This window comes from Lampris incognitus, chromosome 15 (genome assembly GCF_029633865.1).
Source record: "Lampris incognitus isolate fLamInc1 chromosome 15, fLamInc1.hap2, whole genome shotgun sequence".
Classification (NCBI taxonomy): domain Eukaryota; kingdom Metazoa; phylum Chordata; class Actinopteri; order Lampriformes; family Lampridae; genus Lampris; species Lampris incognitus.
Genome location: NC_079225.1, coordinates 24,827,887 through 24,899,975, shown reverse-complemented (window position 1 = coordinate 24,899,975; position 72,089 = coordinate 24,827,887). Strand labels below are relative to the sequence as shown.

General features: G+C 44.2%; 1 protein-coding gene across 1 annotated transcript; it reads left to right on the top strand.

Moving 5' to 3' along the window:
- The first annotated feature begins 24,667 nt into the window (after window positions 1-24,667).
- LOC130124824 (cAMP-specific 3',5'-cyclic phosphodiesterase 7B-like) lies at window positions 24,668-67,338 on the top strand. The gene is made up of 12 exons (XM_056294172.1): window positions 24,668-25,271; window positions 60,440-60,529; window positions 61,021-61,184; window positions 61,624-61,687; window positions 63,710-63,805; window positions 64,263-64,363; window positions 64,925-65,056; window positions 65,203-65,294; window positions 65,937-66,081; window positions 66,283-66,379; window positions 66,528-66,608; window positions 67,124-67,338. The coding sequence occupies exons 1-12, from the start codon at window positions 24,956-24,958 to the stop codon at window positions 67,336-67,338; spliced, it is 1,593 nt and encodes a 530-aa protein (XP_056150147.1). The 5' UTR covers window positions 24,668-24,955.
- The last annotated feature ends 4,751 nt before the right edge of the window (window positions 67,339-72,089 follow it).

Below are 72,089 nucleotides of genomic sequence, written 5' to 3'. Positions count from 1 at the left end.
ACTAAGAGAAAAGGGGGCCGAATACTTTTGCACACCGCACTTTTCAGTTTTTTATTTATACTTTTTTTTTTTTAAATCATGTATAATTTTCTTTGTACTTCACAATTGTGTGCCACTTTGTGTTGGTCTTTCACATAAAATTCCAATAAAATATATTTATGTTTGTGGTCGTAACGTGACAAAATGTGGAAAAGTTCAAGGGGTATGAATACTTTTGCAAGCCACTGTATTTATCAATGAATGCATATATGGCTTGATATAAAGCTTGTTATAAGTACATGGTAAAGAATCCCACTGTCATGTTTGGTCCTTATGTAAAGGTCATGACATGGCCCAAATATGTAATTTCATCTAATCTACATTTATTTATGAAGTAATGACTCTCGAATTTGTGTTTGGATTGATGCTGAGTTTGAACAGAAGAATGTGTGTTACCTTCAAAATTATGACACAGATTTGAATAAATAAGGTATTTTGTTCTATGACAACCATAGTGCTTATCAAGTGATCAACATTTAATGTTAATAGGGCGTCCGGGTAGCGTGGTGGTCTATTCCGTTGCCTACCAACATGGGGATCGCTTGTTTGAATCTCAGTGTTATGTCTGGCTTAGTTGGGCGTCCCTACAGACACAATTGGCCGTGTCTGCAGGTGGGAAGCCAGATATGGGTATGTGTGCTGGTCACTGCATTAGCGTTTCCTCTGGTCGGTTGGGGCACCTGTTTGGGGGGAAGGGGGAACTGGGGGAATAGCATGATCCTTCCACGCGCAATGTCCCCCTAGTGAAACTCCTCACTGTAAGGTGAAAAGAAGCAGCTGGTGACTCCACATGTATTGTAGGAAGCATGTGGTAGTCTGCAGCCCTCCCTGGATCTGCAGAGAGGGTGAAGCCAGCTCGGAAGACTGGGGTAATTGGCCGGATACAATTGGGGAGTAAAAGAGGGGGAAAAATTAATGTTAATCAATTTGCCTCTAAAAGCAGTAAACTATATTCTTAGTTTGATTATCTAATTCATACTTTTAGTTGAATTAAACAGGCTACACACCATCTCCTTGAACCATGACCTCTATCATTCAATGATGTGTACCACCACAAAAAAATCAAAGTAAGCAAAACAACCAAATTTAGGTGGGCAGAGCCAGCCGGTTTCCTTTGTTTTTGAATGCTGAAATCTCAGAGGTTGTGAGTTGTTGGCTTAGCTTCAATCAGTACCTTTTAGTGAACCATTACTGATATTATCTAGTTGTGTTGTACATCAAGAAAGCCAAAATATTACTGAAAGCATTTTGAAGGCCTCATAAAAAGTATGAGCGAATGAATGAATGATGATTTATTTCAAACATGTAAATAAGAAGGATATAGCATACAACATGCACAGAAGTGAAAGACACAGGGAGTCACAGTCTGCTATGAGCTCCATTAGCACTTTAGCTGCACTTTTCATGCACGGTGACCTGTTGACCTTCTTTTACATCATGTGGACAGCTGAGTGCCTGTGTGTTTATGTGAGAAAGAGATGGCACAAGGGTGCACTATTGGAAAAGGTCAAACTGGCGGAAGCAGTGTGATGGTCCACAGACGTGGGACATATATTGATTTATGAAGATCGCAGTAAAAGAATATTACTACTATTTGTGAAACTCAAAGATGCCAGTGAGAATGATACCAAACTTGGCCATAGCAGTTGATAAATACTTTCCAACATTCGAAACAGTTTTCAAACACATTCTTGCACAGCTGTGTTGAACACGCAGGAGAGAAAGAACAGAGCTCTCCAACATAAACAATTTGACAACCAAGAGCCAAGAAGCAAACACTGGAAGTTTTACAGAACAACTGCGATATCTTTCCAACAGAACAGGCCAGTATAGCAAATGGTGGGATGTTAATGTCAAGTCAGTTTTATTTGTATAGCCCAATATCACAAAATAAATTTGCCTCAAGGGGCTTTACAACAACACAATATCCCGTCCTTAGATCCTCGCATCAGCTAAGGAACAACTCCTTAAAACAAAAACAAAAAAACCTTTAACATGAAGAAACCTCAGGAAGAGCAACAGAGGAGGGATCTCTCTCCCAAGACGGACAACGTGCAATGGATATTGTGTTTACACAATTTACAGAACACAACATTGAAAGAGGACAAAAGAATTATAATGAAATTATAAAATATATGAAGATATGAATAGATGAAAACATATGAATATATATGGCAGCCTGTCCAGGGTGTCTCCCGCCTACTGCCCAATGACTGCTGGGATAGGCTCCAGTATCCCCACAACCCTGAGAGCAGGATAAGCGGTTTGGATAATGGATGGATGGATGAAGAATATGATGAGGAGGATGCCAAGCAGTGTCCAGACACCACCGGAACAGCCCGAGCCACGCGACCAGCATCACAATGTAAAAATAAAAATAAAATGTCGAGTGTGATTTTTGTAAGAAGCTAGAGCTACAGTAGGTGAAATGAGCATTAAGAGACAGATTCCTGTACACAACTAAACTTATCAAAACTGCCTAGGCTCTAAGGGTGGGTTTACCTCAAATAATTTCTGGCTTGCTCACCAGTTTCAGTAACAGATTAATCCCTGCACTCAGAGGAACCAGTTTATGTCCTGGTACTCCTCCCTTTATGTAATGACAGATTAAAGATTTAAATCACAGATAGTGCCCTCTGTAATTCATATTAAATGTGTGTGTGTGTGTGTGTGTGTGTTTTCATATGTGTGCGCTCTCATAAGTTTTGTTTGTGTTATTAAAAATGGTTTATTGGTATTACTGGAAAAATCTTACCAAATGCTCATTCCTCAATAGCAAAAATGCAATGAACTACGTCACCAAACTCCAATAGGCAGCCTGCGGGCCAGGTCTGGCCAGCAAGAGCCAAATGTCTGACCCGCACCAATCTCACAACCCATCGACTATCTTTTGATGATGATTTAGCCTCTGGAGACAACGGCCAATATCAGAATCAGAAGAATCAACTTTATTGGCCAAGTGTGCCTATACACACAATACATTTGATTCTGGTACACAGCAGCTTCTCTACAGTAAAACACTGGCTGTTAATATTTCAGAGTTCACTTATTTAAACCCAGAGTGAGTATTGTCAACACTGTGAAGAGTAAAGGCGCTCTAATGGTGGAGTTAAAAGAAAGTGTAAAATTCAGCAGCCATGCAGTGAAAACTCTATTCTACAGCATGATAAATACACACCAGTGCTGTGCTGTGGTCGCGTATGCTGGCTGATCATTTTGTAAAACTGCTGCGGAGTGCTGACATTGTCTGGTAAGTAACATTACTGTGTTGTCAACAACTAATGACAATTTTTTCAACTTGAAAATCTTAGAGTTGTAGCCTGTTGACGTTAACTAAGGTCATATTTGTTAAGTGTATGTCTTATCTAACATTGTCAAAGAAGGTTGACTCAGTTCATCTGGATACAACGTTTATTGACAGAAATATGTCAGCTCTCAACTAAGTGAAATCTTCAGTCTGACAACAGACTGAATCTTTGATTTTCTTACCTGGATTATTGAGCATGCATCAGACGTGTTGTCGAGCTCCAATGTGGCGGTACAACTTAACATTAACTAATGGTAACTTAGGACCTGTTCACATCTGGCATTAACATGCGCCTTGAGTGATCTGATCACAATGTTAACTAGCTTGTTGGCAAGTTAACATTAACTTGGACAACAGTTCAGAGCTAACTTAGGTTTCATAATTTAGACAAACATTTTTTTCTGTTTGAGTTGACAACTGCCCATTTAGCATGCTGGCTACTATTGTGAATACCTCAGCTTCACTAACGTTATATTTAGCAAAGAACAGGTAAGTTAACCATAGTTTGTTTTAAACGTATAAAATGACTGCAAAGGACTGAAAAGGCAGATTATGCCTGTCGTTGGCTAGCAAGCTAGCAGTCCAGTCCTTATCTGTATTTTTGCTTTTTTTATAGATTAACCTTGTTATAAAGGGTTACAATATATATATATGAATTTTTTAATACATAGCAGTACAAGTTTGTTTCGTGCATCGCGCACTCATCAGCTGCTAATGTCTCTCTCTCTCTCTCTCTCTCTCTCTCTCTCTCTCTATATATATATATATATATATATATATATATATATATATGCTAATGTTTATATCGTTGAGTGTTTCTTTTAACCGTTGTATATATACATATATATATATATAAATATATGTTTTTTAACATTTATGATTGAAGTTAGTCAGAATTTGTAAATACTTAAAACAACGTTAGCTCGCAAGCTAAGTGGCCAAAATTAGCATTATAAAAACAAGTTTTAGCCATCCTTAGCTAACTTTATGTTGCTAGCATCTTGAGGCTTTCATAACGGTAATGTTAGCATGCTAGGTAAATGGGTAGTAAGTAGCCTGTAGTGTTAGCTAGTTCGCTGACTGCATGATGGACTTGTTTAACATGGCTTAACTCATGGATATGAAATGTGAGCCAGCATCAACTTTGTTGCGCCATGAGTGAATTTGCCATGTTCACAGAAGCTAGAGCGATTTTTAGATAGCTGGGGATAGCTAAGTAGCTAGCTACATTATGAGAACTGCAGGGTGAATTACATGAATGGCAGTTGGCGGGACAACTGCTTTACTCATGTTACAGTTCACCAATTTGTGGTTCCAGAGAATAACTTAATCACATTCAACCAGTGTAGACTATTCTAGATGTCCAACATTAAACTGTCTACTGTCTAACACTGTACTATACTATACAAGTGGCTGGTGAATTTCAGGTCTACGAAACCAGACAGGGTCTTCACCTACCTGGAAGAAGACGACCAAATTGATTAAGTTTTTAAGCACATCAACTTGGTCCTCAAAGGGGCCACAAAATGTGTACCTTATGTCCCAACGACAGAGTTCCAGAGAGTCAGCTTCGTGTTGGATGTGCTGATGCCTGAGATGAGGTTTAACTCAACCATCTAATCTTAGTTACATTGATTTCAATAATTGTCTGTTTATCCAGTCATCAAAGCCTGTATTATAACTGTTAAAAGGGCATTCCACGATTTAGTGAATGGGTTATGCTCGCCCCACCACTAATTTGTATTGTGTTGTAAATATGGGACCCCTTTTAACTGGAGGTTAAAAGGGGTCTTGGACCAGGCCATTTCTTGGGCCAGGCCATTGTCCACGCTCTTGTGGCAGTGGACAACCTCTCTCTAGCTGAGGCAAAGAGAAGATTTAACGCGGGACCATTGTATGATGAAAGGTACAAATGTCTGAAATCAGTCTACCACTTTGTGCCTAACATCCCCTAGCTGTGTTAATATTCATGATATACCATGAGTTCTCATGTCCGATCAATTGTATTTCTTATCTCTCCTTTTCTCTGTCTCTTTTCTTTTCCCAATGTATTCTTTAGTGAAGTGCAAGAATTTAATGATATTATCAAGATGCAGAAGAAGCAGTAGATCGAGGCCGAGCATTAATTATTTTATTTTATTTTTACTTTATTTTATTTATTTTGTTTTTGTTTTGATGTTTTTGTTTATTATTATTATTATTATGTAAAACCTCAACCACATTCTGTAAAATGCTGAACCCGATGATAACACTGAAAAATAATAAAATAAATTACTTTAAAAAAAAAGAAAAGAAATGTGCGTCTGCCTTAGGGGCCCTCCACCCCGGGGACCCCCACCAAGCCCCTGGTCACAGATGTTTACCATGTGAAGATGTCAAATTTTGCGCACAATGTCACATTAATAAAGATTATTGTTATATTTAACCATATTATCAAGATGCAGAAGAGGCAGTGGATCGAGGCCGAGCATAAAGGCAGGTGTGACTTACATGTGTAAATGTATTGCTTAATGTGTTAATTTTATTCTTTGACATTAACTAGTTTAACAAGCCTGTTCATTGACCGTTATTCGCATCACGTAAGCATACGTGAACGTGCTCTTTCACACAGTAGCCTTGGTTAAGTTTAGTCTCTTTACACAATACTGAGGTGCTTTGATAACAACATGTACAAATATGTGTACTGGTTTATTTACATGGATAGACAACATGAATGTAATGGTTAGAAATGTGCATCTGCCTCGGGGGCCCTCCACCCCGGGGACCCCCACCAAGCCCCTGGTCACAGATGTTTACCATGTGAAGATGTCAAATGTTGCGCACAATGTCACATTAATAAAGATTATTGTCATATTTAACCCAATTTATTCTGTTTGTACATGCATATTAACCCTTAATAGAGTGGGATATCCCGCTGTTATTATGGCTAAAACAAGTCTCATTGTCATATGTATCTTAGACTGTGTGCACAACTGCACTGGTAATTGTAAGATTTGACTGTATGAGAGGAAATGCCAAATTTCTCAATTGAGTACACATCACATTAGGGATCGGCTTGATAGGTTTTGAAAATATTTTACTTTTAGACATTGAGTACTAAAAGCCTATGTTGACTTAACTACTATTTCACCTGGGCCCTATACTACAAAGCGAGTTTGTGTGCGTTTGTAAGTTTCGGTAGATGGCCCCTTCAGTCTCATTTGTCCCATTAGTAGATAATGGAAGGTTTTATGGGTGTGTTAAACTGTGATTAGATAAGGCACCATGTTATCAGAGCCTGTGTATTGTGCTCACAGTGTTTGCTCAAAGGGGCATCTGTTTGCCGTTGAGTCTAGGTTATTTTGCCCTCGATGGGCTTCTGTAAATCTTACCATAATTGTTACACACTCAGGCAGTGACTTTCTGTATCCGATAATAACTGATTAATGAGGGTCGAGTCGTTAGAACAATAGCCCACATTCTAACCATCCATAGCGAACGTTAGCTGGCATTCGCTAGTGTTGTTAGACATCTAGCTAACGTAACGCAATTGCTAACATTGTTGGCTAACGTTATCTAGCTAACGTAACGCAATTGTTAACTTCGTTATCGAGCTAATTATCGAATGCGTTAGCTAGCAATCGCTATTGTTGTTAGCTAGCTAGCTAACGTATCGCTATTGTTGTGCCTCCTGCGCATGCTCCCACCAAGTGCCTCTTGCGCATGCTCCTGTCAACTGCGGAGGTCACGTGATTTACCGTCAACTGCGGAGGTGCCTCTTGCAGAGGTCCGCCATTTTGTCTGCAGCCAGCTACTCTTGGAGTGATTGGCCAGGTACAATTGGGAGAGAAAAAGGGAAAAACGTTAAAAAAAAAAAAACACAAGTGCACGCAACATTTTCAAACACTTTTAGCCTTACATACACACAAAACAGATAAGTCATACAGAGTAAATTCATTTATTCTCTGATAAACGTGCAAGTGTTCAACTCCTTCTTTTCTCATATGTATACACAGACTTTTTTTATGTATACACAGACACACACACGCTGACACACATAAGTAGAAGGAGTGCAAAAACAAACACAAACCCTGCCAGTGTTTAGTCCAGACCAAGTGTTTCATTTTCTGGCTGACCTGTTTTTTAAAGACGACCCGCCAAAAACGTGACCAGCGCTATCATTAAAGGGAATTAAAAAGGAAGATGGGCCATGCACATATGCAGAGATGCAGAGAGAGAGAGAGAGGGGGGGGAATGGCTGGGATTCTACCCTCTATCTCAGATTTAGTGCTCAAGAAGAATATCTGCTTACTGAAAAGAATGGGGGGGCGACTGGGAGCTGGGGGATAATCTGGATGTGTATGTATGCCTCTCTGTCATAGTTTATTTCCTTCATGAAACATGATAATTATACACAATAAAAGCTATGTGAGGTGAACAATATGCCCCCCTTTCAAAGTTGATTGCCCATCAGTTTCTTATGCTCTGGCATCGACCCTGTATGTTTACTGTTCAGATGATGTGTGCGCCCACTGGCGTTGACCCTCCTATCCCTCAGCCGTGCATCATGCTCTAAATGTGAGTCAGCGATCGAATATTTCCTCACAAGGGGCTTTCTCAGCAAGGGCGGCTTTCATTTTAATCAGAATGTAATTCTTTTTTATCTCCATGTGGAAACTCTCTTTCTGCTTAAAATACACACACACACACACACACACACACACACACACACACACACACACACACACACACACACACACACACACACACACACACACACACACACACCTCCCCCACTTGGAGGTCAGAGAGCAGGTTTGACTGTGGAGCAGTCCCATTAACGGTATTCGACATATCAGCCTCAGCATCTTGCCCAAGAACACACCAGCAGGGTTGATAGTTGCAACTTGAGCCTTGAACCTGAATTTCATGGTCTCTTTGCTGGCCTCACCACCCTGCTACGTCAAGGCATGAATGACATATGCAAAAACTGAAATTGCAGTGGATTGTGGTCCAGGAATCTGATCATTCCCATTGCCGAGGTAGGCCTGTGTTTGCTCACCAGAATACAGTTGGAAAGGAGCTATGAGGCTGATGTCCTTCACAAAATAAGACAGTCCAAGCGCTCATTGTCATGCCCACCTCAAAAAAAAAAAATCGAGTCATGTTCATTCCAAAGTTAACCATCTTTGGTCTATTTCAGTATTTGGATGAACCCCAAGAAACCCTCACTGCCATCTAACCTGGAATGAATCCTGTCGTAGGTGCGGCACAGGGAATTTTTATCTGGGTTTTCTTCATGTTGCTCAGTTCAGTACAATAACTAAACAGAATACCCATTAAATCCAATACAGTGTGCAATATAACAGTGTATATGAAATAATAATAATAATAATAATAATGGATTATGTTTATATCGCGCTTTATCTAGAAACCCAAAGATATACAATACACAATACAAAACCTACAATATACAATATAATATTCCATACGGTATACAATACATCAAATAGGACCAGGATAGTGAGTAGTATTAATCAAATATAAATAAATGGGGCATCCGGGCAGCGTAGTAGTCTATTCTATTGCCTACCACCACAGGGATTGCCGGTTCGAATCCCTGTGTTACCTCCGGCTTGGTCGGCTGTCGGGTGTGGGTATGTGTCCTGGTTGCTGCACTAGCACCTCCTCTGGCTGGTCGGGGCGCCTGTTCAAGGGGGAGAGGGAACTGGGGGGAATAGCATTATCCTCCCATGTGCTACATCCCCCTGGCGAAACTCCTCACTGTCAGGTGAAAAGAAGCGGCTGGCGACTCCACATGTATCGGAGGAGGCATATATGGTAGCCTGCAGCCCTCCCTGATCGGCAGAGGGGGTGGAGCAATGACTGGGATGGCTCGGAAAAGTGGGGTAATTGGCCAAGTACAATTGGGGAGAAAAGGGGGGGAGCCCTAAAAATAAATAAATAAATAAATAACTTTGTTAAAAGAAGCACTCAACAGTAGGGAAAGTGCTCAACAAATAAGGAGCAAAATAATCCTATAAATAAATAAATAAATGCTAAATTATAGATGATGTATAAAATTCACAGTAGGTAAATGCTAATGTGGTATGAGGAATTAGTACTGAAGGCTCAGTGATATTGCATAAATACAGAAATAAAACATATAATACAAAAGTTAAGGAGGTATTGAAAAGGGCTACTGCTTTGGCATAGAAGCTATTCTGGTGATGTGTGGTTTTAATCTTGATAGACCTGTACCGCCGTCTGGAAGGCAGTCTTAAGAAAAAGCTGTGGGCTGGATGGGAGAGATCAGCCACAATCTTCCCTACGTGTTTCCTGGCTCTGGAGCTATGTAGGTCCTTGACAGAGGGCAGGTGGCAACTGATGACCCGCTGAGCTGCGCATACGATTCTTTGTTGCTTGGCCTTAGAGCGAGCAGATGCAGAGTTGTATCAGACAGTGATGGATGAGGTCAGGATGCTCTCTATGATAGCCCTGTAGAACTGAACCAGAATGTGTGGGCTGACATGGAGTCTCTTCAGCTGTCGTAGGAAGAACACCTGTTGCCGTGCTTTTTTGGCTAGGATGGTGATGTTGTTGTCCCATTTTAGTGTGTTGGAGATAGTAGTACCCAGGAACTGTAAATTGTGTAAACACAACATCCATTGTACGTTGTCTGTCTTTGGAAAGAGATTCCTCCTCTGTTGCTCTCCCTGACGTTTCTTCCTATTTTTTCTCTCTGTTGAAGTGATTTTTTTTTTTGTTGTTTTTTTTTTTTTTTTTTTTTTTTTTAGGGAATTGTTCCTTATCCAATGCGAGGGTCTAAGGACAGGATGTTGTGGTGCGGTAAAGCCCCCTGAGGAAAATTTGTGATATTGAGCTATACAAATAAAATTGACTTGACTCGACGACTTAACTTGAATGAGTCCACCTCGGTGACAGTGGTGGCATTAATTGCTAGGGCAGAATTGGTTGGAGCATTTTTATGGTAGTCCATAATCATCTCCACTCTTTTGTTGATGTTGAGCTCCAGATTGTTGCTAGCACACGATGACACAAGGTGGTCAACCTCCCTCCAGTAGCTGAATTCATCCTTTTTAGCGATGAGGCATACCACTGTAGTGTCATCTGCGAATTTGAGGATTTTAACAGAGTGTTCACCAGTGTTGCAATCATTGGTGTACAGGGAGTAGAGCAGGAGGGATAGCACACATCCTTGCAGTGCACCCATGCTATCCAAGAGGATCAGACAGGTGAGGGCCCATTCTTACATTTTGCCTTCTGTTGGTAAGAAAGTTTGTAATCCACTGACAGATGGATGCTCAGCTGGGTCAGTTTGCTCTGGAGGAGGTCTGGGATAATGGTGTTGATGGCTGAGCTGAAGTCCACAAACAGGACTCTGGCATATAGGTGTTTGGTTTGTCCAAGTGCTGCAGGAAGTAGTGGAACCCATGTTGACAGCATCCTCTACTGAGCGATTGGATGTGTATGCAAACTGCAAGAGGTCCATAAGATGTTAAGTGGAGGCTTTCAGTTGTGAGAGGACCAGGTGTTCAACTATTTTCATAACCACAGAGGTGAGTGAAACCGATCTGTAGTTGTTCAGACAGGAGATTTTTGACTTTTTTGGAACCGGTTTGGAACCTGATTTGAAGCAGATGGGCACTCTGCATAGGTTCAAAGACTGGTTGAAAATGTCTGTGAAAATTGGAGCCAGGTCATGGGCACAGTGTTTAAGGGTAGCAGGTGACACCATGTCCGGGCCTCGAGCTTTGCGGGGGTTTTGTCTTTTGAGGAGGGACTGGACCTCATGCTCAGAAATGGAAAGTGGGGTGGTTGCTGTCAGGGGAGAGGGGCAGACTGAGCGTGCAAGGTTTTGGGTTAGCTGATGGGAAGGAAGGTGAGAAGTGGAAGGGTGAGGAATGCTGGTGTGGTTAGGGTAGGGGAGATCCTTTGGGATTCAAAGCTCATGTAGAATACATTCAAATGTCCTGGTAGTTTAGGGTCAACATGGGCTGGGGGGGGGGGGGCTGTGGTAGACTGTAATCCCTGCCAGACAGCTCTTATGTCATTATTGCCAAAATTTTGTTCGACTGAGTCTTTATAATTCCTCTTTGCGTTGTGGATGGCTTTGTTGAGTGTGTACTTGGCCTTGATTTACACAACCCTGTCACCACCCATGTAAGCTACCTCCTTAGAGATTGGAGTTACTTGGTAAACCATGGTTTATCATTGCCATATTTGACAATGGTTTTGGTAGTTAGCTTGATCACTGCATGGTTTCCGTTGGGTTACGTAAGGTATAATCAAACTTATATATCTTGGTCTCTTACCAAAGCATACAGTGAAGACATTCACTTTTTTAACATATTGGAGTGAGAATTAAGGGTCAAGAAGCAGAAGTTGGTGGTTAAGCTAAAGCTTTGAATGTCTAAGGGGCTTGCTATTATTTCTGCATTTTTCTATGGTTACATATAGTAACATTGTGAGTGCCCAAGAGCCATTGGACACACACCTCCAGCCCTGGTTGCCCTTTTGGTATTTTCTCTGCATTTACTTTGAATATTGTTTATCTCCTGTGCATTTTATTCTATACATTGTTTTAACCCGCTGTCGTGCGAAGTGCATTGAAGCTTTACTTTCAAAATGTGCAAACGTTTGATTGGTTTGATGTAGGGTTAAATGATATGAGTGGGTCTACATTGTGTTTTTTTTTAAATTTTGCAATATTAAAACAAAACAGGAGTTGCATAAATTCACCAGATATACGTATATATATATATACAGCTTTTAACTTCATTTGCTCCATTTGGAAATAATTTATCTTATTAGAAATGATCAGGGTGATTTTAGAGGGGAAATAAAATAGTTGTTCAATAACTCTGATTGACTCAACGTGACACCATTTCATTCAGCTAACACTCGTACATCAATCAAGGCTACTTGGTGATCAACACAATACGTATTATACTCTTTGCTTAATCTTTATAAACGGGGGCCATTAGTGAATGAGTGAAAGAAGGGTGGTGTCTAGAAAGGATAAAGAAGATTGATGGTTTCATATCACTGTACTCCAGTTTAGAATATTACATTTATTGCAATATTACATTTTTCGGTGACAGGCATGGGCGCAAATCCATGAGTATGGGGATGGCATCCAGCACTTTACCTGTTCCCCTGTCCATAGGGTTAGTGGTTGTGTCAGGAAGGGCACCCGACGTAAAATTCTGCCAAATCATTATGCGGATTGACAAGACCATAATGGATCGGTCGAGGCCCGGGTTAACAATGGCCGCCATTGGTGCTGTGGCCTCACAGGGAACTGATGGAAACTGTAGAATCTGCTGTGGCGACCCCTGAGAAATGGAGCAAGCTGAAAGAAGACGAAGACTTAGTATACTAACGTTGTGACCAGCATATGAATTGAGAACAGTAATTAGACTTGAACTGAACTTTGTGCGCATCCAAAAGTTTTAATGCACAACCTCCAGCCAAGCAGAAAGGTATTAAGTATTAAGAAATGGGATAAAGAATGATTATCCCAACATTGGCACATTAATGACAAAATGAAATATCTTATAATGTTTTCAGCTAAAGTTTCAATTGAGAAACACAATAACACTTGGGGATATAACCACGTTCACTGAATCACCAAGCCATGTAACTGTCACACGCCCTGATTTCTCATTCCCTGTATCATATTTTTTTGTGTCCCATGACTTCTCGGGAATTGTCTTCTTCTTGTAACTTGGACTTGAATTTAGCATCAAAGTTGTTTTCCTGTGTGTGTGTGTGTGTGTGTGTGTGTGTGTGTGTGTGTGTGTGTGTGTGTGTGTGTGTGTGTGTGTGTTCTGTGTGAGTGTGACCCAGTACTTGTGCCAGCGTGTGACTGGAAGGAACAAATCAATATATAACAATCTGTCACACTGGATCCTCAATGTTTTGTGTGTGCCCATGTTCAGATGCCTTTGTGTAAAGCAGAACACAAAGCTTTTTTTGCCATTCCAATTTTTCTGTAAAGTCTCTTTAATACACTTCTTTATTTGGGTTATTTATACGTATATTCTTACCAAGGTCAGGTTGGTAACAGCTGCACGAATGCCCGGAGGGGGTTGTGATTAATTCATGTGAGGATGTGAGAGAAGCAGTGGCGTAAGTCCTGAATGAATGCTCAGTTTTGTTCGAATTGGTTCATTTCAGCATTTCATTTCAAGTGGAGATTATTCCAGTCAACAGCGGCGACCAAGTCACCAAATAGCAGAAACACGAACCGGATACGATCAGGATTTAAAGGTGTAATCAGTGAGATGCTTCCCTTTCAGGGCGACAGTGCCTCAGAGGTAGAGCAGGTCATCTGGTAACTGGACAGTTGCCGGTTCAAGCCTTGGCTCCTCCTTGCAAAAATGTTAAGGTGTCCTTGACCAAGACGCCTAACTCCTGTCTTCTCCCAATGAGCTGGTTGTTACCTTGCATGGTTGACACTGCCGTCATTTGTATATGTGAGGCATTCGTTGATTGTAAGGCACTTTGAGTGGCTGCTGCAGCTGGAAAAGCGCTGTATAGATGTGATCTGTTTACCATTTATTTCTCCAGTGACCACCATCAGCGGCCATAGTGCCCAGTTGGAATTCTGTCAGCTCCCATGCCCTTGAGTGATGGTGCCCTGCAAGGGACAAGACACAATTTCACAAGTTACCTAATGCTGAGTTCCTGCAGGAATGTGAAGTGAAAAGTAATCATGTTGTAAAAAACTGTACAATATTTGTAACTTATTGTCTTACTACTACTACTACTACTTTCAGCTGCTCCCGTTAGGGGTCACCACAGCGGATCACCCGTTTCAATTTCTTCCTGTCTTCTGCGTCTTCCTCTGTCACACCAGCCACCTGCATGTCCTCCCTCACCGCATCCATAAACCTCCTCTTTTCTCTTTTGTAACTTATTGTACATATATTTATTTAATACTAATAATAATTAATATCTGCTACTACTACTACTACTACTTTCGGCTGCTCCTGTTAGGGGTGGCCACAGTGGATCATTCTAAATTATTATATATTATATATATTATATCCGCAACCCTGAGAGCGGGATAAGCGGTTTGGATAATGGATGGATGGATATATATTATATATAGTATGAATAATAATATATTATTAATAATAATAATTAAAATATTTCATAATGATAATTATTTAATAAACAAATTTAATGTCAATGCTTCTTACTCATTAAACAGTAATACGGCCAGCTCAGCATTGCTTTTTCTATTTTTTTAAAGATTTTTTTCCCCGGCATTTTCTGCTTTTATTTTAACAGTGACAGTAGAGAGGCAGGGGAGAGAGAGAGGGGATGACATGTAGCAAAGGGCCCGGGTGTATCCTTCCAGCTCACAACATTCAACAATTTCATGCATAAATGTTTCCCCTCCCACACCACACACATCACATTCTTTTTTTGGGGGGGGGGGGGATTTCTCCTCTTTTACTACCCAGTTGTATCTGGCCCATTACCCCACTCTTCCGAGCCATCTCGGTCATTGCTCCAGCCCCTCTGCTGATGCGGAGAGGGCCGCAGACTCCCACATGCCTTCTCCGTTACATGTGGAGTCTCCAGCTTCTTCTTTTCACCTGACAGTGAGGAGTTTCGCCAGGGGGACGTAGCACGTGGGAGGATCACGCTATCCCCCCCAGTTCCCCCTCCCCCCTGAACAGGTGCCCCGACTGACCAGAGGAAGCACCAGCGCAGCAACCTGGACACATATCCACATCAAGCTTCCCACCCACAGACACGGCCAATTTTGTTTGTAGGGACACCCGACCAAGCCGGGGGTAACACGGAGATTCGAACTGACAATTCCCGTTTTGGTAGGCAAAGGAATAGACCGCCACGCCATGCAAATGACCCACATCACATTCTTTCCTCACATTCACATTAAACTTACTAATTGTTAAATCATTGAACACCCTGTTGTGCCTTAGTAAAAACTCAAACGTCTTACATTCAACACTGTTCCACTTCACTCACAGATTTATCCATATCTTCCCTACATCCATCTTATTCATAACCCTCTCCCAAACTTTCTTCGCAGCTGGACTTTTCACTTCTCCCCCTCTTAAACATCTATATAGCACTCTCATTTTCACACTCATCAGACTCCTCTCACCTTCACTCACATACATTTCTATCTCCCCTTCCTCATCCAACACAGCCTCTCTCCCAATCATAGTGACCCGTTCTCTCAGCATCCCCCCCTTGATCTTTCCCATCATCCTCTTTGCTGTTCCCAACCACATTTCATCACACCTTCAATTCATCTACCACTACATGTGCCCTCATTAACTCTGGTACATACTCATATACTAGATCCCTTTTCTTTCTAAACCCTGCTCTCCAAGTCTCACCCTGCTGTAAATTGTGCCCCCCTCAAATGTGATTTTTGGATTTAAAAACACAGATTGTTTTCACACCTGCTTCACATTCTTATATTCATACTGCACACATTTCAAAAACTCTCCCCACATTCCCAGCACCACCTCCTCCTCTTCCTCCTTCTCCTTCTTATTCTTCTTTGGGGCTTCACTGCAGTTGGCATCTTTTAAGTTGCATTACTGCCTCCCTCTGGATTTAATCATCCAGCTATCCGAATCTATTACTGTCTTGTTATTAGTCCAGTCACTCTCAAAAATCTAAATATCTTTTTTCCCCCCTCAATCATGTCCCCACACTCAAGCAGATCTTTAACCCTGGCCTCCACTTGTCCGAGCCTCTGTAGACCAGTAATCATTGCCCTTCTTTCCTCTTCATATTTCCTGCACGAAACAGGATGTGCTTAGCAGTCTCTTTTTCCTGACACTAATTATAATGGCCAGTTGGGTGCTTTCCTGTGGGTAGCACGATGGCCCATTGGTTAGCACTGTTGCCTCACAGCAAGAAGGTCCTGGGTTCGAACCCAGGCTGTCCCAGGTCCTATCTGTGTGGAGTTTGCATGTTCTCCTTGTGTCTGCGTGGGTTTCCTGCGGGTGCTCTGGTATTCTCCCACCATCAAAAACACATACATGTTAGGGTTAATACTCCTGTCTGTGCCCCTGACCAAGGCAATGGAAAGAAGAACTGGAGTTGGTCCCCAAGCGCTGCAGCTGCCCACTGTTCCTATACAATGGGATGGGTTAAATGCAGAGATCAATTTCGTTGTAAGAATACAATGACAAAATAAAATGGCTTTCTTATTTCTTTCTTCTTCTATAAAATGCACAATTCAGGTTGCTGTGACCAATTCCTGTTGATTCCACTATTTCTTACTATTTCTGCTTTATTCTGTATTTCATGTCTTCCTTTTGTTGCACTGTCCCAGCGCTGTTTCCCATGTTTGATTATTTCCCTCAAAGCCATGCTTTTCCCCTCAGATTTTGAAAGTTTAATATTGATATACACATATTCTCTCCTGACCATCTCCTTTGCTAACTTGTCTTCTCTTTCATGTTCCCTTCAGAAATCCCGAGTGTGCTGATATCCACATAAACTCTGTTTTTTGCCTGACTGGCTAAACTTGAATTAATAAACAACAGCTCATATACTAAATCTTGGTGATTACTGCCTGATCCTGTTTTAATGCTCGACAGTGCTGACACCGAGTCACTACAGATGAGTGTTTTACTTGCCATCACTTCTTCCTTCCACTCTAATACAAACAACTGCCATTAGCTCAACAGCGTACATCTAACTGTCACAGCCTCTCGCCCTTGACATCAAAGCGTTCGCGGTCACAGCCTCTCGTCCTTGACATCAAAGCATTCGCCCCTGACACCTGCTGACCCCCCCTGTCACAGCCTCTCACCCTTGACTTGCCTTGACATCAAAGCGTTCGCTGTCACAGCCTCTCGCCCTTGACATCAACGCTTTCGCCCCTGACACCTGCTGACCCCCCCCCCCGTCACAGCCTCTCGCCCTTGACATCAAAGCGTTCGCCCCTGACACCAGCTGGCCATCAAAGCAGTCAGCCGCTCTCCCTTGACATCAACGCGATCATCACCCCTAAAAAGCCTCCACTGTGGTCCAGTCTTCACTGGATCGTCGCCTTTCATGGACTTCTGCCTGCCTGCCTGCCTGCCTACCTGCCACTGAGCCGACTCCTGCTCTACCCCTGAGATCGGTTACTTCAATAAAGACTTGATTCTTCCCTTACCTGGTTGTCCCGTCTGCTTTTGGGTTCTTTCCCGATACGTGACAGTACGATCCAGCCACTATGGACCCAGCAGACCATTCCACCACAGACCTGGCCACGGTCTGCCAGGCTGTAGCCAACCAGGAATCGGTCCTCGGCCAGCACAGCCAGGTGCTACAGGAGATGGCTGACGCCCTCCGTGAGCACGGCTCAAAGATCTCCGGAATCCAGACCCAACTTAGTGCCTCCGCTAGCCCGGGACCCGCCCCTCCAGCTCCGCTACCCCCAGCGCCATCAACTTCGGCTAAGGAACCATGGGTTGCCCCGCCCGATAAGTATGATGGAGATTTTGGACTTTGTCGCCCTTTTTTGATGCAGTGTGAGATTGTGTTTAACCAGCAGCCCCAGTCATATGCCACGGAAGGAGCCAAAGTCCCTTACATCATGGGTCTTCTCCGGGGAAGCGCCCTGGATTGGGCTACAGCGGTGTGGGAGATGCGGGCCTCCACTTCCTCATCCTACGCTGAGTTCACCACTGCTTTTCGCCAGGTTTTTGATCATCCCGTGCGGGGAAAGGATGCGTCAAAAAGACTGATCTCTCTCCGCCAGGGATCCCGCAGCGTCGCTGACTACTCAGTTGAGTTCCGTACGCTATCAGCGGAGAGCGGATGGAACAACGAGTCCCTCCAGGCAGGCTTTTCCAACGGGCTAAGCGAATCCATAAAGGACGAATTGGTTTCCTACCCCGAGCCTGGAGGGTTGGAGGAATTGGTTACCCTGGCCATTCGTGTGGATAACCGTCTCCGGGAGCGGAGGCGAAAGAGGACGCGCCGCTTTCCTGGTCACAACAACTTACCACGGGCCACACCTCCAAACTCTGGGGGCCGAGCTCGCTCGATTGAGGTTGCCGTCCTCCGAGAAAGCCCGAGGTGTGACTCTTCCCCAGCTTCGGAGCCGATGCAACTCGGCCGCTTCCGGCTCAACCCGGAGGAGCATCAACGCCGCATCACCGAGAACAGCTGCTTGTATTGTGGTCAGCCTGGTCATTTTCTCGCCTCCTGCCCTCATCGTTCCGTCAAACTAGCAGGCTCACGATGGAGGGGGAGGATCCTCGTGAGCCCAACTGTCTGCCCTCTGTCTCCTCGTCCACGTACCCAGTTGCAAGCTACCATTAGTTTTAAAGGTCAGTCCACTAGACTTTTGGCTTTAATTGACTCTGGAGCTGATGAAAGCTTTTTGGATGCAAGTGTTGTGAAGCAGCTAGGTCTTGCCACTGTGAGTTTGGACCAGCCTCTTGAAGCTAATGCCCTGGATGGACGTCTCCTGGCCCGGATAACCTCTAAGACCGAGCCTGTGTGCCTCCTGTTGTCGGGAAACCATCAAGAGGAGTTAAGTTTTTTTGTTATCAATTCTCCATTTGCTCCCATTATACTTGGTCATCCTTGGTTGGTTAAGCATAGTCCCCATATTGATTGGTCATCGGCCAGAATGTTAAGTTGGAGTCCTGTCTGTCATGCCATATGCCTCCAGTCTGCTCTGCCTCAGTCTGTCGGGTGTCAAGCCCTGGCTCCAGGAATGCCAAGCCCGATGCTCTGTCTCGTGTGCATGGGAAGGAGTCTGAGCCCAAGCTCCAACCTGACACCATCGTTCCCTCTACCTGTGTGGTTGCGGCTGCGGCTGCGGCTGCGGCTGCGGCTGTCACCTGGAACATGGAAAGGGAGGTCATGGCAGCACAACAGACTCAGCCTGACCCAGTTAACGGTCCCCCTGGGCGCTTGTTTGTTCCAGATGCTGTTAAATCTAGTGTGTTGCAGTGGGCTCACTCTTCCAAACTTACCTGCCATCCTGGAGTAACCCGTACCCTAGCCTTCCTCCGCAGGCGGTTCTGGTGGCCTTCCATGACGGAGGATACTGGGTCTTTTGTTTCTGCCTGTCCTGTTTGTGCCCAGAATAAGCCCTCCACTTGGGCCAGTGCCGGTCTGCTGCGCCCCCTGCCTGTTCCATACTGTCCCTGGTCGCATCTGTCCTTGGATTTCGTCTCTGGTCTGCCCGCCTCCGACGGTAACACCGTTGTACTGACTGTTGTTGATCGCTTCAGTAAATTTGCTCACTTTTTGCCCTTGTCTAAACTGCCTTCGGCCCGAGAGACTGCGGATCTGCTGGTCAGGGAGGTTTTCCGGGTCCACGGTCTTCCCCATGATATAGTGTCTGACCGTGGCCCCCTGTTCACTTCTGCTGTCTGGAAGGCTTTCTGCTCTGCCATCGGTGCCACCGTCAGCCTGTCATCGGGGTTCCATCCTCAGACCAATGGCCAGGCCGAGAGGGCCAACCAGGCATTGGAGACTGTCCTCCGCTGTCTGGTGTCTGCCAACCCATCCTCTTGGTCCTCACAACTTCCCTCTGTAGAATATGCCCATAACACCTTGCCATCGTCTGCTACTGGGTTGTCCCCTTTTCAATGCCTTTACGGCTATCAGTCCCCCCTTTTTCCTTCTCAAGAGGTAGACATTCCGGTTCCGTCTGTCCAGGCCCATGTCCGTCAGTGCCGTCGGACCTGTCGGCGAGCCCGTGCTGCACTGCTCAGGGCCTCCGGCCGTTACCAGCGCTTGGCGGATCGTCATCGCACCCCTGCTCCAGACTACTCCCCCGGTGACCAGGTATGGCTCTCTACCAAGGATCTACCCTTGAAATCGGACGCTAAGAAACTGTCCCCCAGGTATATTGGTCCCTTTCCCATTGTCAAAGTCATTAACCCCTCTGTGGTCCGTCTGAAGCTGCCCCGCGCTCTCCGGGTTCACCCTTCCTTCCATGTGTCCTGCCTCAAACCTGTCTCTACCAGCCCTCTAGTTCCTCCGGTCCCCCCGCTCCCACCTCCTCGTATGATCAACGATCATACGGCTTACACCATTCGTCGTCTCCTGGACTCTCGTCGCCATGGTCGCGGCCTTCAGTATCTCGTGGACTGGGAGGGATATGGCCCGGAGGAGAGGTGTTGGGTCCCTCGTCGCCTGGTCCTGGACGCGAACCTCATCCGGGACTTCCACAGGATGCACCCTGATGGGTCTGGTAGGTCGCCCGGTGGCGCCCCTCGGAGGGGGGGTACTGTCACAGCCTCTCGCCCTTGACATCAAAGCGTTCGCCCCTGACATCTGCTGACCCCCCCTGTCACAGCCTCTCTCCCTTGACTTGCCTTGACATCAAAGCGTTCGCTGTCACAGCCTCTCGCCCTTGACATCAAAGCATTCGCCCCTGACACCTGCTGACCCCCCCTGTCACAGCCTCTCTCCCTTGACTTGCCTTGACATCAAAGCGTTCGCTGTCACAGCCTCTCGCCCTTGACATCAAAGCATTCGCCCCTGACACCTGCTGACCCCCCCTGTCACAGCCTCTCTCCCTTGACTTGCCTTGACATCAAAGCGTTCGCTGTCACAGCCTCTCGCCCTTGACATCAACGCTTTCGCCCCTGACACCTGCTGACCCCCCCCCCCCCCCCCGTCACAGCCTCTCGCCCTTGACATCAAAGCGTTCGCCCCTGGCACCAGCTGGCCATCAAAGCAGTCAGCCGCTCTCCCTTGACATCAACGTGATCATCACCCTTAAAAAGCCTCCACTGCGGTCCAGTCTTTGCTGGATCGTCGCCTTTCATGGACTTCTGCCTGCCTGCCTGCCTGCCTACCTGCCACTGAGCCGACTCCTGCTCTACCCCTGAGATCGGTTACTTCAATAAAGTCTTGATTCTTCCCTTACCTGGATGTCCCGTCTGCTTTTGGGTTCTTTCCCGATACGTGACACTAACATTATTTTACTGACCCCAGTCTGGGAACTGGAACTCTGATATCCCTCTTCAGTTATAACGGCCAATCATAAAAGAGGAGGCGCTATTGCAGTGACCAGGACACATACCCATATCCAGTTTCCCACCCGCAGTAACGGCCAATAGCGCTATAGCGGTTACATCACAAAAAATAGAATTTTAACCCACTGGCAGGAAAAAAGACTGCCACAGCAGTACAATGCACAGCGCCAGGTATATAGCATCTGAGAACATTTTCCATTTTCAAAGTCACGAAATTGACCTATAATTCTAAAAAAACTTAAAAGATTACGAATATCCAATCCCTATAACCTCCCTAGCATCCTTTTTAAACCGATTGAGGTTACAAATGACGTTCCTGACCTCCAATATCCTGACATATATATGTAACTACTTGATCAACTACTCCCCCGTCTACACCGGCAGCTTTATTTGTCTGGAAGGCTATAAATGGACAAAATCGGGGTTTGTGTCTGGTATCCAAATTTGGAATATCCCAGCAAAAGGCCCTTCTGTTGTTACAGGAAAAGTAAGTGTGATGTAATCTCGAAACGAAGCAGTTTGTTAGATTACCTTGGTTAGGTTAGCATTGTGGCTAAAAAAATTAGCCCTTCAGGCTAATGTTAGCTGTAGTAACGAATTTAGCAGCCTCCCTCACCCCCCACCCCCTTAAAACTGTTGATCAAACCATATCGTTATTTTCAATGAATGAATTCTACATAAATGTTTCAATCTAATTCCTACAACAGGTGAATCATTCACAGAGGCTTAATGAACCGCAGCTCTGAAGCCTTGGGTTGTCATCCGTAAGGATGGGGTTGTGCTGAGTGCTCACTGTAACTGCGCAGCTGGTTTAGGTGAGAGTTTTCATCTTTTAGCTGTGCTGTTTTGGCTTTGGCAGCGCAACCATGCCACAGAAGAGGTAGCAGTGACATAATAAAATGTAAATGGTCAATACCAAGCAAAGGATCTGTGAAAGAAGTGCCTTACCAGCAAGCAAAGGACAATTTTTAATGACTATCAACACAGCAAAAAGCAGGCAACCATCAGTGCAGCAAGCAGCTCAGGTTTTCAATCCTACTTTTATCATTATCATTAATAACTGTAAGCTAGCATGCTTACCTGATATAAAATTATCACTGCACAAGCGATTTTCATTGGCAGTCGGGTCCCATCTCTTGTTTTTATCACTCGCACTCTTCGCCCGTTTGATGGCAGCAATCCATTGACTTCTTCTTTGTGGATGCCTAGGAAGACGGTAAAACAACTTCCTGTTGCCTTTAGTATGTTTATTTTTACCCCCCGGGGCACAGCAACTGTCTACCATGTTTATGATTACCGTTTTGCTACAAATCAGCTGATTGAACTACAGCTGACAGACTGGCGCTCCACCGAACGTTTTCCTGCCAGTGTGGCCGCAATAAGGTTTGTGACGTCAACCGCTACATCTCCATTGTGCCTGTAGGGACGCCCAACCAAGCCGGAGGTAACACGGGACCGAGCCACCGAATCTCACGTAACATGGGGATTCGAACTGGTGGTCTCCCGCGTGGTAGGCAACGGAATAGACCGCTACGCTACTCGGACGCCCTCTGCACACAGTAAAATCACGGTCCTACCGTCAGTCAGTCAGTCAGTCAGTCAGTCAGTCAGTAATATAGTCGTCTACCCAGTGCGAATTAACCCCCAAACAAACAATACATCACAACATGAAGCAAACATTTGAACACATAAATTATAACAATCTAAACGCGAACTTTTAACAGTCCCATAATCCCTTGCGCTTCCCCAACGCATAGCCGCTGACAGTCGGAGCGACCGCCTACTATACGGTAAATGTGCATAACGTTTTTAAATCTTAAGTTAATAAACACATTTTCATCAAATAACCCTTATTATAAGAACTTTAACATGTAAATTGACGTATTTCATTATTTACGACATTGATTCATTAGTCGTCGTGTGTAGATGCAAATGGATCCATGCACTGACTAACGCATGTGGCTTTCCTTGCCTGCTTTATTACCTGTACATTTCAGGCATGATTTTAATTTCTGCCCTGATAACACATTTTCAAGCAATTGTTGGCCAATAATCTGACTGATATACCGCACACCCGTTATTGACAGTCAACTGTGACTCTGTGCACAGAGCTGATACATCATATGCATGAAAAGCAAAGGAAAGAGGCACCGCATCAACACACAGTCACACTCTGTGAGATGGCACTGTATGCATGCTATTCATGTGAGACATTATGAATGAATTTACCATTTACCATTTTTTTTCTTATTTTAAATGATTACTGAACAATCCCTCTTTTTATATCCAGCATCTTTGATTGCCTGGAGGCTGATCAGCTGACTGGCCCAGAAAAGAAAAGCCTTTTGAGGCGTTTCTGTATTTTATGTCTTAAGAGGCGATTTACAGCATGTGCTTCACTTCCCCTTCAAGGTGAGGCTGAAGGGTCCCTGGTAGGGACACAATTCTGAAACTTCCTTGTGAAGCTGATAGGTACATGTGTGTAAAGGTTCTGATTTTATTCTTCGGACATATGTCACACAGCTCTCAGTATGCTGTATATAATCTACAAATGTATGTGTGCATGTGTGATTATTTCACGTTTGATACTGATTTTGTCCCTAGGCACGTGAATGTGTGCGTGTGTGTGTGTGTGTGTGTGTGTGTGTGTGTGTGTGTGTGTGTGTGTGTGTGAGCGTGAGCCCTGTGATGGCCTGGCGGCCTGTCCAGGGTGTCTCTCCACCTGCTGCCCAATGACTGCTGGGATAGGCTCCAGCATCGCTGCGACCCTGAGAGTAGGATAAGCGGTTTGGATGATGGATGAATGGAAATCATATTTGTGTTTGCCATGTGTGTCTGTTTGTCCGCCTGTTGTAAACCTCAGCACGTGTGACCTCAAACTCAGTGTTCTCATTGACCATGAGACAGAGAACATAACCATGAACGGAGCGCTCTTTCATTTACATGCCGATCTATCAATGTCTCGCTCTCGCTCTCCTCCTCTCTCCCATGGCACAGCCTCCTTCCATCCCTTGTACTTTTCTCCATCTCATTTCTGTCCGCTTGCCAAAGTGAGGGGGGGGGGGTTGGCAGGGAAAGTGAGTGAGTGAGAGAGAGAGGGAGAGAAAGAGGGGAAAGAACAGAGCTAAGCAGAGGGGAGAGGAGGGGCTTAGACTCCACAACAACATTGGCAGGAGTGAAGGAGTAGCGGGAGAGAGAGAATGCGGCAGTAGGAGGGGAGCAGAGCATCAGTAGCAGATCAGAAGAGAGGGACGTGGGCTGGATTCTCTCCTCTGTTTTCCTTCATTCCTCTTCACATCCAGTTGTGTACTCTTTCTTTTTTCATTTCTCTTGATTTCTCTACTGTTCTTTAACTCTCTTCTACCTTCGCTTCCTGCTGTTGTCGCTCTGTCTTTGCTTTATCTCTCAGCCTTTCATCCCCACTACTTTCTTTGCCCCCATCCCTACATTTTCCTCATCATTTTGTCCCGATCCCCGTTAGCACTATCCTACTGGCATCCTACTGGCATCCAACCCCTCCTCTATTTCTATCCAACTCTATCTCTCTCTCTCTCTCTGTCCTACACTACCTCACTGTCATCCCTCCAGCTCTCAGTGGGGAGCAAGGATGCCTGTCCTTGAGGGCCTTTGGGGGCAAGATCTGGGGCTGCAGGAGCCCGGCGTTGGGGTTGGAGTGCACCCAGATGAAGACCCCCCATCACCAATTTGGGGGCCCCTGGGGGCCTCCCCAGTGACCTGCGGGGGCCTGTCTCTGCCCCTAGAGCTCCCGGCCCTCATACGGCAGCTCAGGGCAGCCTGGAGGGCGCGTCGGCAAGGTCCACCAGTTCCCAAGAGGGCACAGGCCAGCACCTGGGTGGAGGGAGGGAGGGCAGAGGTGGAGGAGGCGGAGCGCGACACGGAGGACAGGAGCACACAGTTGGCAGGTAACACACAGTCGTTACAGAAATATATTTGAAAAATACAGAAATAGAATGCATGTACAGCAGGACCCCTGAGACGGACTGTTATGTTGAATGTTTTACGGACGGCGCATTTCAGGTGTGTTAGTTGTCCATGTTCTTGTGTAGTGGATGACTTACGCTTCATAACAGGAGCATCCCAGGGAGATGAAACATGAGAGGAAGAGGCTTTAACCCTGCATTGAATTAATGGGATGCATATGAATTCCCCCATGGGAGGATCAATAGAGTATGATCCTACTGAATGTCAGTGTGTGAGGAATGTGTGAGGAGTGTGGATATCCTTACTGACAAGTGAATCTGCTTGTGCATCCTTTATAATCAGCGTTATCCTTTGTCTCTATTAAATGAATGCTGTTGGTCCCTTAGTTTTGGACATATCAAATTTATGATGGGGGGGTTGTCAGCCCAAGGGTCTTTGTCCTTTTTGTGTGTGTGTGTGTGTGTGTGTGTGTGTGTGTGTGTGTATGTGGTGTGTGTGTGTGTGTGTGTGTGTGTGTGTGTATGTGTGTGTGTGGGCGTGTGTGTGTGCACTTGTTTGCATACTCTTCATTCAGTAGTTTGTGGATGTGTGTGCCGCTGTGTCAATCTGAATCTGGCATGTGTTTACATTTTTGACACATACACACGTGTGTTTATGTGTCTTTGCCCGAATGTATGTTAAATTATTTTTGACGGGTATGTGTGCATGCATGCGCTTGTGTGTGCGTGTGAGTGAATGACGTGGGCCAGCTAAAGGAGTTAAGAGCAGGTCAGGCAGCCAGGCTGAGTACAGTGAAATGAGGGATTTGGGCTATAAAGCTAGCATGTCCACTAAATAAAGCTGTGTTACCATCTGCTTACCGGCAACTGTGCCAGTGACACTGACTACTCGTATGACGCTGTTGACCGTCTGTCTGTCTGGCTTGCAGCACTGATGACGAAAGTAACATTTCTGAGAAAAATAATTGTTACTGCTAGTAGGGCATAGATGTGCACAGAAACAGTCTAAATGTCATGGCCCCACCCTAGATCCACATGTACAAATCCCCCAACTGACCTACAATCAAATCCGGTCAAAGCTTTGCCTCCTGTGTCTCTTCAACTCTCGCTCACTTTTCTTTATATAATGATATAGGCCTGAGGAGTGGAACTGCACACTCTTTGTGGGGCAAATATGGGGCAAAGTTGACCTGATATGTAGTCTTGACTTTGAGAACTTCAAAAAGCTTTGAGATTACAAGACAAGGTCAAAACCTTGTATATGGATGGACCGTGTACGGCCAGTGTTCGAAATTGTGGCCAATTGGTTACAGGGATAGTCAGTGGTAGTGTCTATAATGTGAATTCCTGGATATTAAATGTTCATCTGTAGTGGTCCCAGTAAAATTTGTAGTTTAAGTGTACTAAAGTAGCAATATCACATGACATGGTTAAGCTACATTTGAGTAAAAAAAAAAGGTTATAAATGCAGTTGCAAGAACAATACTTTCCACTCATAGCTTGGGATGTTTGATTTGAAAGAAAACTTAGTTCATTTGTAAATATATCTATTCTAATTATGTTAACTCCCGCTCCTCTTTCATCTGTTTCTTTCTGTGGGTGTTTCGTTTTTCTGACCCACTGTGTATTGACAGTTTGAATTCACAGAGAATGGACCACTGCTGCTGATAGCACCATAAATTGCATCACTTGCAACCGCTATCTGTCCCGTCTCAAGGTCGGGTTCACAAACGTAAAGTCAGAAATTGATATTCTCTTTTGAAATATCGGCTCACGAGCACACCTGGCATGAAGATGCCTTTGCCTGACAACAATCACTGCTGCTATGATCACTGGAATGTCCGGGCATCAGTTACCTGCAACTCTGAAGACGCTAATAATTTTCACTCTGTGTGACTATTAGCACTAGTGTTTGTGATTTGTACTTTTTTTTTTATTCCCCCTCTTTTTTTTCTCCCCAGTTGTACTTCACCAATTACCCCACTCTTCTGAACCATCCTGATCTCTGCTCCACCCCCTCTGCCGATCTGGGGAGGGATGCAGACTACCGCATGCCTCCTCCGATACATGTGGGGTCGCCTGCCGCTTCTTTTCACCTGACAGTGAGGAATTTCACTAGAGAGACGTAGCGCGTGGGAGGATCATGCTACCTCCAGTTCCCTCTCAGCCCCGAATAGGCGCCCTGTCCGGCCAGAGGAGGCGCTAGTGCAGCGACCAGGACACATGCCCATATCCGGCTTTCCACCCGCAGACACGGCCAATTGGGTCTGTTGGTTTTTGCAATGAGGCTCATTTGCATAGAAAGGTGCCAGTTTTGCGCCAAATGTATGCATTTAAAACATGTTTAAAACATGCAAATACCGCTTGAGCACCGAGACGCTAATTGCTTGGCAGCGCAGTTAGGGATGCATTTCAGCCTTTGCTGGTGCTTTGAGAATTACACAGTTTGTTTTTGAGTTATTGGTGCTGCTTTGGTGGCCGTAAAAGCGGCGCAATCCTTTTGTGAATTCACCAGTGAGTGTTTTGTCAGAGTGATTGTTATTTGGGGTGCTCTTCTGTGCACCCTCGCTCATGCCTCTCGGAGTCAGCGCTCAGATGACCATTCCATTCCAGACCGCTTATCCTGCTCTCAGGGTCGCGGGGATGCTGGAGCCTATCTCGGTGTCTCGGTGGACATCTTTCAGTCTGTTCCTCAGTGGGGTCTTCACCTGACGTTGTTGGTTACCCGATCCAGTGGCCCAATCATATAAATTTGTTGCTCAGTCACTCCAAACATGATCAGTCACAAACATTCACATTTGTAGTGCTGGCCCGCTGGTCCGGTCCAGCCAAAAAAGTGAAAATTCAAGAAATGCTCCATTGTGAATGTTAGTTTGTAATGGAATTGAACGCAAATGACGTCTTTGTGATTGGTAACAGTGCCGAACAGAGGGATTGGGTATTTCTAAACATTTTGGATATCATTATCTACATGCGACAGTGGAGACATTTTTGCAAAGTTAAGACTTTGTGCTTGTTCGTATTGGTATTAAAATCAGAACGACTGTTTGGCGAGCACAATAACTTGACATTCATTTGGTTCACATAGTTTGCTGGAGAGGCAACCAGCATACTCTTAGAGAACATTATACATACGTATATATACATACACATATACATACATACATACATACATACATACATATATATATATATACATATACATATACATACATACATATATATACATATACATATATATATATATATATATATATATATATATATATATATATATATATATATATATAAAACTGCTGCTACTTTCAGCAGCTCCCCTCCCATTATGGGTCACCACTTCAGATCATCTATTCCCGTATCGTCTTCTTTCTGTCCTCTGCATCTTCCTCTGTCACACCAGGCACCTGCATGTCCTTTCTCACCACATCCATAAACCTCCTCTCTCGCTCTCGCTCTCGCTCTCGCTCTCTCTCTCGCTCTCTCTCTCTCTCTCTCTCTCTCTCTCTCTCTCTCTCTCGCTCTCTCTCTCTATTTATATATATATAGCGGTTTTTTGTGGAAACAGTCAATGGTGTTGATAAGAGTGCTCAACTAATGAGGAGCGGAATATCAATATATACTTAGCACAAAAAGTAAGGAAATTTGTGTTTGGTATATTATTTCTTTGTTGTAACAGTGCTTCTTGGCAATAAATCGTATATCGTTGGAAAGCCTGTTTATTTCCCTTTTAAATGGTGCCACATTTGTAAGGAACATACATTTGTGGGATGAGCAGCAGAGCTGAGTATGTGGGTTGCGCCCATGAAAAATTTGCCAAATCTTCTCTGCCAATGCAATGCCAAACAGCTTATTTTGCTGTTGCTATTGACTCTTGTTTTGAGCTTCTGGTACCCCAGGTGCTGACAATCAGGTGCCTGATATAAGATGTATTGCCAAGAAGCATTGTTACAACAAAGTGATAATCTACCAAACACACATTTCCTTACTTTTTGTGCTAAGTTTAGTTGTAGGAAAAATACATAGCAGTACAAGCTTGTTTCGTGCGTCACGCACTCATCAGCTGCTAATGTGATTCAACAAAGAAAACGCTATATGTTGCCCCGCGTCACGCCCCTAATGTCGGTGGACAGCAACCAATTAGAGGAGAAAATATTTGAACTATTACAACCAATGGGGTAGGTAGTTACAATGGACAGCAACCAATGGTGGGGTAGAAAACATTACAACCAATGGGGTAAGGGGCTGGGGCTTGTTTTGAAAAAGCATATAAATGACCAGGGCACTGCTGAAATAGTGTACATTTAGAATATAACAAGGTAATGTCAAATGGGGTAATTTATGTAAATCATATCGTGGGGTGGTGTTGGGGCACAGTTGGAAGGGCAGGCATTTAGAATATAAAAAAATACAACATCTAATAAATGTCACGTGTGTTATCTAATGGGGGGGGGGGTAATAGACATTTTACTTGTAATTACAAAGGAGATATTTTTTTCCGGTGTCTACAGTTGGTGGCCAGTTCATTTCTACTTTTCAAGGTGGACATATCAGGTCTGCAAATAATAAAATACTTTCTGCCAAGCACAGGTTACATCTTTTACCGCTAAAGCGTCACAGAATTTAACTACAGAGCCAGCTTTGAGAATGCGAGAGCTTCTTGTTTTAGGATAGTGACTAGGAATAGCGAGCTGTAGTGGGACTCACAAAATAACAGCTTTTATACAGGCATATCCACCAGATTAAGAAATTCAAGACTGAAACCAGATGAGAGTACAAGGTCTAAGATGTGGCCCTTGGAATGTGTGGCCCCTTTAACAGATTGAATGAGGTTAAGAGTCTATAAGATCCAAAAAATGTGAGGTGAGGGAATGGGAAAGACATATGAAAAATAAACATGTAAAATCGCCAAGGATAAGCACCCTGTCATATTTTGGCATGACAATAGATAAAAGGTCAGAAAACTCAGAGATAAAACTAACTGAATTAGGGGGCCTATAAACCTCCAACATTACCAAAAGCAACAGCAGGATGGCACTTTATATATATATATAGCAGCCGATGAGTGTACGATGCATGAAAAAGGCCTGTACTGCTATGTATTAATACTTTTCCTGCATCTGTATTGATATATATATAGATATATATAGATATATATATAGATATGTGTGTGTGTGTGTGTGTGTGTGTGTGTGTGTAGATAGATATAGATAGATATAAATAGATAGATAGCTCAGTAGATAAGAATGCTGGCTTTTCCTTGTCCCAACCAGTAACAGTCTGTGGCTGAGGCTCCTAATTCTATACAAGTCAACTGCCTCTGATATGAATGAGAGTAACGCTAATAGAGTCATACTGGCTTGGGCATTGTCCGGGTTAACAAGGTCCACATCAGGTGTTGGGGCACCAGGGAAACCTTATTAGAAATGGGCTACTGGAACAAGACATCCATGGAAAAAGAGTGAGAACCTGGAATTGATTGAATGCGGCTCTAAGCAGGGGTGCACATAACTTTTTTGATCTGGTTCTCAAGGGAGCACCTGGAGATGATGCTTGGTACTCAGTCTTTACACAGCACGGTTATCCTACAAGCTGAGTCATCAATACTCTCCTGACTGCTCTCCTCACTGTCTTCCTCTCTTTCAAACATGGCAGATGAAGTTGTAGGCCTACTTCTTTCTCCCTGGTTGAGTCTGTGATTAGCTGTTTGTATCCATAAGTCAGCAGCTGGCTTTGGGTCAAAAGTCTCTGTTGTCATCTTAGACAAGTGGATGTGCATCAGGAACGAGAGGTGAGATTCTGATAGGCGGAATCTGTACTTGCTTTTTATTATATCGAGATGTGAAAATACCCTCTCACATGCAGCACTGCTCAAGGGCAGTGTAAGGGACAACAGAAGGACTTTATGAATGTTGGAGTAACTATCTGGATTACTTATCTTCACTGTGTTGACCAAGTCATACACAGAGGAGGCTGTCAAACATTTTTCTGGCTTGCTTTAAATGCCTCCATTCTCTTACAGTGGAGTCTCTGTCAACAGACAAGCTGGCCTCATATTTCTGGAGGATGTTAGTAATCGTTGTGTTGCCAAAACTGTGGAGGTCTTGTGTTTCTTGAGGCCAAGTTGAAGGATCACAAATTAAAAATTGATCACATGACTTAAAGGATCCATATCTGCTTTCAAACTCATGAATTAGACCTCTCAATACATTAGCCTTGTCCCTGTCAGCATCAGCATTTGAAACAGTCTCTTTCCTGTACTTGCCTTCACTGTCAAGCAATAGCGTCAGCTGTCCAGCAGCTATCATGAGCTCATCTTTGCATTCACCAACAATCAATTTATCTTGCTGGAACCTGAGGGAGGTAAACTGTAAAATGTTTCCAGTGTCAAGCATGTTGGCTAGGAAACACTGAAAACGCTCTGTGCAGATATGTTTTAGGTCACTGTCATCACTTGTAGCCACTTGAATTTGAATGGCAGGAAATAGCCTCCATATTTTCAACATAGTCTCATGCCTCTATGCGGAGCATCTGATGTTGTGAAACTCTCCTAGTTTCACAAAGGCAATGCCATTCTCATCACATATCTTCTTTATTTGTTCTGTTCTTTTTGCATCCCCCTCTCCGTAAATAAAAGCTCAGCAACTTGACAAAGGAGCGATTAAATGTCTCACAGTATGGTACCATGCGATCGATCAGCTGACTTTGTGCAGTTCTCGAGTGTGTGGGCAGTACGCAGAATATGCACAGGGGAATCCCCGATCGCCACCATCTGACGCAATTTGGGAACGACCCCATTGTAAACACCAACGTTGACTGCTGCTCCGTCTGTACACACCGAGACCAACTTCGTCTTCCACTGATCCCCTAAACCACAAGTATGGAAGAGTTACTCCAGCCTGTTCACTATGTCCTGTGCCGCTGGGTTCACACCCAAATTAATTAATCCAAGGAAATCCAAGGTAAACTCCCCATAGCTAGACACAGACACAATGTACACAATTTCCTGCTTCACTTGTGTTGTCTTCTGATCCAGCAAAGAGCACGCCCCAAAATTCAGCTGCCTTCAATTTTTCCCTCAATTCTAAGCTGATTGTCTGTGCAATGCTCTACATGATGCGGGTCCCCCTTTCTCGTGAATGATATGCATTCCCAACATTAACTCCAATCCTCTTGAAAAGTGTAATATCCTCCTCATATGAACGCATTGGGCACACACATTTTGCTTTGTGAAAGGCCAACAGAAAAATATTACACAGTACTTGACGCAGTTTGTTCTGCCACGTGTAAAGAGGGCGAGTGGATTTCTGATCCTGGCTGCACCTGTTATCTATAGTTTGCACTATATTCATGTGCTCTTTACTCTTCTCGTGCTTTTCAAAAGCTGGATGACTCAATTTTTTTGTTCCTATATATAAGGCGCTGCTTTTATCTTCGAGACTGGGATTTTCATGGCATATTTTGCACCACATCTCTGTGTGGTCATCATCTGTTTGGAGCCAGGCTACTTCCTGCAGCCACTTTTCCATGAATACGTGTTTTTTATGTACATGCTCAATCTGGCATTTCTTTGGAGGTGGTGCAACTCCAAAGTAATAGCTTGCTTCTTGGACATTTTGATGAATGGACAAAAATCCTAAAACCAGAGAAAAAACATAATGTTAAGCTAGTTGTAATGTGAGCTAACTATTTGCTTGGAGCTCAAGGTTTAACAGTTATCCTTGCTAACTTGGAAAGAAATCACACCCACTTAATCAAGAACAAAGGCTAAAAGTTGCACTATTAACAACTAATTATTAAAATTGACACATTTGTCATAATGACTTTCTTACCAGTGATATATGGAGAAAATCCTGTTGTTTCAGTAAGTAATTGTGTTCCAAAAATGTTGCTACGCAAAAGCGCCTCTTTTCGTATTATCTGCTGTGCATAATTTATTTTGATCATGCATGCACACCTGCGCACCAGTTATGTGCACCTCTGACTATAAGAGCAGACCCAAGGAGGGGCTATATGAAGTGTATATGGAAACTGTGGACCAGTAGGAGACCTATTTCCAGACTGACTCAGAAGCAGCTACTGGCTCAATGTTCGAACATCAATATAAGGAAGCTACTGTCACAACTTGAGATGGAGAGGCTCCAACAGGATGACTATGCAATTCAGCATTCAGCACCCTGAATGGCTGCCCAGTAGACAGATACATGAAGACAGACTCCAACCAACTGAAACAATCCTACCAGCCATGACAGCTGAAGTTACTGAGGTTCAAATGAGAATCATGACCAGACTAAAGACAGTCAATTCCCAGGCTCAGCTTCCACGACTCCGTGACAAAGTACAATCACAAAGCCTGCTTGCAGATGTGAACACAACCTTACACAATATCTCGACTTGCCTCCATAACAGAGACCAATGAACTTGTATAAGCCACTGCATCCATAATCTGGAGATGCTTGGGTACAAGATTAAGAACACAGGTCGCCAACAGTACCCTCCATGGAAGAGAAGACTGGAAGCCAAGATCAAAGCACCACAGAGAGATGTTAGCCAATTAACAGTTTCTTTGCCAACCTCTCCCTCCGTATACTTTCCTGTACTTCCTCATTCTACCACCAAGTCTCATTGTCTTCCTTCCCCTGTCCAGATGACACACCAAGTACCTTCCTAGCTGTCTCCCTCACCACTTCTTCAGTAGTTGCTCAGCCATCTGGCAACTCTTCACTACCACCCAGTGTCTGTCTTAACTCCTTCCTGAACTCCACGCAACAATCGTCCTTCTTCAACTTCTACCATTTGATCCTTTGCTCTGTCTTTGCTTTCTTCCTCTTCTTTATCTCCAAAGTCATCCTACAAACCACCATGTGATGGTGCCTAGCTATGTTCTCCCCGTCACCACCTTGCAGTCTCCAATCTCTTTCAGATTGCACCTCCTGCATAAAATATAGTCCACCTGTGTGCCCCTTGCTCCACTCTTATACATCACCCTGTGTTCCTCCCTCTTCTTGAAGTATGTATTCGCCACAGCCATTTATATCCTTTTCGCAAAATCTGCCACCATCTCTCCTTCCACATTCCTCTCCTTGATACCATACTTACCCATCACCTCCTCGTCACCTCCGTTCCCTTCACCAATATGCCAATTGAAGCCCACTCCAATCACCACTCTCTCCTCCCTGGGTACACTGTATCCAACTCACTCCAAAATTCTTCTTTCTCTTCCATCTCACACCCAACTTGCAGGACATATGCACTGATAACATTCATCAGTACACCTGCAATATTGTATTATCAATACAATACTGGTACACTATTAGTACAAAAGATGTTACATCATAGCTCTGGAGTAATTATACTGTATGTTGCAGGCTATAATGTTGCGGGCTGTAATGTAAAGCATTATTGAAGACATTTGGTTTCAGCCAAGTTACACATAAGCCAAGCATATCAAAACTATGCTCCAAGATCAAGTCATTTACCAGCATCACTTTGCTAGACAGTGATCTGATAGATAAAGCCAATATTCAGATTCAGATTCAGATTGATTTTATTTCGAACATGCTAAAATAACAAAATAAAATTAAACATTTTCTGTAGTTCTCGACTTGTGTCTAGATAAAGCCAATTTTCAGGGGTTGTGTACTACTAGGGTTTTGCCTGGGTCCAGACCTTTGAATCCACCCACTCCACCGATTTGACTGATGGAAATGGAGTGTAACGAGTTGACAGTTCTCTGATAGGCAAAATAGGGTTTGCTGGGATAAGCCTTTGAATGGGGCTAGCAGTGGATGAAGTAATTTTAATTGGGGCAAGATGTCTAAAGGTTACAATAGAAGAATTGGGAGGGCTCTATACTTGTCGAAGGAGAGATACAGTTGTGATTTGGTGAGATGATTTGTGATACACATTGTCACTGCCAGAAGTAGATATAGTAATTAAATTGCTGTGGTTAGCTTTTGGTGTGCAAGAGAACTGGTGAATGACACAGTGGGGAAAGGAGACAGTCTCAATCTGATAAGCTACAGTATCAATCTAATGAGCTACACTATAAACTTGCACTTGACACAGCGGTGGAAGGAGACAGTCTCAATTTGATAAACTACATGATAAATCTGATGACCTACACTATCAAAGTACATTGCCATTTCTGCATTGCCATGCTTTACAGACCTAATCCCTGTATTTTAGAAATATAAATTAGCTAAACCAGATCAATGGATGAGCTTCGATTTTAATACAGAAATACAAAACTACAAAAACATCCAATTTAGCATCTTTTTTTAAGATTATATTTTTTGGCATTTTCCCCCTTTATTAGATAGTGATAGTAGAGACAGACAGGAAAGGCAAGGGAGAGAGAGGAGATGACATACAGCAAAGGGCCCGTGCCAGATTCAAACCCAGGCCACTGCGGTAAGGACTCAGCCTTAAAAAGTATGCACTCTACCAGGTGAGTCACCGGGGTGCCCTATTTAGCATCTCTTTTAGTCTCATGTGAAGACTCAAAATACATATTCAATTAAACAAAGATAAAACTAAAGTAATTGTCATTGGAGCCAAGGAAGAATAATTAAAAGTCAGCGCTTAGCTACAATTGGAACATTAAAAACCACAAACCAAGCCAGAAATCTTGGTGTAGTCATGGACTTCATTAGACACATAAAGATAATTTCAAAGTCAGTCTACTATCACCTGAAGAATGTATCAAGAATTAAAGGATTTATGTCTCAGCAGGATTTGGAAAAACTTGTCAATGCATTTATCTTCAGTCAACTCGAGCGTCTTTACCTGTCTCTCTAAAAATTCAATGAAACAGCTGCAGCTGATTCAGTACGTTGCTGCTCGAGTACTTACAAAGACCAAAAAGTGGATCACATCACTCCAGTTTGAGGTCTTTACACTGGCTTTCTGTCCATCAAAGAATTGATTTTAAAACTCTGCTCTTGGTTTATTAAGAATTGAATGATACACTATGGGCCATCCAGACCTCTCAGATCGTCTGGGACAGTTCTGCTTTCTGTCCCCAAAGTCAAAAGTAAACATGGAGAGACAGCTTTCAGTTTTTATGTACTACATATCTGAAACAAACTCCCAAAAAACTGCAGGTCTGCTGCATATCAGTTCTTTTAAATAAAGGCTGAAGACTTTCCTGTTTGTCATTGCCTTTTATTAAATCAAATTTGAAGTTTTTGATATCATCTTACGCTGCACTGTAACCCCCCCCCCCCCCCCCCCATGGTATCCAGCCAATTACCCCACTCCTCCGAGCCGTCCTAGTCTCTGCTCCACCCCCTCTGCCCATCCGGGGAGGGCTGCAGATTACCATATGCCTCCTCCGATACATGTGGAGTCGCCAGCTGCTTCTTTTCACCTGACAGTGAGGAGATTTGCCAGGGGGACGTAGTGTTTGGGAGGATCATGCTGTTCCCCCCCCCATTCCCCTCCCCCCTGAACAGGCACCTCGACCAACCAGAGGAGGCGCTAGTGCAGCGACCAGGACACATACCCACATCCGGCTTCCCACCCGCAGACATGGCCAGTTGTCTTTGTAGGGACGCCCGACCAAGCCAGAGGTAACACAGGGATTCGAACGGGCGATCCCCGTGCTGGTGCCCTGTAACTTTTACTCTGTCTTCTTATGTTTTTAAATTTCTTTTTATTGCCTTATGTTGCTTTTACGGTTTATCTTCATGCCTTTTATGTTTTATGTAAAGCATTTTTGATTGCCTTGTTGCTGAAATGTGCTATACAAATAAATTTGCCTTGCCTTAATTTTTGGAGAAAAAAAAAAGGAAATGCCAGAGACAGGGAGACAACAAGGCACCTACAGGCTTAGGCTTTAAACAGAAGAAAGGAATTTCTCAAAACGTTTTTAGTTTGACGTTTGTATATACACCGATCAGCCAAAACATTAAAACCACCTGCCTAATATTGTGTTAGGTCTCCCTCTTGCCACCAAAACAGCTCTGACCCATCGAGCCATGGCCTCAAGACATCTGAAGGTGTCCACTATTATCTGGCACTAAGACATTAGCAGCAGATCCTTTAAATCCTGTAAGTTGTGAGGTGGTGCCTTGTTTTTCCAGCACATCAAACCATTCCCGAACAATGTGCGCAGTGTGTCAGGACGCATTACCCTGTTGTAAGACACAACTGTCATGAGGGAATACTGTTGCCATGAAGGGGTGTACCTGGTCTGCAACAGTGTTTAGGTTGGTGGCATATGCCCAAGTAGCATCCACGTGAATGGCTGGACCCAAGGTTTCCCAGCAGAACATTGCCCAGAACATCACACTCCCTTCACTGGCTTGTCGTCTTCCTACAGTGCATCCTGGTGCCATCTCTTCCCCAGGTAAATGATGCACACGCACCCGGCCATCCACATGATGTAAAAGAAAGCGTGATTCATCAGACCAGGCCACCTTCTTCCACTGCTCCATGGCCCAGTTCTGATGCTCACATGCCCATTGTAGGCACTTTCGGTGGTGAACAGGGGTCATCATGGGCACTCTGTCCGGTCTGTGGCTACGGAGCCCCATATGCAGCAAGCTGTGATGCTCTGTGTGTTCTGACACCTGTCTATCATATCCAGCATTAACTTTTTCAGCAATTTGAGCTACATTAGCTCTTCTGTGGGATGTAATGAGATAATCAATGTTATTTACTTCACCCGTCAGTGGTTTTAATGTTTACACTGTTTTGGGGGTATATTTCCCTTACCTGTTTGGGATTACAGGTACAATTATAGGGAAGAGCAAAAAATAAACTAGTTGAAAACTTGCCTATACAATCTTTGGCCTGTAGATTACCAACCAAACCACACACACACCCCCCCTCCTTTTCTCCCCAATTGTATCCAGCCAATTACCCCACTCTTCCCGAGCCGTTCCTATCTCTGCTCCACCCCCTCTGCCGATCTAGGGAGGGCTGCCAACTACCACATGCCTCCTCCAATACATGTGGAGTCACCATCTGCTTCTTTTCACCTGACAGTGATGAGTTTCGCCATGGAGATGTAGCGCGTAGGAGGATCACGCTATTCCCCACAGTTCCCCCTCTCCTCTGAACAAGCGCCCCAACCGACTAGAGGAGGCGCTAGTGCAGCGACCCAGACACATACCCACATCCGGCTTCCCACCCGCAGACACGCCTGACCAAGCTGGAGGTAACACAGGGATTCGAACTGCCGATCCCCATATTGGTAGGCAATGGAATAGACCGCCACGCCACCCGAACGCCCATCTACACACTTTTAATTCGGCTAACCAGATGGAAAACGATGATTTTTTTATTTTAATGTTTGTTAGGAAACCAGAAAGTTAGCTATGTCTGCTTTTGTTATACACATCAAGAATGCCGTAAGAAGTTGTAAAGCGAGATGGATAGCATCACTTGTGAGTAAGCTGTGCCCCCCCCCCACACACACACACCCCATATCTATGCAGACCCACAGAGTTTGACAGCTCTCCAGATCCACTTACAATACACTCCCTCTGACATGTCGGCTCATCACCCCTGAGATGTGTTGGAATAAAAGCCTATTGTAATGACAAAGCGTTGGAGCAGCGGATGAAACTTATCATGGACCCGTATATCGGTTCCTCTGTGTGTGCTTTTATAGATTTGAGCAGTCTTTACTGCAAATAGTAGTGCATTGTTTCACTGTCTTTTTCCAAATAATGAATAACCCTAAAGCTCTTTCTGTGCCATAAACACCTGCAGACTTTTGTGCAGTGCTGGGATAGGCTCCAGCATCCCTGTGACCCTGAGAGCAGGATAAGCAGTTTGGATAGCCTAATGGATGGATGGATGGATGGATGGATGGAGAGTGTGCACTGCATCAATTCCCATTCATTTTTATCTGCTTTCCAGTTCTTTTATCCGTGCATGACTGGGTGTTACAATGTTACAATTTCATTTAGCAGACGCTTTTATCCAAAGCGACGCACACCTGAGAGTTAATACAACACAAGCAAGGATCTAGCCAGGAGACAACAACGCAAGTTCTTCTTCTTCTCCTTCTTCTTTTTCTTCAAAGCGTCCTTGTTAGCAAGGGTTACCAGCACCATCAAGATGACATACTTGCCAAACAAGTGTCCTCCAGTTCTTTCTGTCCTGAGCTGGTCTTGTTGCCTCCGATATTTTCAGACTAAGCCATTCTTTAAAGTCATCATGATACTGCTTTTTTGGTCGGCCTCTCGCGCTTTGCTGGCGTAGTTCCCAAAATCTCTGTCTTCGTTAATTTACTTCTACCTGGACGACAGGTATGCCCAAAGAATGATAGCTTTCTTTTCGTTATATGTGCCATTAGTCCTCTTTTTGTTCCTAATTAATTAAGGATGCTCGCATTCGTTCGTTTCTCTGTCCAACTTATTCGAAGCATCCTGCAATAAAGCCACGTCTCTGCAGCCTCAATCCTGTTTACCATTGCTTTCTTCAATGTCCAACTTTCAGCTCCATATGACAACACTGGCCAGACGAGTGCTTTAAGTAGACTGACTTTCATTTCTTTTCTTATTCCCCGATCTTTCCATATTTGTATCATCTCCATCATTCTTTTCTTTGCTAGGGTAATTCTGATTCTTATGTCATCTGTCACCGTCATTTTTTTAACTGAACGCACGTATGTATAGCTCTCTCGGTGTTCTACATCTTGTCCATCTACCGAGATTGCAATGTCTGATTCACCCACTTTCATGCACTTTGTCTTTTTCACATTCAAACTGATCAACCTCTTTTCCGCTGCCTCATTTACTCGACTCAACATTTCGTGTGGATCTTGTTGTCCATCAGCTGCTAGTACCGTGTCCTATGCAAATCTAAGATTGCTTATCTTATAACCACCTATGCTCACGCCATATTCAAAGCAAGTAAGTACCAAAAAAAAAAAAGAAAACTAGGTTCAAGTCCGGGCCCTGTGATCGCCCGGCGGCCTGTCCAGGGCATCTCCCCACCTGCCACCCAGTGACTGCTGGGATAGGCTCCAGCATCACTGTGACCCTGACAGCAGGATAAGCAGTTTGGATAATGGGTAGATGAATGGTTCAAGTCCGATAGCACATAAGTGTCAAGAGGCAGTGCACAAAGGCAATGCATGGGGTGCATTGAAGCGTTTTTGTTTTTTGTTTTTTTATATATATTAATACCATCAAGTGTGGAGGTGTTTGTGAAGGAGCTGGGTCTTTAGCTTCTTAAAGATGGAGAGGGACTCAGCGGATCGAATGAAGTTCGGTAACTCGTTCCACCACCGGGGAACTACAGAAGAGAAGAGTCTGGCTTGTGACTTAGGGCCCCGTTGTGGCATTTCATTGGCAGAGCATAGTGAGCGGGACTGAGTGTAGACCTGAATGAGGGAGTTCAGGTAGGCGGGAGCAGTTTAGTTGCTGTTTTGTAAGCGAGCATTAAGGTTTTGAATTTGGTGCAGGCAGCAACTGGGAGCCAGTGGAGGGATATGAACAGCGGAGTGACAAGTGCTGTTCTGGGTTGGTTGAAAACCAGACTCGCTGCCGCGTTCTGGATCATTTGCAGAGGTTTGAAAGTGCAGGCAGGGAGACCTGCCAGTAAGGAGTTGCAGTAGTCAATGCGTGATATTACAAGAGCCTGGACCAGGAGTTGTGCTGCATGCTCAGACAGGATGGTCTCCTGATGATGTACAGGGCAGGTACAGGGTGTGTGGGGGCAATGTATACCAACAAACAGGATTTGTATCTTGTTTTTGCATTTCATATCAAGGGTTTAACCTCATTTGCATGAATGCACGTGTGTGTTTGCGTGTGTATGCGCTTGTGTGTGTGTGTGTGTGTGTGTGTTTGTGTGTGTGTGTGTGTGTGTGTGTGTGTGTGTGTGTGTGTGTGTGTGTGTGTGTGTGTGTGTGTGTGTGTGTGTGTGTGTGTGATGTATGATGGTCCCCTGTACGTGTTCTGCTTCCTTTTTCTCTTTTTTGACACCCATTCTGACTGATTCATGTTTTTATTCTCAATGACCCAGTTCTGCACAATGAACTAGTTACGAGACTGAGTTTGGAGAAAGACAGAGGAGAAAAAACAGTGTGGGAGAGAAGGGGGGGGGGGTTGACAGAGAGATGGTGAGGGAGGTGAGAGTGAGGAAGGAGCCAAGAGAGGAAGAGGAGAGATGAGGATACAGAATGGAGTGGGTGGGTGGGGGGTTGCCGAAAGGGAGGGTGAGGGGAGATGGAGGTGGGGGCAAGAGGGAGGGAGAAAGAATGTTTTTGGTTTTTGTCAGTGGATGAGGATGTAAATTGAGACAAGTGCTGTGCGTGTACATTTGCATGTGAGTATGTTTTCAGCCTCTGTGTGTGTGTGTGTGTGTGTGTGTGTGTGTGTGTGTGTGTGTGTGTGTGTGTGTGTGTGTGTGTGTGTGTGTGTGTGTGTGTGTGTGTGTGTGTGTGTGTGTGTCTTGGGGGGGAGGCATGTTCTGAATGTTAGTGCAGCGGTTCCTCTGCCAGGGCTTTTCTGAGCCGCTGTTCTCCCCTTGTGATGTTTTCCTCATCTTTTTGCCCAGCAGCACACAGGATGAAAGCACAGAGGCTTCCCCCACCCTCTTTCTCCTCCACAACTAGGCCAAGAGGATTCATTTCAGTCCTGTTCACTGGCAATGAGTCAGCGCCACCAAATCATTTCAGTTTATTCTTAAAATAATTTAGGTTCCCGTGTCAACAATATGATATGACCTGGCAACCTCTGGGACACAATATGCTCCCGCGCCTCTCATCTAATATCTGTGAATTATTTAGTACTTCCATGGTGTAGAGTCCACTGAAGTGTAATAATGTGTATGTGTGCGGGCCCCGTGTGCTTTGACTCTAATGTACACTGCACAATTCTGGACCTAGTTGTCAGAATCAGAATAATCAGAATCAGAATATTTTATTCATCTGTTGTGTTTTATGCAGGAATTGTGCATTTAGGATCCACCATATTTTTGTTGCCATGTTATGTTATGTTATGCCGGACAGCCATTCCAACATGGACCCTGGCTCTGCTGAGTGACAAAAGCTAAGCAGGTGTAGAATTGGCTAGTACTTGGATGAGAGACCGCCGACTTCCGGAAAATCAGAGTTGCTGTTGGAAATGGTGTTGGTGGGCCAGTAAGGGGCAGTCTTCCATCTGGTCCCCGTGTAATTGGTTCAATGATTTCTCCATTTCAAACTGAAGTGTGGTGAGTGATCTGGCGCAAAATGGCTGCTGTGCATCACCCAGTCGGATGCTACACATTGATGGTGGTTGAGGTGAGTTCCCCCCTTTAGTGTGAAGCACTTTGGGTGTCTAGGTAAAGCGCTATATACTACATATAATTCATTACTCTTGGCGCCAGATTGCATTTATACTTTTTTTTTTTTTACAAAGCAACTTAAAGTCAAACAGAAATCAGTTATAAGATTTCATGAAATCTTGAACACAGCATAAACTAGAAGAGTGAAACACAGGAAAAAGTTAATTTTTAATTTGGATATTGGATATTGGACATTTAATGGAATTTAAGGGACAGTCTTCAAAGTGCTGTTTTTGTATTGAAAAAAACTTCAATAGCTTCTCATATAAATGTCCAACTCATACAAAACCGGGTGTATTAGAGAGTGCATGATAGGTGGGTCAATCCACAGCAATTACATTTTAAGAAAAACATTTTCATAAAATGTATACTGAAAAAAAAATCAATAGCTTCCTGTATATAGGGCCTACTCAAACCAAATGTTTTAGAAAATGCACAACAGAAGGGTGAATTTACAGCAATTACATTTAAAAAATGTTTTATTGATTTTTAATTCCTAATGAATATATTTATTACGAAAAACCGATAGCTGTACGTATATATATATATATATATATATATATATATATATATATATATATATATATATATATATATATATATATATATGTAGGGCCTACTCATACAAAAACAAGTGTTAGAAAGTGCACAACAGGAGGGTAAATCAACGGCAATTACATGTTTGAAAAATGTTTTGTCGAATTTTCATTTTTATATATATTTATTCATAAATTTTGATACATTTATTAAAATTAAAAAAGATTCAAACATGTGATTGTCGTAGATTGACCCTCTTGGTTTACACTTTCTAACATACTTTGTTTTGTATGAGTATAGTAAGTAGGCCCTATACACAGGTAGCTATTGAGTTTTTAGTAATACAAATTTATGAAAATCAAAAAAAAAAATTTGAACATGTAAATGCAGTAGATTGGTCCACCTAGTGTACCATTTATGACAAACTTGGTTTTGTACGAGTAGGCCCTATACACTGGTAGCTACTGAATATTTTTGGAATATAGTATTTAGTAAAAATCAACAAAACATTTTTTTCAAAAGTGTAATAATAATGATAAATCAATCTTATATAGCGCTTTTCTAACACTCAAGGTCGCTTTACAATAAACGGGGTGAAACAAGACAACAGATAAACGTAGCACAGGGGTGGATGGGAAGGGGGGGCTATGAGAGGGAGAAGCGGCAGCCACACACGATGCCAGCAGATGCTTAATTAAACAGATTCAAAAGGCAAGAAAACAAACAAATAAACAAAAACAACAACAGCACTGTGGATGTTGATTTTCTGTAGGGGTTTACTCATGTAGCCTATTCCTCTCCTGAGGTATCCACTAGGCAGTGGCACTATTTAACCCATAGCTGGGGGCTGGTTCGTCGGCATTAGGGAATATCCACACACCGGTGGGCCTGTGTACCGCATGTCTAGGGGCCAAACCTCCTCCGAGTCCCTTGTAGTTCAGCCAGGGTCCAAGGTGTACCCAGTTACCATATGTCGCCATGAGGAGGCACTACATAGGGCTTGCTGTTGGAGAGGCTAAGTACTGGCAGGGAGAGACTTACATGCTCGGCTCTCCTATTCGCATTTCTGCTAGCCAGCAGTGAAGTTTGAGAGTGAGACGTGACAGGCACAGAACACTACACCAACACACTAGATGCTTCACAACAACCCGACTTCTTACACAAGAATGTCAGACACACAAAATGTTGCGCCCAAACAGGGACATGAACCCTGGACCGTCAGATTGCCATAGATTGACCCTCCTGGTGTACACTTTCTAACACACGTATAACTAATAGAAAGGGTTGGCAATAAAGGTGGGTGGGGTTTCATAATTTGATATTTTGATCTGATGGCTGTATGATTGTGTCTGATGACATCATGAGTGTTAGAAAAAAATATTAGCTGAGAGAAACTGAACTAAGGCGGGGTCTTTGGGAAAAATAGAAAAACCGAATTCTGCTTCATATATATGTGTGTTCTTTGATACACCATGTGGTGCAACCTGGACAATGAACCCGGGGTCATCAGGATTTTCAGGTCTTAACATCAGACACCCTCACCCGAGCGACCCAGCCAGGAGTGATCAAGCCCCGGCTTGTGTCTAGGTAGCGCATTACGCCACGCATCAACCCTCTTCATCCAGAGCCAACGAGAAGCCTTTTCAGCGGCTTCCAAAATGTCCCAAATGGCTCTTCTTTGCAACCCACAAATCCCCAAGAATCCCAGGACCTGGTGTAGAGACTGGCCTGCAAAGCCCCTGCAGCCCACTTCAATGGGCTCACAGTTTGCCTTCCACCCATTCCTCTGACACTCAGCTACCAATCTGCATACCTGGCTCTCTTCCTTTCCTGCGCCTCCACCATCTGATCTATATATATATGTGTGTGTGTGTATATACATACATATATACATACATATATACATACATATACATATACATATACATATATACATATACATATATATATATATATACATATACATATACATATATATATATACACATCACCTTTCCTTTTAACAACACTCAATAAGTGTTTGGGAACTGAGGACACTAATTGTTGAAGCTTTGTAGGTGGAATTCTTCCCCATTCTTGCTTGATGTACGACTTCAGTTGCTTAACAGTTCAGGGTCTCCGCTGTCGTATTTTGCGCTTCATAATGCGCCACACAATTTCAATGGGAGACAGGTCTGGACTGCAGTTAGGCCAGTCTAGTACCCGCACCGCACTCTTTTACTACAAAGCCACACTGTTGTAACACGTGCAGAATGTGGCTTGGCATTGTCTTGCTGAAATAAGCAGGGACGTCCCTGAAAAAGATGTCGCTTGGATGGCAGCATATGTTGCTCCAAAACCTGTATGTACCTTTCAGCATTAATGGTGCCTTCACAGGTGTGCAAGTTACCCATGATGCCATGGGCATTAACACATCCCCATACCATCACAGATGCTGGCTTTTGAACTTTGCGCTGATAACAATCTGGATGGTCCTTTTCCTCTTCAGCCAGGAGGACACAATGTCCATGATTTCCATAAACAATCAATCAAAATGTGGACTCGTCAGACCACAGCACACTTTTCCACTTTGCGTCAGTCCATCTCATATGAACTCGGGCCCAGAGAAGCCGGCGGCGTTTCTGGGTGTTGTTGATATATGGCTTTCGCTTTGCATGGTAGAGTTTGAACTTGCACTTGTAGATGTAGCGATGAACTGTGTTAACTGACAATGGTTTTCCCAAGTGATGTCGGTTTTTAATGCAGTGCCGCCTCAGGGGTCGAAGGTCACGGGCATTCGATGTTGGTTTTTGGCCTTGCCGCTTACGTGCAGAGATTTCTCTGGATTCTCTGAATCTTTTGATGATATTATGGACTGTAGATGATGAAATCCCTAAATTCCTTGCAATTGTACATTGAGAGACGTTGTTCTTAAACTGTTGGACTATTTGCTCACGCAGTTGTTCACAAAGTGGTGAACCTCGCCCCTTCCTTGCTTGTGAACGACTGAGCCTTTCGGGGATGCTCCTTTTATACCCCATCATGACACTCACCTGTTTCCAATTAACCCGTTCGCCTGTGGAATGTTCCAAACAGGTGTTTTTTGAGCATTCCTCAACTTTCCCAGTCTTTTGTTGCCGCTATCCCAGCTTCTTTGGAACGTGTTGCAGGCATCAAATTCAAAATGAGTGAATATTTGCAAAAAAACAATAAAGTTTATCAGTTTGAACATTAAATATCTTGTCTTTGTAGTGTATTCAATTGAATATAGGTCGAAAAGGATTTGCAAATCATTGTATTCTGTTTTTATTCACGTTTTACACAATGTCCCAACTTCATTGAAATTGGGTTTTGTACAATGGTGCAGAGAATATATCAGAGATGCTGAAAATGGATGTTAGCAGGTTACTTACATACAGTGCACCCGGAAAGTATTCACACCCCTTCACTTTCCCCACATTTTGTTATGTTACAGCCTTATTCCAAAATGGATTAAATTCCTTTTTTTCTCATCAAACTACATACAATACCTCATAATGACAAAGTGAAAAAGGTTTTGTAGAAATTTTTGCAAATTTATTAAAAATAAAAAACTGAAATATTGCATGCACATAAGTATTCACACCCTTTACTCAGTACTTGGTTGAGGCACCCTTGGCAGCGATTACAGCCTCAAGTCTTCTTGGGTATGAAGCTACAATCTTGGCACACCTATATTTAGAGTATTTCTCCCATTCTTCTCTGCAGATCCTCTCGAGCTCTGTAAGGTTAGATGGGGAGTGTTGCTGCACAGCTATTTTCAGGTCTTTCCAGAGATGTTCAATGGGGTTCAAGTCTGGGCTCTGGCTGGGCCACTCAAGGACATTCACAGACTTGTCCCGAAGCCACTCCTTCATTGTCTTGGCTGTGTGCTTAGGGTCGTTGTCATGTTGAAAGGTAAACCTTCGCCCCAGTCTGAGGTCCTGAGTGCTCTGGAGCAGGTTTACATCAAGGATCTCTCTGTACTTTGCTCCATTCATCTGTACCTCGATCCTAACTAGTCTCCCAGTTCCTGCCGCTGAAGAACATCCCCACAGCATGATGCTGCCACCACCATGCTTCACTGTAGGGATGGTATTAGCAAGGTGATGAGAGGTGCCTGGTTTCCTCCAGATGTGACGTTTGGCATTCAGGCCAAAGAGTTCAATCTTGGTTTCATCAGACCAGAGAATCTTGTTTCTCCTGGTCTGAGAGTCCTTTAGGTGCTTTCTGGCAAACTCCAAGCGGGCTGTCATGTGCCTTTTACTGAGCAGAGGCTTCCGTCTGGCCACTCTACCATAAAGGCCTGATTGGTGCAGTGCTGCAGAGATGGCTGTCCTTCTGGAAGGTTCTCCCATCTCCACAGGGGAACGCTGGAGCTCTGTCAGAGTGACCAACGGGTTCTTGGTCACCTCCCTGACCAAGGCCCTTCTCCCCCGATTGCTCAGTTTGGCTGGGCGACCAGCTCTAGGAAGAGTCCTGGTGGATCCAAACATCTTCCATTTACGAATGATGGAGACCACTGTGCTCTTCGGGACCTTCAAAGCTGTAGAAATTTTTTTGTACCCTTCCCCAGGTTTGTGCCTCGATACAATCCTGTCTCGGAGGTCCACAGACAATTCCTTTGACTTCATGGCTTGGTTTCTGCTCTGACATGCACTGTCAACAGTGGGGCCTTATATAGACAGGTGTGTGCCTTTCCAAATCATGTCCGATCAATTGAATTTACTACAGGTGGACACCAATCAAGATGTAGAAACATCTCAAGGATGATCAGTGGAAACAGGATGAACCTGAGCTCAATTTTGAGTGTCATAGCAAAGGGTGTGAATACTTATGTACGTGCAATATTTCAGTTTTTTATTTTTAATACATTTGCAAACATTTCTACAAAACCTTTTTCACTTTGTCATTATGGGGTATTGTATGTAGATTGATGAGGAAAAAAAGGAATTTAATCCATTTTGGAATAAGGCTGTAACATAACAAAATGTGGGGAAAGTGAAGGGGTGTGACTACTTTCCGGAAGCACTGTACATGCCTGAGGTAGATGGACATGACAGTACAGTACAGTATATACAAAATGGTTGAATTTATTTATTTGAATGACAGCCCGCAGAAAGAAACTGTTTTTATATGTGGTTGTTTTGGGGTATAGTACTCTGTAGCACCTGCCAGAGGGGAAGTGTTAGAACAGGTTGTGACCAGGGTGTGATGGGTCTGCAGTGATGTTGCTTGCCCGTTTCCTAAGTCTGAAGCTGTATAAGTCCTGAATGGAGGATAGTTTGGCATAAAGGATTTTCTCTGCAGACCTAACTGTTTGTTGTAGTCTGTCCCTGTCCTGTTTGGTGGCTGAACCAAACCAGACAGTGATGGATGTGCAGAGGACAGACTGGATTATTGCAGTGTAGAACTGAATTAACAGTGCCTGAAGCAGGTTGAATTTCTTGAGCTGGCGGCAAAAGTACATCCTCTGCTGGGCCTTTTTGATACTTGTGTCCATGTTGGATGCCCACCTTATGTCCTGGGAGGTTGTGGAACCTGTAGATTTTCACCATAGACACCATGCTGTTGAGTATGGGGGGGGGGCAGTGTTGGGGGTCTTCTGAAGTCCACTGTCATCGCCACTGTTTTGAGCGTGTTCATCTCCAGTTTGTGATGGCCACACCAGAGGGCTAGCAGATCAACCTCCTGTCTATATGCAGACTTGTCACCATCCCAGATAAGGCCAATGATAGTTGCGTTGTCCGCAAAATTCAGGAATTTAACAGACAGATCACCGGAGGTGCATTCGTTTGTGTAGAGGGGAGAAGAGTAGAGGGGAGAGCACACATCCCTGGGGGGTGCCAGTGCTGATTGTCCGGGTGCTGGATGTGATTTTTGTGGTGTATGAAACACTAATACTGTTCTAAAACTGTTGAACTAGATAACTGGAAAGTGCACACGGCAGACTTATGACAATAACGTAGTATATTTATTATTACGCTGTAACAACCTAGCTATCCTGAGTAGAGCGGAGTACCAAGAGAACGCCCTGGTGGCGATTCTGCCTTATATACTCTTCAGGAACAACCAATAGCTGACCTCCACCTCATTCAGCACCAATCACATTTGAATGTGCACATTCAAAAACCAACCAACCCACACTGGTTAATATTCTGTGTTGGGAACACCACAGCTCCTCCCTTGTAAATTCAAACTTCATTTCTTTCTAGGATTCTAACATATCCTTTTTGCTCTTAAGCTCATAGCCATGTACAGTATTTCTTCTACAGTAACCATACATTACATTACAGATTTTTTTTTTCATATCCAATCTGCATGTCAGTCACAAGTTCAGTCTATCAGGAGGACGTCTGCCTCTCACAGGACAGGACATAGGACGAGTGTTCCTTTCCACAACTGGCGGTGGTGGTTCTACAGGTCGTTCTTCCACAACCTGTGGTTCAGGATGTTCTGACACAACAGCGTCTGCATTGAAATCATCAATCTCCCAAGAAGCTCCATCACAAGAGTCCATTTGAGTCTGATCTGGATTTCCTTTGACACTCAACATCTGGTTCACATGTCTTTTCACACAATTTCCATTTACTTCAATACTGTATGTGACAGGACCCAACACTTCACTTATAACTCCATTCAACCATTTCTCCCCTCCCCTGTAATTTTTTACCAACACGTGTTGACCAACCTTAAAAGACCTAACACGGGGAAGATTTGGTTCAGACTCGTTCTGCATTCTCTGAGAGAACTTTGGTTTGATAAGACACAACCTGGTTCGCACCTGTCTTCTCAGAAATAGCTCAGCTGGGGTCTTTCCTGTCTTAGTATGGGGTGTGTTTCTGTACCCAATCAGAAAATTTGCTACACAGTGCTCAAGCGTCATACCACCAATGGCTCTATTCTTTGCAAGGGATTTCTTAAGATTTTGGACCAATCTTTCTGCTAAACCATTACTTGCAGGATGGTATGCAGGTGACTTGATGTGTTTTACTCCATTTTTAGTCAGAACTGAGGTCTGTTATTAGTTACAACCTCCTTAGGCAACCCATAAGCTGCAAATAAATTTCTCATTGCTTCAATTGTCTTAGATGAAGTAGTGGTGGTCATGGGAACTATCTCTGGCCATCTAGCATAGGCATCCATCACTACTAAAAACATCTGCTTGTAGTCCTCAGCAAAATCAAGATGTACTCTTCCCCATGGACTCGAAGACCATTTCCATGTATGTATCGGTGCGGTAGCAGGCATACTACGCTGCTGCTGACAAATAGTACACTGATTCACTTCACGTTCAATACTGTCATCTAATGTAGGCCACCAGAATAAACTTCTGGCGAGGGACTTCATTTTAACTATTCCCCAGTGGTGCTCATGTAATTCCGACAATAGCCTGTCTCTTAGTTTATCAGGCACTACCACACGGTAACCCCATAATAAACAATCATCCTCAATGCTAAGCTCTAATTTTCTCTGAAAATAAGGCTTCAGTGACTCATCCTGTACATGTTTAGGCCATCCAGTTAACACCAACTGTTTAACCACTCTTAACACAGGATCTCTGTCTGTTTCTTTGGCTATTTCTCTAGCAGTAAGAGGTAAGTCTTCCAGGTAAGACACTCTGTAAATTGGGTTTGACACCACATCTACATCAGGCTTCACAGGTAATCTTGATAAAGCATCAGCATTGCTATGCTGCTCTGACTTCTTGTACTGGATTTCGTATGTATACGCTGCCAAAATTAGAGCCCACCTTTGTAATCTAGCGGCAGCCAGTGTTGGCACACCTGTTTTAGGCCCCAGAATTTTCAACAGTGGCTTGTGGTCTGTCAATAACAAGAATATCCTTCCATAAAGATACTCATGGAATTTCATAACTCCAAAAACAAGACCCAGTGCCTCTTTTTCCAGTTGAGAGTAATTCTGTTCTGTTTTAGTTAACATTCTGGATGCAAATGTGATAGGTCTCTCACTTCCATCTTTCATTTTGTGGCTGATTACAGCACCAACTCCATAAGGAGAAGCATCACATGCTAGTATGATATGTAACTCTGCATCAAAATGTACTAACAATTTATCGGACTGAAGAGACTTCTTTGCACTATCAAATGCACTTTGACATTTCTCTGACCATTCCCAGGTTGCATCTTTATGCAGCAATGCTGTCATTGGATGAATCAGAGTAGATAGATTAGGGATAAACTTCCCATAGTAGTTTAACAGAGCTAAGAATGACCTGAGTTCAGTTACATTTTTCGGAACTGGAGCCCTCTGAATAGCATCTGTCTTTTCCTTCATTGGATGTATGCCCATGGCATCAATGACATGCCCTAAGTATGAAACGCTGTTCTGCATGAATGCACACTTCTCTCTTTTAACCCTGAGATTGTAAGCTTCAAGTCTACTAAGCACCTCTTCCAAGTTAGTCAGGTGCCTTTCTGTATCTTTTCCAGTAATTAAGATGTCATCTAAATAACAGATGACCCCTTCCATACCCTGAAGAACCTGATCCATAGTCTTTTGAAAAATAGCAGGGGCGCTAGCAACACCGTAGGGTAACCTAATGTAATGATACAACCCTCTGTGTGTGTTGATAGTTAGGTAATGTCTTGGCAACATTCCAAATGCCTGGTCCCTTTTGATGCCTTGCCATAGCTTCCTTCTTTAGGTGAACGGCATGCTTTTGCGATGTGTCCCTTTTTCTTTCACTGGTGACACTCTGCGTCCTTGAACCTGCATTCATCTGGTCTGTGGCCTTTTCCATTGCAGCGATAGCAGGGCTTTTCATTAGCTGTAGACTTTACCGTAGCCTCTCTATGCTTTAGGTTAGCCTTCTTTTCTACCACATTAGCTTTATAGCCTTTCTGTGCAAACTGTTGCGCACTGTTGCCTTTTATTACCTCAAAAGAAAGCGCCATTTCAACTGCGAGCTGTAATGTTAAGTCTTTTGCGTGAGCAGCATTGAGTAACCGATCTCTTAGCTCACTGCTCTTAACTCCACAGACAAACCTATCACGCAGTGCTTCATCTAAAAATGTTCCAAATTTGCATGTGGCTGCTAACTTTCTCAAACTTGCAATGTACTCACTTATTGTTTCGTTTTCCTTTTGGTTTCTTCCGTGAAACTTGCATCTCTCGGCAATAAAGTTGGTTTTCGGGATGTAGTGCTTTTCTAGCATTCCCACCAGTACTTCATATGTTTTACCCGATGGCTTATCTGGCGCACACAAATCCATCAGCAAGCTATGCGCCAGCATTGGTTGTGGTTGCTATAGTTACCAAGCCTCCCTTCCGGTCTGCCTGCGTGGCGGTCTCTGTTCTTTTTCCGGTTTAACTAAATGGCTGCTGCCGCACGTTTCCGTATGCGTTGTGTGATTCATTGATGTCGTCTCTCATTACTGGCGTGGTGGCAGCGCTTACCAGACTTACGTCCCGAGGACTGATATTTACCGAACTAATCGCGGTAGCCCTTCCAGGGGAATCACACGGTAGTTACGTCTACCACCAGACGCAGCTGGGCTAGCTCAGACACAGTAGTGCTAGCTAAGTGGGCAGCATGGCGACACACGGAGCACCGAAGCAGTGGTGTTTAACAAAGACCGAGAGGGCGAACTCTTCTGAGAACTGGCGTCAGAACCTGCTTTATATACTGTCGCTCGACGCCGGGTTTGCCCCCTTCCTGCTCGATGGCGTGGAGTGGGAGAAGAAGTCTAAAACGTCCCCTGTCCGGGGATTCACAGATGACGGTGAAGATATTCCCGCGCTCCGACGTCGCAATAAAGAACAGAAGGTAACCATGTTAGAGCTAATGTTGGGACAGATAGCCAGTTATTGTCCTGTAATCTCTCGTCACAGCATAGGCAGGCACTCCACATCTATTGATGGCATATGGCAAGCTATTAGTCTACATTGCGGCTTTCAGTGCACCGGGGCTGTGTCTGAACTCCCCAAGTCAAAGCAATCCATCCCTGTCCGGACAAGGAGGTCATGTCCCCTTTGTAAATGTGCCGGCAGGCCTGATAATCACTTCCTCAGCAAATGTTCCTTTCTGCCCCCCCAAGATAAAATGTACATGGCAAAGTCGTGTCAGGTTTTGGGAGAGCAGGTCGAGACTGATGATGAGGTAGAGGAGTGCGTTAGTGGGGAGCCAGCGCCATCTAGTAGTGTGAAACGTGTCAAACAGTCCTCTTACATCGATGCCTTCCATGAACACTGCCCTGTGCGTCTCACCGTTGATAGTGGGGCAACAGGCAACATGATGAGGGCCTCATGCGCGACCAGGCTGGGCGTCACCGTCACAGGAAGTACGCAGTCCGCATTCCAAGCTGCTGGCTCGTACCTTTTGAAAGTATTGGGAGAGACACGGACACACTTCCAGAGAGATGGCCATGACCTCTATTTTGAGGCCTCGTCGTTGAGAATCTCGACTCTGACATCCTGGCTGGAATTCCCTTTATGGAAAAGAACGACGTCTCCATCAAACCAGCCAAACACTACATCTCTTGGGCGAGGATATATACCACTACGGCACCCTCCAAACACCGATGGACAGCCATGCCGTTCGGCGTGCGCATGTGCTCCGCGCTCCGGATCAATCTACTGTGTGGCCAGGGGAGTACATCGAGCTCGAGCTGCCTCCTGAGCTGTGCAATGTGGACAGTGAGCTGGCTGTTGAACCACACGTCGATGTCTCATGTGACCAGTCTGACACACAGCAGTGGCCTGCCCCATCTTTGCTACAGGGTGTGTCCGGGAAGATCTGTATCCTAAATCTCACTGGCGGGCCGCGGCTGGTCCAGAAAAGCTACCACCTATGCCGTGTCCACGCCACATATGTCCCATCACTCAGTGACGCCGCGGTGCCAGCTGGTCCCCCCAAACTGGCCCCGATGACCATGTCAGCCTTGTCCTCTGACCTTGTCGCTCTGGATCCGGATAACATCATGCCTGCTGACATCAGAGATGAGTTCAGCGCCCTGCATAGAGAGTTTGATGTAGTGTTTGATCCCCACTTTGAAGGATATAACGGCGCTGTGGGTCCATTCCAGGCCAGGGTGAACACGGGACCTGTCCTACCTCCACAACGTAAAGGGAGGGTCCCACAGTACTCCAGGGGTCAGCTGTAAGAACTCCAGGCTCAGTTCGACGTGTTGGAGAGCATGGGCGTCTTCAGAAAGCCCGAGGATGTCGACATCACCGTGGAATATGTCAATCCTTCGTTCCTTATCAAGAAGCCTGGAGGTGGCTTTCGCCTTGTCACTGCATTCGCGGATGTTGGCCGGTACAGTAAACCCCAACCCTCCCTGATGCCTGATGTTGACTCCACCCTGCGTCTTATAGCTCAATGGAAATATATTATTGCCACAGACCTTACCAAAGCCTTTTATCAGATTCCTCTGTCCAGGGACTCGTGGAAGTACTGTGGGGTCGTCACACCCTTCAAGGGTGTCCGTGTGTATGTGCGGAGTGCTATGGGCATGCCGGGGTCTGAGACGGCGCTCGAGGAGTTGACGTGCAGAGTCTTCGGGGACCTTCTTGAACAAGGCCATGTGGCCAAGGTGGCAGACGACCTGTATTGTGGTGCAGACACTCTCGAGGACTTGCTAGCTGTCTGGAGGCGGGTTCTCTCTGCCCTACAGAAGTGTGGTCTGAACCTGTCCGCCACTAAGACCACTGTAGCTCCTGTACAGACCTCCATCCTGGGCTGGGTGTGGCGTCAGGGTATAATCCAGGCCAGCCCTCACCGCGTCTCTGCCCTGGCTGCGTGCCTCCCTCCAAAGACTGTGACGGGATTGCGTTCATTCATTGGCGCATACAAGGTGCTGGCTCGTGTACTGAAGAACTGTGCTGCTGTGCTGGCCCCGTTGGACGACGCAGTCGCTGGGCGGGAGTCGAAGGAGGCGATCCTGTGGTCAGATGAGCTGCTGTGTGCCTTCGCCTCTGCTCAGAGGGCACTATCTTCTACACGTGCCATCCTGCGTCCACGGCCTGCGGAGCAGCTGTGGATTGTAACTGACGGTGCCGTCAGAGAGCCGGGCCTAGGAGCTACGCTGTATGTCACCTGCAAGGACACTGTGAAGGTCGCAGGCTACTTCAGCGCGAAGTTGCGCAAAAACCAGACCTCCTGGCTGCCTTGTGATAACGATATGAGGCTGGGGGATGAGACTGTGCCTCCTGTCGAGGTCGAGCCTGGGGGGGGCTCCCCTGGCGAGTGTGTGCCTGCTTTTGCGCCTGATGCTGCACCTCGACGCTCGGAGCGTCGTCGGCGCTTGCCGCGGCATTTAGATGACTTTGAACTTTAGGCCAGTTGTTTGTGTGTACTGGTGATAACGTTTTGCCTTACCTTACAGACCTAGTTATATAGCCTGAGCTGTGATGTTGTCTGGTGTTCTGTGGTGTTATTGTTGTTCTGTGTGTGGGGGGGGGGGGGTCTTTCTTTTAAAAAAAAAAGGGGTGACGCCAGTATTGGTTGTGGTTGCTATAGTTACCAAGCCTCCCTTCCGGTCTGCCTGCGTGGCAGTCTCTGTTCTTTTTCCGGTTTAACTAAATGGCTGCTGCCGCACGTTTCCATCTACGTTGCGTGATTCATTGATGTCGTCTCTCATTACTGGCGATGTGCCCATTTTCCTACCACCGTAAGAAATACCGCTTTGGTTTTCTCATCTCGAGTGTCCAATCCATTTGCTGCGAAGTACTGTTCTAACCGCTGGCGATAACTATCAAAACTTTCCTCACTTTCCTCGAAGTGGAAATCTTCTGGCTTACCGAATGCCATCTTCTGTTCGACGGTCCTTTCACTCACCGAACGTCTCCCTGGTTGTTCGTCGTTTACTTCTGCCTCGCTGGAGCCGCTTGACATGCTAACTCTGTGACTTCCAACTTAAACATCCCATCCTCGTCGCCAAACTGTGGTGTATGAAACACTAATACTGTTCTAAAACTGTTTAAGTAGATAACTGGAAAGTGCACACGGCAGACTTATGACAGTAACGTAGTATATTTATTATTATGCTGCAACAACCTAGCTATCCCGAGTAGAGCGGAGTACCAAGAGAACGCCCTGGTGGCGATTCTGCCTTATATACTCTTCAGGAACAACCAATAGCTGACCTCCACCTCATTCAGCACCAATCACATTTGAATGTGCACATTCAAAAACCAACCAACCCACACTGGTTAATATTCTGTGTTGGGAACACCACAATTTTCCCCTGCCTCACCAGCTGCCTCCTGTCTGTCAGGAAGTTTTTAATCCACTGGCACATGGGGGCTGGCTGGTACAGTGAGCCTGGTGAGTTTGTAGTGAAGGATATTTGGGACGATGAACGCTGAGCTGAGGTCCACAAACAGGACCCTTGCGTATGTCCATGGGGAGTCGAGGTGTTGGAAGATGTAGAAGGTAAAATCCCCAGTAGTCCCAGTGGTAAAAGGAGCACTTGGAGCTGTGACCCCCAAACTAGGAGAGTGGCTCCAGCAGATTCCACGAACAACATCTGAGGTCTCTGTCCAGAAGAGTGTCATCCTAGGAACAGCTAAAATACTGCACAGAACCCTCAAACTCCCAAGCCTCTGGTAGAGGACCCGAGCTTGAGGAAGACACACACCACCTGAAAAAGGGTGAGAGGGATATTATATATATATACATTTTATATATATGTAGTGTTTTTTTCTGGAAAGGCGCGCAATGTGTGAAGGCAGTGACTGTGTGAACTGACTGACTGGATTTGATTTGTCCCCTCACATTGCGATATTGAATTGACAGCATTGAATTGTTCACTCTTAAGCATGGAACTGGCTGCTGGCATGCGTGGTGTGATGACATCAAGAGCATGTGACCAACACTGTAGTCACGTTTTTCGCAAGCTATAGTTATTTTGTTAACCATATTGCTCTTGAGAGTATATTACTTTTTCAAAATTCATGAGTGCTACCATGCAGCATTTGACTCAAGAACAAAATCTGTGGGTGACTTAACCCTGCAGATCTTATTTGGGGAGATTTACTTATTTCAAATTGGAAAATATACTTGGATTTTTAGCATATGACCCATCCGCACCATCTTGCATTTAATTTTGTCTTGCCAAGTGACGATGTGACTGGGACACTCTTGAGAGCAAAGAACTAAATGTACTATTCTGAAAATGCGCTGATGATATATCTATTTTGGAAAACTGCAAAAGCCGCAAATTTATAAATTTATCGACCGGCATCACTGCAGTGCTCAAGATTCTACTATGCTTACCCATGAGCACCACACTAGAAACAACAACAACAACAAAAAAAGAAGCATGAAAATGATATGAAAAGAATCAATTCACCGCCTATCCTATTTGGTTATTATGTAAAATATATTCTGACATGCATCTCAACAGCTGCCCTATGACACAAAATCAGTTCTCCTTAGTCCAACCTAGATCAGCCTCATGATGTACCCTGGTTATAAAGGGTAAATGATCCTGTTGTTTCATTGGCTTTTGATTCAAGGGCAACTATAAATCTATTTTATTCATGTGTTTCTAGTCTGACTGGTGGCATTCATATCACTGTGGAAAACTTTGCTCTATTTCTGCCTCGGTCACCCTAACTGCTGTTTATCCCTGTTACTCTGTCATTAGCCCTGTTTCTTTTAAGCCCCCCCTGCCCCCCCTTTCTCGAACACGCACATACACACACGCACACACACGCACACACACAGACTTTTGTCTTCCCACTTCTCTCCTCCATCCTTTTACACAAACTTAATTCTTTTCTTTCTCCTCTCTCTCCCCCTCTGCTTTCTTATGACTCAGTAGATGTGTCAACTTCCCGTCCACTCCAGGTTGGCCCGTAAAAGTCTGTGACGGCACTGGTTGGAATGGTCTTTCTTTTTCCCCATCCGCCCATTTTCTAAGCCTTTTTCCGCTCTCTAACATTTTCTGTTCTTAACTTTTTCTCTTTGTCTCTCTGTCTCTTCTCTTTCGTAATTTATGCCCACTCCATGTTTCTCTCAGTGCTACCTTGAATGTCCAGTAGGTGTCCCCAAGGCTCCATACTTAGACCAATTTTGTTTTCTTATACATTAATGCTCTGCCAAATATATGTCAAAACATCAATATCCAAATGTATGTGGATGATGCCGTAATCTTTACACATGCAAAAACTGCCCGGGAAGCCTCACAAAATCTCACTGACCCATGTAGAGAAATGGCTTACCAATTCATGCCTGTTATCGAATCTTAGAAAAGCCGTATGCATGATGGTCTCTAAACAACCAATAGAAAGGACACATTCTAACATATTTATGGAGGGGGAAGAGCTCGAAATTGTTCAAGAATTCAAATACATTGGACTCCACGTTATCGTTTAAGAATCATGTAAAAAAAAAAAGCTATTCAATTCAATTTTTATGATTTTAGGCAAATTAGATCATCATTATCAGAAAATGCTGCTAGGATGTTTCTTCAATCGATGATTTTTTTCCCATATTGAATACTGTTTTACAAACTGGTCATTTACAAGTGCAACAACACTCAAACCAATAGTATCACTCTTTAAAAAAAGCCATAAAAATCTTCAACAGAGAGCCTTCTTCTTTTCACCACTGCAATATTCTAGAGAAACATTATCTTCTAAACTTCGAGAATTTCAAAACATTCAGATATGCCTGCTCTGTATACAAGTCACTGCATGGTCTTGCCCCACCGCGATTAAATGAATAAATTGAAATAAGAATAAACAGTACTAGAATAACTACAAGGGCCTCCACTAGAGGGGATTGTGAGGTACCCTTCAGACGCACCACTTCCAGTCAAACGGTGTTATCAATTAAGGGCACTAAGATCTGGAATAACACACCTTCTGCAATAAGGGAATGCCCCACATTTCCCACTTTTAAAATGGCTGAAATTACACCAAGTTTGTGATCATTTAAAAAAAAAATCTTATTTTTCCCTTTTTCTCCCAATTTAGTGGCCAATCAATCCCTATTTTAGTTCAGACATCCACCCTCGTACCGCATGCGTTCGCCAACTGCATCTCTCCAGCCGGCGGTCTCGAAGGAGACGCCTCGCCGCTTTCGTGACAAGGCGAATCCAGGCCGAACCACTGCTTTTTCCCACACACCCGGAGATGCATTCATGTGACGAACACAAGCCGACTCCGCCCCCCTCCCGAAGACAGCGTTGCCAATATTGCTGCTTCATCGAGTCCGGCCATAGTCGGATCTGATGAGACCAAGGCACGAACCCCTGGTCCCCAGTGGGCAACTGCATCGACACAAAGCCGATGTTTAGACCGCTACACCACTGCAGACCCATCTGTTTGTGATCATTTTTAATTGGTGCGAGCTCAATCCAGCTTTGTCCTGCTGATTATATCAGCCACTTGTGTGTTATATGTTTCATTGTATTATGTTGTAATGTATTGTATTGTATTGGAGTGTAAGGTTTTATGGAGTGTATAATGCTGTATTGTATGTATTGTTGTGTATTTTAGTGTTATTGTATTGTGTTGTGGTGTACCACATCTGTTTTTTATTTTTTGCTTTGACCTGCCTAGGGACAACTGATGTAAATTAGCAGTATTGCTACAATCCGGCATGTTTACATGTGTATCTGCGATACCAATGTTCATTAATATGCACTGTTCCTATTCAAATAAAGATTTAATTACAAATATAATTAGTCTGCTCTCTCTCTAGAGAGGTTTCTATCAAGCCAAGTAATGCAAAGTTTGATGTTTTGAGTAGGAAAAGACTAAATGGAAACATCAAATTAAAAAAAAAACTCAACCATCACAAAAAAGTTCATAACCTCGCTTGAGGTGTTTTTGTTTTTTGCTCATGTTGATAAAGAGATTATGTGCTAAATGGGTGGTGGAAATGTATTCTACGAATTAGAGATGAAATGTGAATAGAATTTAATCACATAATCAGCTGTCTCTTCATCTAAACTAGTCCGTCTTTGTGTGGTGGGTGTTGAAGTAGGGACCTATGACGTGGGCCAGGGACGACAACATTCTGGGTTTTATTCACTTAAACCGATGTGATGGAAATGCAACGTGGTCGTATTTTATCTTTTGCTACTTTAGAAAAGGTCACTCAAAGTTTGCTTGACAATTGAATGGAAACAGCTTCTCTCTCTATCTCACACTCTCTATCTAGCTCTCTATCTCACGCTTTGTTACTCTGCACTGCTTCCTCGCTCACTCACTCTGCCTTTCCCCCTTCCTCTCTGTCATCTATCTCACACACACACACACACACACAAACTCCCGACCACCCCTTCACTCCCCTTCTCTCTCGCTCTCTGTTTTGCTCACTCCCTCTCTTCCTGTCCTTCTCTTTCTAGGTGACGTCAGACTGGGCGGGGCTTATACTGGTGTTTTGTTGGCTGAGAGAAGAGGGTCCTACCCGCTGATTGACCTCTGCATCCTCAACAGTAAGTCCCCGATGAAGCCAAAGCCATTCGGAGATGCTTTTGTTGGCACAGCTCAGCATACTAGCATGGCCCTTTTTGAAGAGAGCGAGCCTTGCATCGCATTGCATGCATAAAGACATTTGCATTGCTCTGTTTCAAGTCTTTTTTTCTTCCTTTTATTACACTGTCGGAGGTCGTGGGAATTGTGTGTGGATATGTTCCCCGACATTATTTGTACATCATCACTTATAACCGCATCCATGTGCGCTGATTCATTAACTGTTATCCTGTCAATGTTGATGACACCTGTCATGTGAGACGTTGTTGTAAAGCCCGTTTTTTGCATTTTTGCAAACAAACGTTTGTCAGACATGCCATTATTACTCATAGCTGTGTCAAGATGTGTCCTGGCAGTGACTCAACAACAGGCTTCCAATGAACTTAATGAGCCTTGGACAACTTCATTCAAAACCGTCTTATGGCAGCATACAATCCTTCGACTGTGATTTCAGCCAGTGCCCAACAGGGGGAGGTAGAGTCAGGCACCAGGAGGAAAGTGAAACGTCTCCTCAGCTTCCAGAGATACTGCCATGCCTCCGGGCTACTGAGGGGGCTGGTACCCCACGCCCCTGGATCCCTTCACCTACTGGATGACGACTACCTGGGACAAGCCGCGGTGAGAACACACACACACACACACACATACAGAGTCTGGTTTCACTATCCTTGTGTGGACCCGTCATTGACTACATTCATTTCCTAGCCCTTAACCCTAACCTTAACCACGCAAACTACATGCCTAACCCTTACCCTTAACCTAACCTAACCCTAACCTTAACCTAACCCTTACCCTTAACCTAACCCTAATTCTACCCGTAACCCTAAAACCGGCTCCTAACCCTAAAATAGACCCTTTTCCTTGTGAGGACCTCTGAAATGTCCACACAAGGTAGGTGCTGTCAGGTTTTGCTATCCTAATGAGGACATTTGGTCCACACAAGGATAGCAAAACATGTACACACACACACACACACACACACACACACTTCCATAGGCACTGGAATCTCATTCATGGTACTATTAATGAATCACCACCATGTATCTTGTATTTGCAGCATATGTTGTCAAAGGTGGGCACATGGAACTTCGACATCTTCCTTTTTGATCGTCTCACCAATGGTAAGAGCAAAAGCTTGAAAAGTGTTTACCTTTAACAATTTCTTTTTTTTTTAATCTTTGGTGATTTAATGGCTCTTTTGGTTGTTTTTGATGTGCATTAACTGTTAACCAGCTGAGATGATCTTCCGCCATATCTACCCGACCCCCTCTTAAGACCTTGCTCTCAAATTTGACATAGCTTTGATTATTTTTAAAGAAGTGTGAACAGAAAAACAAAACACTGGTAAATAGTTTCTCAAAGTTTGGAGAATTGGGGCACTTTCACGTGGTGGTCCTGCAGCAGACATACATACGTGCTCAGATTTTTTTGGTACCCCCTCCACAACAAATGAAGAATGCACAATTTTCTCTGAAATAACTTGAAAATAGAAATCAGACACTGCTTTTGATTCTTTTATTCATCATACTATTGTAAATAATGAAACAATTGAAAATGGCGTGGACAAAAATGATGGGACCATTAACTGAATATTTTGTTACAAAACCTTTGGAGGCAATCACTGCAAATTAAACTTCTTCTGTAGCTCTCAGTGAGACTTCTGCACTCATTAATGGGTGTTTTGGCCTGCTCTTCCTGAGCAAACTGCTGAAGCGGTCTCAGGTTTGGCAGGTGCCTTCTCCAGACTGCAAGTTTCAGCTCTTTCCATAGATGTTCAATAGGATTCAGATCAGGACTCATAGAAGGCCACTTCAGAATAGTCTAATGTCCCCAGTTGTACCCGTCCAATTACCCCACTCTTCTGAGCCATCCCGGTTGCTGCTCCACCCCCTCTGCCGATCCAGGGAGGGCTGCAGCCTACCACATGTCTCCTCCGATACATGTGGAGTCACCAGCCGCTTCTTTTCACCTGACAGTGAGGAGTTTCACTAGGGGGACCAGGACACATACCTACATCCGACTTCCCACCCGCAGACACAGCCAATTGTGTCTGTAGGGACGCCCGACCAAGCTGGACGTAACACGGGGATTCCAACTGCCGATCCCCGTGTTGGTAGGCAACAGAATAGACTGGCATGCCTCCCAGGCGCCCTTATTATCTTTTCTAAGGGGTACCAACAAATGTGCCCAGGCCATTTAGAAAATCTTTGTAGAATAAGCAACAATTCATCTCTTTTCACAGCTTCTTTGCTTTATTGTATGACATACCAAAGGCACGGCACGCAAGTGTTTGTGACAAAGTAGCTTTTAATTTCATCGCTATTCAGGAGGGATGAAGCATTATTTCAATGAGCTGTAAGGGTACCAACAAACTTGAGCAGGTCTGTATATATGACGCGATTCACGTCTGCATGGCAGTATCGTATTCAAGTGCACTCTCCATGACACAGATAGGTGGGACTGGCACACTTGTATCAACATTTTGACTGATCACTTTTCTGATTGATAACTTTTATTGCCTCAACAAAAGTATGGTCCAATTAGATTAGAGAATAATAGGTCTGTCACATGGGGTGCTAGCCAGGGGCAAGGTTATAGCCAAAGTTAATTAGGGGAAAATATGACACTGATAGAAGTCAGTGGAAACAAGACACTGATATCATCTATTAAAGGTGTGACCCCATTCAACCTAAACCCAAGGGTACATATTGCAGTTTGCAAATGTGTGAGAAGATGGCTTGTGATAAGACCTTACATGGTCACAAAATGTTGTTCTTTCTGTTCTTTCTGCACATGTGAGTCATTTTAGGATGGAAGTCTGTTCACACTGTTCACAGGTTTGGGGCACTTTCAAAAATGAATATGAAAAAGGAAATTAAACGCACAAAAAAAAATATCTGATAAATCTGAGCGAAACCTTAGAATTGACTATGAAGGCCTGAACATAGCCTTACTTTTTTTCCCCCCAACCCATTTGTGTCTTTTGGGGGATTTGTTCTGGCTGTGTTTTGCTTGTTGAGCTGAGATACTTACATTAGCTTTCTTCTTTGAATCTTACCCACACAAATTTGTGTTAACAGTAGTATTGACAGAAATAAGAAATGATATATCTTTGTGTGTGTGTGTGTGTGTGTGTTTTGCAGGGAATGGTCTGGTGACTCTGATGTGCCACCTCTTCAATGTCTATGGTCTCATTCATCACTTCCAGCTTGATATAGTCAAACTGCTCAGATTTTTGGGTAGGCCTTCCCAACGGGCACTTTTAACAAGTCTTATTAACACTAAAGCATCTATCCTTCTACGTCATCCATCTAGCTCACAGCCCAAATGCACCATGGTCTATATAAATTATTTCCAGTAAAGAGCAAATGTTGATTAAAAAAAAAACGAGTCATGAAAACAGAAATGCATAATAATGTTGAAGTACCTTATTTATACTAGGATTTTATACACACATAACACATAATTGCACACACACACACACACACACACACACACACACACACACACACACACACACACACACACACACACACACACACGCACGCACACTTTGATTTTCTAAAAATATCAACCAGCCTCAAAATATTGCTTAGATGAGCTAAAAGTACTTCCTCTTGTTCTGTCAAATATTTGGAATGATCGAGTGAATGAATGAAGTCTTGTGGGGTTTGACCCTGTCTTTTGTCTGGACAGGCATGGTGCAAGAGGACTACCACTCCCACAATCCCTATCACAACGCTGTGCATGCTGCTGATGTCACACAAGCCATGTACTGCTACCTGAAGGAGCCCAAGGTAATAACATTGTAATTACACACATACAAAACCGTTAGTCCCCCCCCTCTCTCTCTCTCGCTCTCCTCCTGCAAACTTTAACACATGATATAGTTGGTACACTGTATGCATCTCACTGTAACTTCAGAACATGTAAATGTTCACACACACACACACACACACACACACACACACACACACACACATTGTGTCATGATAAATAATGTTTTTTGGATCAGTATATATCATGTTTTATCCCATAAAATACATTAAACACATATTCCAGCCCTGCTAGGAAGACATACATTAATTGTCAATTAAAAGCTTGCCTGTCAGTTTGAGTGCATGGTTTTGTCTGCTTAGATGGAGAAGGACTCTCAACATTTTACGCAGGGAACACGTACTGACACAACATAGCTAAATGTCACACATGCTTCTCTCCAAGACCTTCACCTTGACCTCTGAAGATGGATATCTACAGTGAACGCTTAGCAAAGAAATAAGTAGAAGCATAGCTGAAGTGCACACAAGTGTCCCTACTAAATAACGAACAACTATCACCCTTTGGACTGTGGGTTGTAGCTAGCAGAGCAGCTGAGCCCTCTGGACGTGTTCCTGGGTCTGATGGCAGCAGCTGCCCATGATGTGGACCACCCTGGAGTCAACCAGCCCTTCCTCATCAAGACCAGACACCACCTCGCATCCCTATACCAGGTGCTTGACTACTTGGTCTTTGTTTACCAGTGTTTTGGTCATGTGTGGTTGACATAGTGTCAAGTCTGGGACCTATAGAGTCCTCTGTAAAAACAAAAAACAGCCCAGCAGTTTTTAAGATGTTACTTCCTCTTGTTCCTGTCCAGAACACGTCTGTGCTCGAGAGTCACCACTGGCGGTCCACTGTGGGCATGCTCCGGGAGTCTGGGCTGCTGTCCCACCTGCCAAGCAAAATGAGGCAAGGACACTTGCAAACACAATTACACTAAAAGCACAAATCTTGGGGGCGTCCGGGTAGCGTGGCGGTCTATTCCGTTGCCTACCGACACGGGGGTCGCCAGTTCGAATCCCCATGTTACCTCCAGCTTGGTCCCTACAGACACAATTGGCCGTGTCTGCGGGTGGGAAGCTGAGTGTGGGTATGTGTCCTGGTTGCTGCACTAGCGCCTCCTCTGGTTGGTTGGGGCGCCTGTTCAGAGGGGAGGGGGAACTGGAGGGAGTAGCGTGATCCTCCCATGCGCTACGTCCCCCTGGTGAAACTCCTCACTGTCAGGTGAAAAGAAGTGGCTGGCGACTCCACATGTATCGGAGGAGGCATGTTGTAGTCTGCAGCCCTCCCCGGCTCAGCAGAGGGGGTGGAGCAGCGACCGGGACGGGTTGGAAGAGTGAGGTAATTGGCCGGATACAATTGAGAAGAAAAAGGGGAAAAAATCCCCCTGTGGGTAGACCCCAGAAATGTAGCTGATGAATAGGCCAAGTATACACACTGGACACCCGTAAGCATTGAAAACGTTCTACAACAGCGCAAACAGAGTCAGGAATTAGTGCGCGCAATCGCTAGGTTATTATAATTTGGCTCCATGCTGCCTCCTCCCAACAGACAGGACATGGAACAGCGGCTGGGCTCTCTGATCCTGTCTACGGACATCAGTAGGCAAAATGAGTTCCTGTCAAACTTCAGAGACCACTTGGACAACCAGGACTTGGACCTGCAGCATGCCCCACACAGGCACTTTATACTGCAGGTAACAAACACACATGTACCGTTACCATTTATACATTTGCTTGTATGAGCATGAACGAAAATATGCACACACTTAAAAGCAAGGTCAGGAACACACACACGAGACATAAAGTGGCTGAATTGAATCAATCCCTTCCGTTTGATTTGGACTGTAAATTTACTTTTTCCATTGTCATGTGGGAATCTTCCTCCTTGCCCTTAGATTGCTCTCAAGTGTGCAGACGTCTGTAACCCGTGTCGGGTTTGGGAGCTGAGCAGACGGTGGAGCGAGAGAGTGTGTGAGGAATTTTACAGGCAGGGTAAGCGGTGTAGTGATGTGTCTCCTCTGTTGTCCGGGTCCCTGTGTCTTATCTCGTCTTTCCTTTTTATTTTATGCTCGCCGATATTTTTACTTACACTGCTGTTGTTTTTCCTGACCCGGTCTATCTATCGTCTGTTGACCTGCAGGTGACCTGGAGAGGAAGTTTGACTTGGAAATCAGCCCTCTGTGCAATCAGCAGGCTGATACTGTACCAACCATCCAGATAGGTGTGTCTTAGAGTGCGCGCGCGCGCGCACACACACACACACACACACACACACACACACACACACACACACACACACGCATATGTGCACACAGACACACTAGCGCATACACAATTTTGTCATAATCATATAAGTCTCATATCCACAAAACATTAAATGATATACATACTCCCAGTATTCACACAAATTGTGGTAGAACTTCTGGATGCCCCTGACAAACTGAGACACAAGTGTCCTCCAGTTGACAACCCTTTTTTAGTCCAGTATGGCCTTGTCTTTTTGTAAGGGCCTCTCTTCAGCTATGCTACCCCTGACTATAACTTCCGCTTTTCCCATTCAATAATGGCCATCTTCCTGTAGCGCCTTAAAGGAAGACGCCATTCACCCTTCAGGAAGATGGTGGACTTTAGGCCTAGGCCGTGAAGGGATAGGACAACACGTCAGAGCGTTCGAGGCACTCACCTCGTACCCATCAGCGTTTAACCCTGTCTTCTGTTTTGGCTCTTATGTCCCAGGCTTCATCACCTACATCGTGGAGCCCCTGTTTGAGGAGTGGCATCGCTTCACTGAGCCCAGCCTCCTCAGCCAGACCATGATGGGTCACCTGCACAAGAACAAGGCACGCTGGGGCCACCTGCGACACACTCGCGCACCAGCAGAGATGTGCATGCACCCCCTCGCTGAGGAAGAACCCAAAGGAGGAGGCAAAGAGGGGGAAGGCATCTCCTAAACCCAATCTATACCTACTGTGGTTTCCTCTGCTGTTTCTTCTACCCACACAAACGGAGAAGAAGGGGTTTTAGCCACCGCCTTGTTTGTTCTCCGGCCCTGCTGTGCTCTGACCTGTCTCTTCCTACCCATGGTTGTACACAGGCTCTGTGTGGGGGCACCAGACTGCCGCCTGCGCTCCAGGGGCAGAAATAGCACCATCTGCTGGAGTGGAGAACTTAAGTGCTGCAGGGGTTTAAAGTTGATGGAGACGGATGGAGGACTGGCTCCGTATGTTCAGCAAACACAGTGCAGTTTTATCATCTCTTCTCTCTCACTCTCTACCTATTTGGCATCTGCTTCAAAATAATTGAAGAAAGCAGGAATCGACTCGGACAGTTTGGGATTATGACGGGGGGGGGGGATAATCAATGAATATGAAAACCTTTTTTTTTTTTTGCATATCACTGGGGCAGAAAAGAAGACTTGTGACAAATTAAAAGCTAAAACTATCTACAGGTCAGCTGGACTGTGCTGGAAAGACGATTATAAGAATTTGTGAAAGAACAAGAAGGAATATATATGAAAATATCAGATATAGTAGCTATGCTTTTTAAAATGTTTAGATAATACACTTTAAAGTCTTTTCACTTTTTTTTTTTGCTTTTTGTACGGTTTGCACTTCTATTTGACACTGTTTCCTACATGCCTCACTTGTCTACACTTCACTGAAGTGTGTTTTAAATCCAAGCACTAACCTGAGCCGTAAATTGTAGAATGTATTCTCTCTCTCCATGTAAAATTTTAATAGATTCACTAACTGAATGAATTAATGAGTGACATGAAATGACCACAACTTAGCTAAACTGACGATAGTCTGGACTTTGCTGAGTCGCTCAGACGGTGTGCTTGAATGTTGATATGGCCCGTCAGCTGGATATTTTTCTCCCGCTGACATACTGTCGTGGCCTACATGATTACTATTACTTTTTGTTTGAAAAAAACAAAAACAGACTCCCCCACAGTATGACCTTTACTGTGGTGGATGGACCTCAGCAATTCATCAGCCAAAAATTTCAGCGCTATATAAACATTTGTACTGAATAAATATAGATTTCGAGAAATATAGTTCCATCCACATCTGTTTTATTTTCATTAAAGTCTTTTATGGGTGCGTTTTTCTGACAGCCTCGCTTGACAAACTCAAATACATGCAAAGCCTTAACGGCGACTTGCTCCATCTGCGAAACACACCTTCGCTGCGGCGTTATTTTAACCATGCAGAATTCACATTTCTTCTCATATATCAAGCTGTTTATTTACAAGAATGCCTCTGTTTTTGTTTGGCTGTTCCAGCATGCGTGCAGGTAGATGACCCCAACACACACACACTCACAAACATGCACATGAATGGGACAGTTTCTGTTTGCTGTTGCATCCCTGATGCCTAGCATCAGGCTCCGGGGTGTGTTTTTAACCCAGTGGGGGATGCCAAGGTACCAGCGTGCCATTTTGATAACGTCACTGACTCTTATTCAGTGTCTGACTGCTCCTGTTACCTCACCAATTTCTTTTCAATTCTTTATTAAGCTGTTTTTACACCTCTTTGTTTGAATGATCTACTCTGTGTGGACCAACCCTTCTGAGCAGACTTGGGGCCAGTGGTTCCTGCCAAGTAATTTGTAGGGTTCTCTAAAATCCTTTTTTTTTTCTCCTTTCAAATCTACTTTTTGACATCAGCGCAATTTTGATAATGTCAGAATTTACTTCCAAATTCATTTTCAACCCATGAAAATCTTCACTGTAAACTAAATTTTATTATCTAGTACAGCAAAAACCCGTCAATATCGGAGACTAACACAAACCGAAAAGCATGTGCCTGCAGAACATCTGGCATCTCTAACCACCCTGCGCAAAGTCTCATCATGGATAGAAAATGGTTTCTAATAAAAGATTTACATCAGTAAGAGAAGAAGCTGTGTGTAGGGTGGTCACAGATGCCCAGCATGTCTTTCCATGAGCCATAGATAAATATCATGATTCTGTATGATGTGCCCAACCAAGTCAGAACTGAACATGTTCTGCAATGTATTCTGTACGTCAGTACATGACAAATTAAAAATCGAGTAGCGTGTTTTCACTGAGGAATTATAGACCGTTCAAAAACACACCTTTTTTTTTTAAGTTGTACCATGATTTATTAATGAATGACATTTTCTGTAGTTGTCCTGTAGCAAAATGTAAGTGGACAGTCTGAGCAATTTCTCTAAGTTTATCACAATGCATTTCAGAATTGCCTCAAGTTCATTACTACTACTACTACTACTACTACTACTACCACTACTACTACTACTACCACTACTACTACTACTACTACTACTACTACTTTCAGTTGCTCCCGTTAGGGGTCGCCACAGCAGATCATCCATTTCCATCTCTTCCTGTCCTCTGCATCTTCCTCTGTCACACCAGCCCTCACCATATCCATAAACCTCCTCTTTGGCCTTCCTCTTTTCCTCTTCCCTGGCAGCTCCATATTCAGCATCCTTCTCCCAATATACCCAGCATCTCTCCTCCACACATGTCCAAGCCATCTCAATCTTGACCCTCTTGCTTTGTCTCCAAACCGTCCAACCTGAGCTGTCCCTCTAATATACTTGTACCTAATCCTGTCCTTCTTCATCACTCCCAATGAAAATCTTAGCATCTTCAACTCTGCCACCTCCAGCTCTGCCTCCTGTCTTTTCATCAGTGCCACTGTCTCCAAACCATCCAACATAGCTGGTCTCACAATCATCTTTAAACCTTCCCTTTAACTGTTGCTGGTACCCTTCTGTCGCAAATCACTCCTGACACTCTTCTCCACCCACTCCACCCTGCCTGCACTCTCTTCTTCACCTCTCTTCTGCTCTTCTACTTTAGACAGTTGACCCCAAGTATTTAAACTCATACGCCTTCATCACCTCTACTCCTTGCATCCTCACCATTCCACCGTCCTCCCTCTCATTCATACATATGTATTCCGTCTTGCTCCTACTGACTTTCATTCCTCTTCTCTCCAGTGCATACCTCCACCTCTCCAGGCTCTCCTCAACCTGCTACCTACTCCCAGTACAGATCACAATGTCATCCCCGAAGTTCATGTCAAGCCTCAAGTTCATTACGAACGTGGCCATTTTATATATCCAAACCTCTGGTAAATGATTCATACTTTATCACCATTAGACCATCTACTGACTTTACTTATAACACACCCTACTGTAAAGAAGATATTCTTTAACCACACTGTTGTCTGTTGTGCACAGAGCCGGCACCGTTTTCCAAACGGTAAATGCTGTAGGTGGTGTGCCTGCTGTAATGAAATATCACAGACCATCTCTGGCCTAAGTTCCATCTTTTCATACAAAAAAAGCACCCAGTTGTGTTATTGGAAAATCCACTGTTGTTGTTTTTACGGTACATGAACCCTCCATGAAGAGCTCTTTGGTACTGAGAAAATGAAACACGGGCTTTTATCAGAACACTGAAACATATCTGTAAGCTAATTACAGATTAAAGTAGTTTGTAAGGCCCTACTCGCTCAGTAGGTTATGCCTTTCTGCCATAGAGAGGGCTGATTAAGATACCAGGCCCAAAACCTCCTTGGTCTGGGGCTCCTTGAGTTGTCCTGGTCAGTCATAGGAATGCAGGTCCTTTCCTGGTTTATATTAGTGTGTTCACATGAAATGGACAATATAAACAGCCAGTGACTCATGCACAGTAGTCATCAGTGAACTATGAGCCATTTGGAAAACCAGTGATGATCAAAGGGTCAAAAAGACATCCAGGAAATTCCAAATTAAAGAGGCCAAATCACTCATGATGAGTCAGGCCAACTCAGTGAAAATGGTCCCTAAGTGGGTTGAGGGAAATTTTAACACTGGTGTTTCCTTAATTTTGCCAAGTGATCTGATTATCAGAGGGATACTGAAACCAGTCTTGACTGAATGAAAAGTCTCATTACAGAATGAGATGTGACATAAGATGCCTACTTAATGATGTATGTCCTGACTGAAGTACTAAAGGAAGAACCAAAGAAAGTTCATGGTTGATGATTAAAAGGTGGCAATCTTAAGATTCTTACTTAGAAAATTAGTGATTTATATTGTTTTCATTTTTATAAGCATGAACAAGTGACAGAACTATTCAAAACTGGACATACAGATTTTTGACCTGAAAACCTTTTAACAGAGTCCTTTGTGTCATAATGGTTATTTGCCTTTAATCTAATGAACATTGAAACCTCAGATAATAGAGATGTCGGCACTTATGGTCTATTGAGTGATCCATCGATGGGGTCTCGTTAGACATGTGGGTGGATCTGACTTCCTGACTATGTGTCTGTGATGACGACCAACCTCTGAGCACTGTGATCAATAAAGTTCATGTTTTTGAGACTTAAACAGACTCCAAAAAAACTTATTGTCTGAGACTAAAACGGTCATTATCACCTTCTTTTTTTAATTTAACACATTGGTTTCCCATACCCCCCCTCAAAAAACAACAAACAAAACAAAACAAACCCACTCTCATACATACGTTGTTAGTGAAATTGTACTTGAATACAAAACTAGTTTGAATAAGAATTGCTGTGAGTGACCGCTAGATGGCGACAAAACCATTTAAGTAGCTTGATAGCGTGTGTGTGCGTGAGAGAGAGAGAGAGAGAGAGAGAGAGAGAGAGAGAGAGAGAGAGAGAGAGAGAGAGAGAGAGAGAGAGAGAGAGAGAGAGAG

What these genes read in the sequence shown, in the direction of transcription:
- LOC130124824 (XM_056294172.1), top strand. Translation starts at nt 24,956, where the DNA reads ATGCCTGTCCTTGAGGGCCTTTGGGGGCAAGATCTGGGGCTGCAGGAG. An exon ending in TTTTGATCGTCTCACCAATG is followed by an intron (nt 61,688 to 63,709) that starts GTAAGAGCAAAA and finishes TGTGTTTTGCAG; the next exon opens with GGAATGGTCTGGTGACTCTG. An exon ending in CACCTGCCAAGCAAAATGAG is followed by an intron (nt 65,295 to 65,936) that starts GCAAGGACACTT and finishes TCCTCCCAACAG; the next exon opens with ACAGGACATGGAACAGCGGC.